General features: G+C 42.5%; 1 long non-coding RNA gene across 1 annotated transcript; it reads left to right on the forward strand.

Moving 5' to 3' along the window:
- The first annotated feature begins 459 nt into the window (after positions 1-459).
- On the forward strand, positions 460-30066 carry LOC135320029 (uncharacterized). The gene is made up of 4 exons (XR_010379156.1): positions 460-665; positions 20898-21067; positions 23548-23772; positions 29882-30066. It is a non-coding gene; the product is annotated as an uncharacterized LOC135320029 (long non-coding RNA).
- The last annotated feature ends 42023 nt before the right edge of the window (positions 30067-72089 follow it).

The following is a 72089-nucleotide window of genomic DNA, read 5'->3' on the forward strand; positions in this document are numbered from 1 at the left end:
GCTGCCTACCCTCCCCCACCTTCTGCTCTGTTTCCCAGTGTATATATCATGCTGTCCCTCGTGCAGAAGAGGGTGAGATATCTTTGCCGAGAGGTGGTCCCCCTTTGCTGGGGAGAGTGAGGGAAGCTGTGTGCCCCCGGCCTACGGCCTCGGGCCTTGAGTCTGGAGAGCGCTCATGGCGGTCCCACAGGTGACGGTCGGAGGACCTGGCATGTGCTTCCGGGCCCGCTGTGGAGGCGGTGCTCTGTGATTCTTGAACTTACGTAAGATGAGATCCTACTTTCTGGTTGTTGGTCTGTTGGAGAAGATGCCAGAGAATTGATAAAAAGAATATCCAGAACAGCCCTGTGAGTGATAGTCAAGGGGACACGAGTCCCACCTGCGTGAGGTGCCTAGCGGGCTCTGGATGAATTTTCTGTTCCTCCCGGACATATCTCTATGGCTCAAGGAAGGGGCAAGGCATGTCGTGGCCATGATCTGTTCTTGTCCTCACAGGGCCCTGTGATCTACATGCCTGCACTCCCCTTCTGCTCCTTGGAGATGAGGTGGCAGGTTTAGGAGCCTGGGCACTGCTGAGGACATAGCTGCCAGCACTGTGCTACACCGAGGCTGGCTCGGTTCACCTCACATGTCACCTCCTGCTGAGCCCCCAGGAGTTAGTCAAGGTAGGTGCATTGGTGCAACATAAGCAGGGACCACGTTCTCCCCCTGGACAGACTGGTGGGTGAGCAGTGGAAGCCTGGAGCCCTGCCCCAGCCCCCTGGCCAGTGCCTACACTTTTGTCACAGGAGGCACTGGTGACATGTTTGCTCAGCAACTGCTTGGCTCTGAGTCTGCAGACCCACCAGAGAATGCCAGCTTGTTTTTGCCTTTTGAAGTCTGCCCTTGGGATTTGGCGGAGTAGCTGGATGCGTGCTTAGCCCATAGCAGTTGACACTGTCACCACTGTTTACCCAGAACCTCGTGTAGCAGGCATGGCTCTCGGTATCAAAATACAGCAGCGCATTAAACCTCCCTCCTGGTGGGTCTTTCTGTTTTGGTACCGTAAGGGCTCAGCCAGCATCTTAACGTCAGTGAGATAACGCGGCCAGTGAACTCGGGTCAAGCACGTTCTCCTCCAGTCACTTTTACTCCATTGTTGCTTTTACTATTCCACAGTCATTAATTTTTTAAACAATGCTTTGGTGCAGGAGCAGAGCCTAATTCTCTCCTGCTACTCTTGGTGGAAGTGCGTAAAACAGTCCAGCCTGAAATGCTACCACAATTTGTAGCTTAAAACCTGCCTAGACACATGTAGGTGGAGTTTTGGTTAGGGGCGCTGACCACGTTGGGGGTCCCCCGGCAGTGCTGCTCTCCTCAGGCCCCTGCCTTCCCTGGAGCACGAGGTGAGGGTGGGCCTCATACAATCACGTAAATTCTTGTACGTGCTGTCAAAATCATTTTTGTTCTTGTGTGTTTCTAATTTTCTCTTGTTCCTCTTTTCCTTTTTCTTTATTCCTTTTTCTCTTGTACTGCCCTGTGAGCATGTTGTTGCATCTGAAAATGTGGGCTGTGCACACCCTGCTTTGGAAATAGCCAGTTTGCCCTCCGTGCTGTCTCCATCGCTTTAAAAAGCAAAAACTTAACAGCTGCCTTGATCCATGTATTATCCTAGTCATCTCTCTATTTTCTAAATTTTTGGAATATTTGCTCTGTTAGCACATCACCCACTGGTGTTTGATACCTCTTAAAATCCTTGCTTTGAGGAACCAGTTTGGTCCTCCTTATATTTGGTGACAAATGTGCCCTTATTAAATTTGTTTGATTGTTTTGAAGAAGTGAGATGCGAATTGATTTAGGCGGCTGCTGAGGGATTCTTTTCATGGAGTATTTAAACTTGTAAAGTCAAATTCTGCAGCATCTTGCTCGATTCCTGCTTTTACACAAAAGTGCTCGGCACACGGTTCCTGGCTGTCGCTGTGTGACGTGCGTGATGGCGCTTCCTGGCCGGCGGTCACTGGTGAGGAAGTGGCAGTCTCGGGGTTGAGCAGCTGCAGGGGACGCTGTTGGAGGAAGCAGTCACCGTTTTGTTATTTAATTTTTTTTTTGCATTGTACTTCCCCATGCCATTTACTTTACTTTGTCTTCATAAAGGGGCAGAAGTGGGTCTAAAATCCATGCCACTATTTTTTTCCCTTTACGAGGCTGGTTTTTCTGAATATCAGGACAACATGGCCTTCTCCTAAGTAGCTGGCTCACCTGGATCTGGTGGACACAGGTACCACTAAAGGGGACTGTAGCTTCCTCTCTGCTTCAGCCAGTGGGCATTCAGAGCCGGGTCTGTAGTTTGCCTCAGCAGCCGTGCAGGCCTCCCTGCACTGGCCTTTACTTTTAACACATGTTGGTAGTAAATAGCTGACTCCGTGTCTGTTGCAGCTGACGTCCACCACTGTCGGCCATGTCGTTAGTTTGCGGTAGTGAGTTTCCAACACCCCAGTCAGCCGTGAAGGAAGATGCTTTGGCCGACCTAGGACCTTGGATTCTCACACCCACCGTGGTTCATCTCACCCGGTGGAAGGATTTGGCCACCACCATCATGCTGACCATGAGGCCTTGTTTCTCCTTTCAAGCTCTGGTCCAAATGTGGACATCATTTTTCACTGAATTTGTCTCGCTTGAGACAGGCCAGAATATCTGAATGAGTCCATCACATTCTGGGTGGGGAACAGATCAGAAGTAAATATCGCAAGTATAAGGAGTCTAGGCTGTCCGGGTTGGCAAATGCAGGCTGTGATCTGTGATGGGTGGGCTGTGCCCTGGACACAGGCCATTCCCGTGGCTCCCTAGAGCCCAGGGGTCAGAGTGAGAACAGCCTTGCCTGGGTTCCTCCATCCTCATCTGCTCACTGGCAAGTGTGTCTGCTAATTAGGAGCTCCCCCAGACCTCGGGCCCTTCAAAGCTCAGACCACGGGAGAACCTTGAGTCACTTCTCCTGGGCCTCCTTTGTGAGAATTCATTGACTTCTGTGGTGACCTGTGCCAGGAGATGCCTCCCCTTCCAGGGAGCACCCTTCAGAGGACTGTGACTCAGTGCACCATGCTGTGAGCTTGTGGGGTTCCGGCCGTGGTCCCTGCAGAACCAGACTTGAGATGGGCTTAGCAACGGAAATAACAGGACTCATTCCAGGGCAGGGCTGGTGGGAGGGAACAGGGGAAATTGAATGTGACCTCAAACACATAGGTGGGTCCTGGGGCTGTTACTAAAATGGGGAGTCTGGGAGGTACCTGCCAGGAATCGAATTCCAGTGTAAATGGTGGACATGAGTCATTTTTAAGATGCCATTTGTCATCCACGTTTGGACTTCAAAGAGGCACTCGGGTCTATGAGACTGGGGCTCAGGTGAAGGGGCCGGACTAGAGATACAGGTTGGGAATCGTCATTCTTAGCTGGTGTTCACAGCCTTGCATGTGAATTAAATCATCTCGAGAGCAGCAGACTGAGGCTGAGGGGGGGCAGGGCTGAGCCTCGGTTGGAGGAAAGCCCAGACAATGCAGCTTTGGTGTGTCAGTGAGCAGCTTTTGCGATTTTCAGACTCATGCCATTTATCCTTAAAGGGCCGGGGTTTGGGCAGGGCCAGGAAGGAAGAAACCTGAAGGGAGGGTCGTGGCCACATGTGTGTCTTGGGAAGATGCAGAGTCTGCAGGGCCCGGGAGGGTAGACTTCTTAGAAGCTGGAGTTGGAGTGGGGAGTGGGGAGTGGGGAGAAAGTAGTCACACTCACCTGTGAGGGAGGGAGGGAGTCCTTGGGAGTCCCCACCCTACTGGACTCACTTTCCAATGAACAGAAGGCAATCAGACAGAGGATCTGAGGTGAGAAGGGATGGGCGCTGGGAGGAGAGCCATCCTGGAGAATGGTGCTTGGAAAGTTCTGGAATAGTCTCCCTGAAAAATAGAGTTAAAAATACCCAGACTCTTAAGAACATTGATAGTGACTGGGGAGGAGACAGTTCTTTTTCTGGCTTCCTAAGTGTAATACACGTATCCAGGGATCCACAGAAGATTCGGGCAGTCTGTTCCGGGGGTTTGATCCTTACCAGGGGCAACAGTACAAGTTTAAAGGGGGAGAAGGGCAGCGGAGGGAAACTAGCCAGGCCCCGTGTCAGTTACCAGTCAGCAGTCCTACTTGCGTGTTGCATTCCCACCCATGCCTCCCAGGGGGATGGTGGCAGCCCCCTTTTGCAGATTGGGAAGCCTTCTCAGAGGGGTTAAGGAATTGGTCCGTTTAGCGGCTAGTAAATGCTGTAGCAGGATTTGACAAGCAGGGCCTTGTCAGACTTCAAGGGCATGTTTTCTCTACTAATTCAGGTACCTCCCTTTTGTACATGGAATGGTGAAGTGGGTCAGTTTTGGAGCCTTTCAGAAAAAGTGTGATTTAAGTGACTCAGGACTGTTTCACAAATCTCAGTGTTCTTTGATGGTTCGGAAGCACCGCAGTGCTTTTCGCCCCACAGATGTAAGGTGTTACTCCTTTGACGATGACGTGGTTGCAAATGACGAACATGTGCAAAACCAGACTTAGCAGCTTTTGAAGGGAAACCCTCTAGTTCTCCCTTGATCGGCTTTCTTCTGCAGGATGTAACCGGCTGCAGCTTTCCATATGGAGTGAGGGTTTGATATCCAAAGTTAGCATAAAACGGTCAGATGAAGAAAACCGAAGTTGACAATTTATTTTTGGGTTACATTAGCCAAGATATTCTATCAGTTCATGGCCCATATACCAAATGAAATTGAGTACAGAACATTGCATTTCTTACTTTCTATTTAGAGTTCTCTTACAGCATAAGGCTGCCTGCTTTGGAACATCAGCTCCACCACCACAGCACCTATCACTGTGTTCTGATTGCATTTACGCAGTGAATGTAATCTGGGCTTCCTCAGCCCAAACTCTCCAGTGCAGAATCACGGGCTGCAGCCATCTCTTAGTCACGCAAATACTTCTAAAATTATATGATGCCAGAAAAGAAAGAAGAGAGAGAGAGAGAGATGGCCTTTATCAAAGTTCCTTTCAATTCTAACTGCAAACTGTTGTTGAGCAGCTCTGGTTTCCTTTGGATATGAATATATACATTTCTTTGCATGTAACCTGGGTTTTGGAACACCAAGCTCTTGCTATCCACAAGCCACAAAAATAGTAGCCAAATTGCACACGTGTGAAATAGTTTATACTTTTTTCTGAGAAAGAATCCTTGAATTTGGGACTTGGGCTGTGATTTTTGCTTCCCCCACCCCTCTTGTAATCTCTCACTCCTTCCCACATGGCCCCCAAGAGGTCGTGGTCTCAAAGGAGCAGGCAAACACCCAGTTAGTCTCCATGAAGTGCTGATGTAGAGGGAGCCCAGCCAAGACCTAAAGGCCATTATCAGAGAGGACTTCCTGGAAGAAATGGGCTCTACATTCATTCGTGAGGACAGAGTAAGAGTCAGCCAGGAGAAGGAGTCAGGAGTCTGGCTCAGGTGTCAGAGGCTGTCCGAGCAGAGGCCTGGAGGCTTGTGGGGTGGGGACCCGGGAAGAGTGCCATGTGTGGTCCATGGTGGAGTGTTCCCCTGCTGGGGAGGACACTGGAGAGAGCCTGGGGTGAAGGGCTTTGGAAGAGTTTGGGTTTTACTTGAACAGACACTGGAGGCAGTGAAGGGTGTCAGCAGGAAGTGTCCATCAGGAAAGGTACTTCTGGTTTTGCTTCTGATATTCTACAGCCAGAAGGGTCTGATCGGGCGAGAGCAGGTCTGTCTGTTCCTTTGAGACCCACCCCGTCATTCATTTATTCATAACACGAGAACTTCTGTGTGTCTAGGGGAGAGAGGGTGGACCCACATTAGTAAGAAAAATGTATTTGCTTCTTGTGAGCTTAGCAGTGTCAGAAGTTGACTTAGCCTAGAATGTTCTAGGAACAGAGGAACAAGTTGCGGAGGTTGGAGGGAGGGAAGGCTTCCTTGGGAAACAGTCAAAATGAACCTGGAGGCAAGTGGGAAGTAGGAGGCCCCTGAGGTCACTGGGGACCTCTACTGAGGTGAGGCTGGGTGAGCAGTGTCGTGGGTGGGGCTAGAATTCCACCAGGGAGCCTCTGAAGGGTTTGAAGTGAGGTGATATAATTAAATTTGTGATTTGGGAAGGCTGCCGTGGCTCTGTGTGTGTGTGTGTGTGTGTAGCGGGGAAGAGGGGGAGGGTGCCACCAACTGGGGGGCCACTGGAAGACCATTCACAGGCTGGGAGAGGGGCGTCGGGGCTGCTTGGGGTTGGCAGGGGCAGTGTGGATGCCAGATTTCCTTCTGAGGAGGGCTTGTTATCGGGGCCGCCCTAGAGGCGACTTTTGGCTGGAAGAAAACAGATGGAGGCCACCAGGTAGACTTTCCTCTTCTCTGCTTCCCTGCCTTGTGTGATGATCTTAGCTCAACCAACTTTTGGAACAGAAGAGCTAAGTTCCAAGGTAGCCCATGTCTTTGTTGTACTCGTTCGAGTGAGATCTGATAGGATTTAGATTTGTGTTCAGATCTGCATATTCACTTAGCTAGAAACGTCCCGTCATTTCGATTTCCATAGGGGTACTTATTCTTGATAAAGATTACTGTCTTGGAGAGAGGAAATTTAATACAACTGTTGTCTTTCTCAAAAAAAAATCATATCTTTTAAGAACATTAATATTCAAAAGAATAGGAATATATAAAAATGATAAAGTTAGGCTTTGGTGTAGTTTCTTTCGTTTCTGAGCTTATGTGGAGTTAAAGCCTTTGCATTACTTAATAGCACATACTTGTCAGTATTTAAAGAGCTGTTAGTGAGCGCCCCAGGCCCGACCTCTCAAAACATCATTTAAGTTTGCTCTGAAATAGTGAGGTCATAAAGGTCTTGTTTGCAGAAATCAAACAGTTGGTTTATACTATGCAGCATAGCTCCATTTATAAAATAATAATAGGTTCAAAATTAAGAAAGTGGAAGATAATTGATTTTTTTAAAGCTGAAACATAAACTTTCTTGTGCTAATGTTGCAACTGGAAGTTTTGAAAAGAAAAATCCTACTGTAATAACACCTATTTGGAATACATATATGAGTTTCACATTTGAAAAGTAACTGTGCAGTGGTTTTTGAAGTCAGGGGCATTCCAGCTCAGATACTGGCAGTGATGGTTGCTGGTTTTCAATGGAAGAGCCTAAATTTGCCTTCTTAGCTTTTTTTTTTTTTTTTTTTTTTTTTTGTAGTGAGAGGGTTGAGTAGTGCTTTGCCAGCATGATTTTGGGGCAATTTGAGGGCAGATGTCGTGTACCAGCAGTGAGATATTTCCATGCATTTTATTTTCCGGACATCACCAGGGCACATGTGGGGTTTGTGCATGCAGGCTGGGATGCTGCAGGACTCCCTAATCCATCACCTTTATGTCCTGGAGCTGCTCCGGTCAGTGAATGATTTTCTGTGCCTTGGAGGTAAAGTGGTCTGATGCAGATGATAAGATATGTAGTTAAAGTGCTATTACTTGAAATAAGAGAAACCAAGAAACATGGCTCTAACAATAGAGGATGAGGGAGGAGAACTGGCTGAGTTGTTTGCAGTGGGGAGTATTCTCAGGTGACTGCCTCGCTGTGATTCCTGCCAATGTCCGCCCCAGCCCTGCACAGTAGTCCTGCCGAAGCAAGCATGCACTTTGCTCAGAAACGCACTGAATTTCCTTGCGCCTCTGTTTGTTGGTTTTTTTTGAAAGCACATCTTGCCCTTTGCTTAAATGCCATCCCTGCTAGTCACCTCTTACACTCATCCTTCTGGACTTCGTCCATACAGAGCTGCTGAATGCATCAACAGTATGTAGTATCTCCATGTAGTGGAACATTATTCACACGTAAGAGTGAATAAAAAAATAAATAAAAGGAAAATGAAAAAGGCCACCTGTTCTAGGAAGTCCACCCTGACTTCTCAACCCTCCCTTTTCCCTTTGAAACCCAACCCCATATGCTCCACTCTACTCTTTTTGATAGTACTTACCACCTTCTAAAAAACTTTAACTTTTTCAAAAAAAAAAATAAAAAGAGAGAGATGCTGATACCCCTTCAACATGGACAAGCCTTTATAACAGCATGTTAAGTGAAAGGAACCAGACACAAACGGCCACATATTGTTGATTCAGTGATCTGAAATGCCCAGAATAGGCACATGCAGAGGCAGAGAGCAGGTGATGGTTGCAAGGGGCTGGGTGGAGGGGGGTTAGGGAGGGACTGTTAGTGACAGGGCGGTTCTTTTGGGGTGATGAAGTGTTCTGGAAGTGGATGGCGATGAGGGCTGCACAGCCCTGAGTGCACATAAAACTGCTGATCTCTGTCTCTGGGAGTGCCTGTGGTTGGGGCGGCTTTATTTTCTTCTCACCCTGCAATGTGAAGAGTCATCTTGTGCTGAGGCCTTTCTACTCGTGTGAGTGGTAAGACTCCGAGACTTTGCAGAGTCATGTTTCTTATTTTCCCCTCGCTGAGTGTACGCAAAATAGGTTTAAGCCTGAGAAAGTGCTCCATCTGCAGAAATGTCTTTCAGTTTTGCATGGTGTAAAAATATTGACAGCTTTTTCATTGTTGAGGACAGACTGTGGGGGGAGTTAACCCGTGAAGCCTGGGTGAGACCTGGAAGAGCCGCGCTTCCCTCCCTGACAAGGGTGGAGTTTTAACCCCCGTTCAGGCAGTGAAGGGCCCAGACCCCTGAATGGAGTTGACATTCGTGAATATTTACGTGTATCCACTGCTTCATCTTGGATATTAATTTCAAGCTGAGTCAGTTTGTGGCGGCAGCCTCATCGTACATCAGGAATTTACAGTATCTGCTCTTTGAGGTGAAGACCAGACAGACTTGATTATTTAACAGTCTCACTTCAATTGATATCTCAGATTCCTTTGTCAAAAGCAAAACAGCAGAAATACAGACGTCCTTTAATGCCAATGTGACCTGGAAAGGGTTTAGTCTCTGTGCCTCAGTGGCCTTATCTGCGGTTGGGGAAGATGATAACAGTGCTTCCCTCAGAGGGGCTGGAGAGAGGAGAGTGAGAAGCAAAAGGGAGGACTTACAAGAGATGCTCATAAATGACCGAATTTAGTGCTCTCAGCCTGGTGAAGCCTCAGGGGCAGAGATGTCAGAACAGAGTCCTAGCCGGAGCTTGATCCGTGTTGGTAGCTGTTATGATCACTATCACCACTGTGGGTTATCAGGTAGTTTTAAGACTTGGTAATATGAATTCATGAATAATGTTAGAAGACTAGACATCTCAGTTCCAGTTTACATAGTTCTCAAGATTTCCTCTGAGAAATGGATGGTTTTTTCCCCATCTTAAATCTGAGATGAGTCTCTCAAAAAATTCTGCATTCCTCCATCTTTTTGATTTAATTCTCCATTTCTTAAAAAATAGTTTTTAAGTGTAGTTAGTGGGGACTGAACTGAGGGCCTCATGCAAGCTAAGCACATACTCTCCCAAATGAGGTATAATCTCCCCCCTGATTTTTTTAAAATTTACTTTCTTAGTATTCAGAGGTTTGAGGCCTCTAATTCTTTTTCTGGAGACTTGTCCATGAACCTGTAAATCTAACTAATGGACAAAACTTAGTTTATTAAAACAAAACAATAGAATATTCTGCAATCCATCCGAAAGGAAATGCTCATTGAGTTAAAATGTTTCTCCTTTAAGGTGATTTCTCCTTTTTGGTCTAGCTCAATTTATTAACAGATATCCTCATCATCATAATGAGCAAACGCGCTCTGAGTGGACACCTACCTAAGGCTAAAATGCTTTCCTCATGTTTTACTTCATAGCCGGTGTCTGAGGGTAGGTTTCAGTGTCTCCTTTTTTGCAGCTGGGGGATTGAGATATGGGGCAGCTTGTCCCAAATCTCACACAGCTGGCGCTGGCAGGCTCTGTGCTGGAACCCAGGCTGCACAGGATGCATTCTTAATTGCTCCTCTAATCAGCTTCCCGTTGAGTGGTTACCCGAACACCTGTGACTCCATAAATGGCCGATTTTAGTGATCTCAGCCTGATGAGGCCTTCAAAAGAGAGACACCAGTGAGAATGTGAGACAGAGTGGCATAAATTAAAATTGTACATTTTCACAAATGTTTAATTCTCAGGTAGTGACATAAAAAGTTAATTTTTATTTATTTTAATGCTCTGTAAGGACTAAAAACAAAACATTAAAAATAATTATTGTGCAAAAGAGAAGTGGGCTTTGAAAGTCCAACCACTGCTAATGATGTTACTTGTTTTTCTCTAGTGGCCCTTATTGACAGAAATACTTACAAAGACTGAATTGGTTTTATGTACTCTTAATATGGAAGAAAAGATTGTCAGTGAATATTTTAAGTAAAATCTTTATTCTTTTCTTTCCTGATGATGAATGTATAAGTTGTTTTCATGGCTTAAGTACATTTCCTGTATTGTGAAATTTGAGTAATATCGTTTAAATTTTCTCACTGTGAGAGTTAGTAGCCTTGTATACAAAGAACCCAAGAGGTGCTTAGCAAAAACGTGCTGTCAAAATGACAGATATTTTAGAAGGATCAAGTATGAATACTAAAGAGTGTGGCTTATTACTGATGCGTATTTAATATGTATATATATGATATATATGAATATGTCTTAAAGTAACGAGGATTCATTTTTTTTTAGTGCACTATGAAGTTTTAATGAAATCTGTATCATTCTAGTGAGACAGGGACTAGTTAAATTGCCTTAAGCAGATGACCTTGAAGATTATTTACACAGAATGTGTATTGTTACAACTCAGATTTCATGTTGCAGTGTAACCATCCACTCAGACATTTAAATTCGTGGGATTCTGACCAGATTCATTAAGTTTAGAAAAATCCACATTGATCATTTTCAGGGAATAAGCTTCTGTCCTTTTTGATTAAAGAAAATTTTGATCTTTTTTCCTGCACTCTTAACAGGTTTAAAATACCAAAACATTGATTTGACATGTTACTTTTTTAATAGAGAGAATAAAGCTCATGCTGTTTCACTATGTAAATAAATGTTTTTGTATTTCAACAAACTTGTATGATTTCCTGGCTCTTTGAGAAGTATGTTGCAAGATACTTAGATAACCTACTGTTGGAAAATACAGACGTGACTTTTATGAATATAGGCCTAGTTCAGATCTGTTGGCTTTTGCTGCATTGGAAGACATGAGGCCTAGGAGAGCTTTGCTGCCGATTGCGAGGAGGACAGATCCCATGTCTCAGTCTCCCCTCCGGTAAAATGAAGTGACTGGACTGGATTCTTTCCTCTTCTAAGATGAGTTTCCATGGGCCTGTGTCTTTTGTTTATATTCAGGAGTATTAGCAATATCAAATACTGAGTACCCCTCCCTTCCCCCGAAGCAAAGTGCAGTATGTGCTACAGTAGCTTTTAGTTACCTGATTCTCGTTTCTGATAGTACAGGCATTTTATTGTGTTGCATGTTTCCTGGCAACCTGGAAGGACTTTTTAGCCATAGGTGGCACTGTTGCACCTTCTTACAGTCTTAATTTTCCTGTTTGTAAAAGAAGGCTTAAACAACGTTATTTTATTTTGATTTCTTTGCTTAATGCTTCAGAATACCACAATGTCCATTATGTCTGTCTACCTGGAAAAATTATTCTGCTTATATATTAGTTTTATTCTGTCATCTCGCTGTGAACATCTCAGACTTGCTGTGTAAACAATGACAAAACAGGACTTTCCTTCCAGTGTTAGAAGCCAGTGAGCCGGGAATTTTTAAAACAGCTAGTAGCGGCCTCTGGAGAACCTTAAAGCTGAAAAGTGTACTGAGTTCCCTGAGTATTGACCCCGCTGCTGTGTATTAATTGGTGGGAGGAGATTTGGTACATAAACGAAGGGGTGTAGTGTTTTGACTTGTGTTTGCATGCACACGCTGCCACTGAGCCACGTGAGCCTAAGTCAGTTCGTTCTGAGATTTCCCTCGTCTGTGAGATGGGGACGCTCGTATCTGCTTTGTACAATTCTGAGAATTAGTAATTATGTAAAGTGTTTACCACAGTGGGTATGTCAAGAGGGCTCATAAACTTTAGCTGCTGTTTGGTGTGAAGCCATCATTTTACAGTCTTTGGCAATTACTAAGAAACAGGAAAACAAGAAAAGCTGATTTTATGATGAAAGATATTTGAGGAGGTTCCATAGTTCCTATACCCATAATTAAGCATCAGCAGAGTCAGAACTGTTACACAGTCACCCTGAACCAACGTTAAGCCACAGAATTTTTTGTTACTTCATATATGTTGGGGCCTAAGGGGATCCAATACTTATATGCATGTTGTCTCCAGCAGCCAACTGAGAGATGACTCAAAAGAGTAGGCAGGTGATAAATGTCTTCTTTGTTAATGATGAAGCCATGTACTCCATGAACTTCAGCCTCTGGGAAAATGCGTGTCATGATACTGTCTCCCAGAATTAGAGACTCACCCAGTCCCAGGTAGCTCTGTTTCACAGCGAGCCTTCCCTTGAGAGGACCTGCCCTTTCATGCACAGGGCTGTCCTGCCATGGAGCTGAGCATCCCAGGTGCTTCCCAATGGTGTCAACACTGGAGGGAAAGGAAGGGTTTCACATGCCCTGCTTGTGTCCTCGGAATCACACCTCACTCTGTTAGTGTGACGAGGGATATCTGTGCACCAGCGGCCAGGGTTATGAAGGGAGAAGCACTCTCCATGGCCCAGAGGAGTTGGGAGGAGGCATCCCCTCCCTCAGTTTAAAGACGTGGTGGGATGGAACAGGAGGGTGCTCCCCAAGAGTTTATAAAAGGAGAAATAAGGATTTTCTTTGGGACTTAGACTAGCCAGGAAACACATAAGATGATTAGAAGGGAAACTTGTAAATCACTTTAATATTTAGTTGACATTTGTTGAACACCAAAAATGTGCTACATCCTTTTCTGAGAGTTTTACAGAAATGAATGTTTCAATCTTCTCAACAAGCGAGTAAGAAAAGTTTGATTGTTATCCCAGTTTTACAGTGTGGAAATTTCGGCATGGAGAGGGTAAGTAAGTTGGCCAAAGTCACAGAACTAGTAAGTGGCAGAGCTGATATTTAAACCCTGGCTGTCTGGTTTCCAGGCTCCCAGGGATGGGCTTTGGGTGTTTAGAGGTATCTGCATCCCTGGATCTCTGTACCACTGTGCATCAGTTAGCCCAGATAGGACAGGGAAAGGAGAGTTACACAGGTGCTCACAGTCATGTCTCAGACACTGTCCACGGATAGTGCACCGTGATTAGATTTAATAATTTTCTAGGCAGTAGATCTGTTCGTATAACAGAAATTTAGTCCATTGATTTAATCTAGAAACCCTCCCTGCTCTGCTTCTGTCCATGGTTGCCATGTGACTGCCTGCCCGTGATTGGGCCGTGGAGGAGAAAATGTACTCATGGTTGAACTCTGATATTTCAGTCTCGTTTACAGTTTCACTTCTTCTGTTACATTAAGAAGTTTCTGGTTTTCTCGCATCAGTGTGTCATGAGTTTGGTTAATGTGAAACCAGTCCATGGGAGCACAGGGGTGTTGACGGTATAATTTCTGAGCACATTGTCGCACTTCTACCCATGCAGACCTGACTGGAGGATGTCCATCTTCCTCACTGATTTCTCCAAACAGCAGGGTCCTCTCCCACCCCCGGATGTGAGGCTGGGAGCTCTCTGAGTAGGCCAGTCAGAGGCCAAGTCCACTAACCAGAAAATGATGAAGTACCCGGAAGTGGGTTTAATAGAAGAAAAGGGCTTCCAGGTAGTCCGATGGGCTGTTGTAGTCCATTTGGTGAAAAGCTGTCCAATGTCTGTGGTTGAGCTGCTTCTTTGCTGTTGAAATGTCTGGATTAAATGAAGGGATTTCAAAAAGCAGAAAGGAGTGATTTCAGGTGGTACGTCCACACCGGGGAGAAGTGATGGATGACCGCCTGTGTGAGGCATAGACAGAGTCTTACAAACTTCATAAAACAGCTTTAAAAGCTCTGCCATCTTAGTGCACTTCATATGGGGTCCAGTTCATCACTGGTCGCTCTGAGAGGGCAAATAATTGATGATGACAGAAAGGACACGGAGGCATCAAATAGGTCTCAGTCATGTTCCCTGTTTAAAGGATGTGGCACAGTGTAATATATTTGAGCTGGTTTTTCATCAAAATAATTTTTAGTGCTTTCTGTGACTCCCCAGTTCCCCAAGGTTCCATGCAGCTGGGTGTCCCCTCATTGCAGCTCTCTCAGCGCTTGCCCTGGGCTGACGCGGTGTCACGGGGAGCAGGACGGTCAGCGTCCCCGGCTCCTCCTAGCTACGTCTCCTCATCCAGAGTGCCGGGTTTCTCATCCGTGTCTACTAAGTAGGGTTGCTGAGAATCACACATGATGGTTGTCAGGTGTGATTTGTGGTAGTCTCTGTGATTGGCATATAGTCAATATTTTATAGAAACACTTGTTTTTTTATTGTAATTGTGGCTCCTAGGTTGCAGTGGTTTTTAGTCTCTATTTTTTTATAACTTTATTCTTAATTTTAAATATACCCTTATTTTTTGGATGTACTGGGGACTGAAGCCAGGACATTGTGCATGCTAAGCAGGTGCTCTACAACTGAGTAATACCCACCCTCCTTGTCTGCACTTAAAAATACATATTGCAATACACAAAATAGCTCTTAAACACCATCATGGGACCTAGTCTCTATAGGGAATTGAACACGTATACTATTTAAATAAGAATAAATGCTGTTGAGACATACCATTCTGAATCTGCTAATGTGCTTTAAAACGATCATAGCTAGTGATAAACACAAGACTTGGATCCAGTACTTCCTAGGGTCTATTTTGCCATCATGAGAAATTACATTCTACAGAGAAGGCTTATTGAGTCTCTTTGATATTTGGATGGTTTAGCAGATTATCAAGGCTTTTAAAAGCTGACAGTTTTGTATTTTAAACTAACTACAAAGTTATCTTCTAGAAGTTGGAATTCCTAAACTTGTGAAGTGCCCAGTAATCCAGGGGGTTTGTGTCTGTGTCTGTGTGAACGTTTGTGTGTGTGATTTCAGGAATGTAGAAATAAGTTCCATATGGACTTCTGATACCTTTCTCCTCCAGTTCAAGGTATAGGCATATATTTACACAAATAAATTGATTTTCTTTTTTCATTTTGCATATTGGTGGGAATAAGAGGTTGTCATACTTGTTTCAGAAGGGTTGGGGAGCATGAGCTTAGAAAACGGGAGGAGAAAGAGGCAGGGAGGCACTTCACACTTTGTGCAGGATATGAGAAACAGTAGCTTTTCTTTTCTCTTTTCTTCTAAAGCAAACTGGCAGTGAATAGTAACATTCTATTACTCAGAATTGCTTTTCTAATCAGATACAAGTGCCTCAGATTTTTCAAGGCAACATGAATGATGAAATGTGTTTTAACATCTATCTTTAAAAGTAGTTTTATTTTTCAAGTAAAAGGCTATAGCCTGTTCTTCGAGCGGCACAAGAAATTCTCATTGATCTGTCTACACGATCTATGTGCTTAGTTTCTTTGGGTTTTTTTTTTTTTTAAGTGCTTGTTTCATTGTGGTGTGAATGAATGTTTCAAATTTTTGGATTTTGATGTTTAGAACATGCTGATTTATCAGAGCTGTTAAAAAAATGATTGTTCTTTGGTCGTTGTTTGGTGGGGCACCGTATTGATTACAGTTGTATGTTAAAGAGGGAAAATTTTCCTCTAGCCTTCAGATCATTAAGTGAATGGTTTGTAGTGTGCCTTTAAAATTCGTTGAATGCATTGAGCATGTTTGTCCAGTGAATTTTGACTTGACTCATAGTATTACTTTGCTTTAGTTCTGTGGCTGTTGCTCCTCTCCACAAGAATTTGAATTCCCTGTTGCATTTTGTATACGTGTTCTTAACAGGGGAAGATATATTGAATTTTTTACAGAAGTGGGATTTCCTATCCCCTCTGAATGCCTTCTGTAATTGATACAACAATAATCTGTTATTGCAGTGCTAAATAAATTCATAAACTATTTTTTGGCTTAATCAGAAAGAATGACAAAGTGTGATAATAAAAAATACGAAAACCGTCCTTCCTTTGAAGAATATAAATCAGGTGGTTAGGCTGACGCATGCTTTCTGCCTGACACACTTTCTCTCATGTCATTGTGTACCATGATTCAGAGATGGAGATACTTCAGGTTTATAGATTTTTGTTTTAACATTTGTGATGAATTCTTTCTTCTGGCTGATGTTTCCTGTTGGGTTTCTGGAAAGTGTAGGAGAAGGGAAACAAACGCTTTTTTTTATTTTCAGGAGGCCTGAGTTGCTGATGAGAAAAGAGTTGAGGGTGGGCTGAGGAACATAGTGACACTCCCTCCCTTCCCAGCTGAAATTGATGAACAGTGAAATCAATTAAGTGTATCGGTATTTGACCAATATACGTTAGCGAACCCAAACAGGCTAGTTTTGCCCAAAGGAAGGTATTGATTTCACCTACAGAGTTAGGTGCTTTACCAAGTAGAAGCAGCTTAGAGCAATCAGAAAAATCAGTCCTATGATGAGCTATAAAATGTATATAATATCTTTTATTTCTGAAACTTCTTTAAGTTAAGTTGTGTACAGCTAAAATTAAGTTTCAAGCACCAGGAGTTAAGAGTGTGGGTGGTTCTGTGGGATCGTTATTCAGGGATGTGCCTAGGCCCTTCTAGAGTGGCTGAAGCTGGCAGGAAAAGACCCAAAACCAGGATTTGTCATCCCAGGGTATTCTCCATAATGGTTCCATGTGGGAGCCCATGATTTGGTTAACAAATTATAGCAGACCCAGGCCGCCTGTCAACTTTAGGAAGAAAAAATATGCTTAGTAACTGTTTTGCAAGCAGGGGCCTGTGCAAACTCACTCCTGTCTCCTTGCCTTAAAAAGCAGAAACAATGCTTTGCTTGCATAGTTGAGGTTTTAGATAGCACTCTGCTCATTGCAAAGCAAGGACCCAGGACCTCAGCTATAAAAGCTGGGCTTGTGTTCTGTTAGATAGACTGTAATCCAAAAAACAAGGACCTGGCTGGTCTGGTGGTCTGCTTTGTAATTCACATATCTAAAGAAAGTATTTTGTTCCCCTCACCCGATGACTTCCCTAAAGATACAATAAGACTTTGTACTCATGGTGGATTCTACAATCTCTGTCTCATCCAGACTTTCCCCAAGTTCCTTCTTACTATCACACAACTGTTAATGACTATTTCTTTGATTATACACAATAAATATGGGAGCATTTGAGAGGCTCGTGGAGTTGGCTCCCTACTCCCTATCGATTTCTGGATTTTCTCCACAGTCTTGAATAATCATTCCATGTCTGTAAGATTTCTGCCAGCCAGAACCCACATTTCCAGGTGAGAAGGATGCAGGTTTATCTCTCCTACCCGAGGGAGAGCGAGTAAAGTATTGAGATCTGCTTCCTTGTGGCCCCTTCGTGCCCCAGGGCCACTCCAGTTCACCTGCAGCCTTCTGGCCTCTGCTCACAGGGCCTCTGTCCCAGGACTGACCACAGCCTTTTCTTCCCTGGTCAACATTTCCTGTGCCTTTCAGAAGTTGGTCTCTTCTCTGCAATTCAACCCTTGCAGATGTGATGGTGGTCGGCGTGCTGGTGGGCAGTCACTTGGGGCTCCCAGGAGCCATGCTGATTCTCCTGAATGTCTCATTCGGGGTTAAAGAACTGTCGAGCACCGGAGGAAGCCTATTCACGTGAGGACAATACAGCATTGCATCACTTTCATTTTATTTTTGAATTTTCAGTGGAGAAATTATTTGTAGCTAACTCTTCCAGAGTTTCGGCTGCCTGCTTTCCTCATCACCATTTCCTGGTTGGCTCTGGTGCTTGTTGTAAGAACCAGGTTTCTTCTCTGGTCATTTTTAGCAGCTGGGCTTGCCGAATCTTTGATCTTCATTTGAAGCAGAATGCTTCCTCGTGATGTCCAACTGATTTTCCTATTTCTGAATATTTCGTGTACACTCAGCAACTGTTTCAAGTGAAATGCTCTTGTCCAATTTTGGTTAACTCACATTTGCTGATCTCCTGCTTTTGTGCTGAGGGCAGTTTCTTCTTCCTGTAATAAAATTTAGCAATCTCCATTTAGTATGGGAAGGTACTGGTCCGAGGTGCTTTTGTCCTTAACGGTTTTAATTCAATTCACACACTAAAATATACAGCGGTTTTTACTGTATGCCCAGAATTCTGCATTCCAGTCAATCTTAGAACATTTCCATCCCCCAACAGGAAGCCCCGTATACATATGCAGTTATTCACATCTTCCCCATCCTCCCCCAGCCCCAAGGAGCCACTCTTCTCTCTATGAGGATTTGCCTGTGCTAGACATTTTATGTAAATCGATTCATTTCATAAAAATGAAACCGTCTATTGTGACTGACTACTTTCACACTGAGTAACATTTTCAATGTTTGTCCACGTTGTGGCCTGGGTCAGTAATCTATGCTTTGCCATTGCTGAATAATATTCCACTGTATTTCTGGGCCCCACTGTTAACCCATTCACCAGGTGATAGGCATTTGATTTGTTTCTGCATTTTGGCTGTGATGAATAATGGCGCCGTGAAGATTCCTGTAGGAATTTTTATGTGGACACTTGTTTTCAGTTCTCTTACGTGTGTGCCCAGAAAGCAGAATTGCTTGGTCATTCAGAAACCAAATGTTTAACTCTCTGAGGACCTGCCAGGCTGTTTTCCAAAGTGGCCACACTGTGTTACGTCCTCACCAGCAAGGGCTGCCATCTCCGCTTCCTCTGTGACCTCATTAGTGCTTGTTACTCTCTTTTTGAGTATATCCTATTGTAGTGAGTGTGAAGCAGTTTCTCCTAGTGGTTTTGACTTGATTTCAATTACAGCTAATGATATTGAACATCGTTTCTTTGTGCTCATTGACCATTTGTATATTTTCCTTGAAAATTAACTTTTCAGATCCATTATTCAATTTTTAATTGAGTTGCCTTTGTATTGTCTAGTTCTAGGAGTTCTTTTTTTTTTTTTTTTTTATTTGGAGATACAAATTCCTAATCAGATAAATGATTTGAAAAAATTTTCTCCTGTGTGTTGTTTTTCACTTTCTGGATGGTGTCCTTTGAAGAAAAGTTTTCACTTTTGATGAACTCCAATTTATCTCTCTTTTCTTTGCTCCTTGTGCTTTTGGGGTAATATTTAATATCTGAGGTATTTTATTTAAAATTTTATATATAAAATAACTTAATTTAGGACTGTTCTAGGAGACCGGTGCTCTTGTTGTCCCCAGTCTATGGACAGGAGACTGAGATGCAGAAAATTTCACTGACATATCAGTGTCACAGCTACCCAGTGCTGTGGGAGTTCAGACCGACATGTTTGTCAGCAGCATCTGTGCTCTTCACCAACATGCTCCACTCCTTCCTGGAATCGTTAATGAAAAAGTCTTTCCGTTTTTGATTTCTTGTTTGTTTTCTCATTGGGGACCTCATCTCCTCATTTTCCTTGCAGAGGCCTGTGTAGGTTTATTTTAGGTCTCATGTAGGCAGAAGCATTGCTATCAGTTAACTTCTTTATTAATCACTCTCCAGTGATGATTGTTGCTAGTTGAGCTAATCAATTCATGCTTAAGTCTTTCCTGCTCATCACACTAAAAACAGTCATGACTTACAGAATGCTCAAAGAAGAAAGTACTTGAGTGATTTTATTTTGCTACCCAATCAAACCAATCAAATAAAAACCCCTGTGTTGACACATATATAAGCCCTCCAGAATAGGGTCACTGTCTTCCATGTGTTTCACTGGTTTGGTCACATTGTCTTGATAGTGCCTTGCTGTCCAGCAGTTTTATTAGGATACGGTGCTCGTGAATCATGGTAAGGACAGAATTTTGACAACAGACTGTGTTGTTCATTTCAAGAGGGAAAAGATCATATAGAAATACTGCTCTGATCTATTTTAAAATTAAGCTTGGAATTTTGAGAAGAGTTCAGGGAACCATACAAAGATCTTTTTCACTAATTTTAGAACTATCTTAGACACATTATGGTTACAGAGCAGAGTAACTTATCAACTAGATTTGACAAGAGGAGTGTATTATTGATTATTTGTTTTAGTTGAAATATTCTACCTGGGATAAAGTAATCAGTGCCCATAAATGAACAAATATGTTTGTATTTCTATGCAACATGGGAGCAGACTTCATATGTTTCTATATAATATTTATGACTGTGTGTTTTAATCTGTCTGTCAGTGTTTTTATAGTTTTTCAGCAATTTTGTAACTTTAGAATCCTTCTAAGAAAATCACCCCCGATTCTAGTGCAGTTTGTAATGTGTATCCTGTCTTATGCATGGGATTTCACTGTCCTCTCAGTGAGGAATTTCCTCCCCTACTGAGGTAGTAGCAGAGTTAAAAGAACTGTGATTTCTAGGCCTTTGCTCTCCATGTGTTTGCAGTTGGCTGTCAATCACGATTATCCCTTTCTTGAGTTTTCATTGTTAAATTAGAATTTTGGAAATAAATGTTAATATGTTGCATCGGTCTCCCTAGAAACTTGATGTGTTTGTGCTTTTCAGATTTCAATTTATGAAAAATGTAAATGCACTCTTGTTTTTATGTAGTCCTTTTTCACTAGATATATTTATAACTCATTATAGTTAAAATAGTTTTTTTCCCAATGAATGAATCATTGTGCATGTTTTAAAAGATACCTTACCTTTTATTTTTCTTATTGTAAAAGATATATTCATTGTAGAGAATTTGGAAAATAAGGATAAACACAATAATAACTTAAAAATTGCCTCTAATATAACTTGGAGATACAGTTGTAAGGTTTGAAATTGAGAATTACAAGTCCTCTCAAGGTGTTCTTTTTCAAATACGTTTTGGTTGCAGAGACCCTCGAATTCCGATATGAATTGTAGCAGCTGCAAGTCAGTTTCTGCAGAGGAGACTCCTGGGATTGTAATCGAGACCACATTGAATATACAGATCGCTCTGGGGAGCACTGCCATTCCAAGAGCGCTGTCTTCTGATCCATGAATGTGCGCGGTGTGTCTGTCCAGGTATTTAGGACTTCTTTAATTTTTTTCAAAAATGCATTGTGTTTACAGAGTATTATTTTCCTTTTTTTCTTTGCCTTTATACCGAGTAAAAGTGTGCAAGTTACCGGGATCAAAAGTGTATTTGAGCCCCGACACGAGTTGCCACCATGTACGCTGCACTCTTTCTTTGCCCTGTGTAAAATCTTGCACAAAATAGGACCTCAGTAACCCTCTCTTGAATGAATGATTATATGATTGTTGGATGATGCTTGAGAGTCCTTGTAATGATGTCTTTTTCCCAGGCTTTCCCTGCTTCTTACTATGCCCTTTCTCTTCATTTCATCCAGGCTGGGTTTCAGCCTGCCTGTGGCATTGATTTTCCCTGTCTGTAGACTCTTCCTTTCACTGGTTCAAGATAATGTTACATGTGGGCTGTGGAAACATGCTAGATGTCAAGAAACAGCAAATCCATTGCATGCTAGTATTTTTAGACTGTGGTATTCTTTTATCGATTGAAATTAAATCAGGCACACACCCTGAGTCCTCCAGTGAGCTCTTTTTGCCTTCCTACCGGTGATACTGATCTGGTTGCTGCCTGTGCCCTTCCCCCAGCCTTGGTTTTGGAATTGTGTTAGTCATCATCACTGGAGCCCTCTCTTTAAAAGATGAAAACCTTTGCTCCTTCTCCCTGGTTGGGGACTTGGATGAGATGAGGTACCAGATAAAGAATGCAGCCCCACATCGTTCTGACCCCTGCTCTTTCCGTTGTACTCTTATTGAAAGAGTACAGTTCAACAGTATAAATATTGATTGTGAGCTAATGAGATAGACAAGACAACCGAAAATTTATTAAATATATTTTCATGCCAGAAACAAATGTATTATACACACAAAAAACACATAAAGCATGGTAGTACTGTGGTTACAAATATGGGTCTGAGATCGAGTCCTGCTCTGGAGTGACCAGTCCTGTGAGATAGAGAACTGGTAGGTAGGCTTAGCCTCTCCCAGGCTTGTTTCCTCTCCTGCAAAGACGGGCTCGCTAGGCGTCCCTCCCCTGTAGAGGTGCTGTGGGGTGTAAACGACGTACGTGGGCAGCACAAGCACAGCAGTTCGTTCCTCTTAAGTGCAGGTTAGCATAGCTTTTGCAGTGATGGCTATACGACCCCCACGTGTAGACTCTCAGTGCGCCAAAGGGATGTCTTGTGGTTTGGATGTGGGATTCTCACTTCTCTAAATACCCAAAAATTTTGTTATTGGGCCTTGCTGATTTGAATCTATTCTTTAGAAAGTACATATTGTAGATATATTTTTCAAGCATGCATGCTTTTTTTTTATTATTTAAAGTTCTACCCTCTCACCTCTTGGTGTGAATTTACATGGAATCCAGGAAACTGTCCTAAGCTACCTGCCTCTTCACTCTTCTCCGTGGTGGTTTTCTTCCCTGACTAGAAGAGGGTTTTGCATAGGAAATTTTCTTTCCCCTTTTCTTGGAGTCTCTCTGTTTGTCTGCCCATCTCTCACTTGTCCATCTCTTCATTTATCTACCCACTCACTCTTCTGACTTGTTCCAAGAAGCATATTAGGCATCTTACAGAAGAACAGATACCAAATAAACAGGTGAGAAAATGGGGCCAAGTACAGACATTGTGTCTAGTTGGCGAGCTTGTGTGAGGTTTGCAGGCGTGAGACATGTAAGACTTATAAGATTGCTGTGACTTATAAGAACGACAGCAAGAGTGTGCCTGAGGCTCCCAGCAGACACAGGGAAACAGGGTTTGTGGGAGATTCTCCCTGGATGTGAAATTAATAAGTGGATGAAGAGAAGCCAAGCCTTTCCAGCTCCTAAGTATTGGGAGAATATTTTGAGTGTCTTCCAAAATCAGAGTATTTCATCTTTTCTTTTGTCAGAGTTCTATGTATAGTTGGTTACATTCTATACATGGAAATTTCTACAAAACTTCTTCCGACGTGACTCCCATGGCTCGGAATGGGGTGGTTCTGCTCATTGACGGGTGTTGGGCAGAAATAGAAAATGACAGCCTCAAAGGAGCCAGGGATTTGTCAGTCATGTTTTGTCAGTGCTGTAGATTTCACAAAATGCTTTCACAGTTCCTCTCCATCTGAGGCGGCAGCGTGCTCTCTTACCAGCATCAGGAGATTAGGGCCACGGGATGGTGCGGGCTGACTGCACTGCCGTCAAGACAGTTGAGGTAGTCACTGCAGGCGTGGTGATTTCACGTAGTGCATTTCATGTTCTTTAATAGAAGGTTTCAACAGGGAGTTAATTGAGTTAATTAACATTTAATAAATATGATGCTTTCTTGTAAAGTCAGTTATAGGCAGAATATAAGCTGTGAAGACTTTAAAAACGGTTTCATTACAGAAATCTCAGTAGGGAAGATACACAGTTTATCTTACTTATGCCTCTCTTTTACAGTAAAAAAGGAACAAGACAGAAAAGTCAGAGGATGATTTCTGTTCTTCCTCTCGGCTTGCAGGTACCCTCACCTCCAGTGGCATCCATCCAGACACCAGCACTGACAATGGCCCTGCTCAGAACTGCCTCCACCCTGAAGACACAAATGACAAATAGAAGGGGGCCACACTCTGCTCCAGCAGGTGTTCTCACTTTGTGGGTCCATATGTAACTGCACGTTGTTATTCAGGATCGCCCGTTCTAAATAGTGTGACGGTGCTGCGGTGTATCCTAGTTATTTGTTTGTGTAAGTACTCGTGTATTTTCTCCAATGCATGGTACTAGACATCTAAAAATGCTTTTTTCAGATGAAAAATAATGTGTATTTAATATAATAAGTCTGAAAAAAGGGGCAAAAGAGGCTATCCTGATTCCACTACTCAGAGACAGTAATTAACACTTTAAAATTTATTTTCTGTTCTTTTCGTCAGTGTGTATCACCTCTGTCATAAAAACCAGTGATCACTCTGTGCCTGTTTACTATGTGGAGACCTCCATTTTCCATTCGGATTATTACATGTTTTTCTGCAATATTCTATCTCCCCTGGCATGATTTTTAATGACCAGTATAGCATTCTGTCTTGTGGAGGCATCGTCCATTTTACTTTGGACTTAAATAAACTTTTAAATTCAAGTATACTTAACTGAAATACTGAAAAGAGAACTGTGGTGGTAACGAAAGGCCCCTATATCCCTTCCCCTTATTTCCTGAGTGTAAAAGCTGTTGACAATGTGGTGTATATATTTCATGACCTTTATGCCTATGATATATATATATATCCATAAATACATACAAATCTACATACATACACATATATGAGAAATCTATGTATATGTGTGTGTATATATGCTTTATTGAAAAATAAGACCATACTATATGTGTTCTGCAGATCGCTTTATTCACTCAGGGGTATATCATAGACGTCCTCCCACTCCAGACTCACCCGGTCCTTTCGGATAGAGTGGAGGGGTCTCCTGATGTGCAGGTGTGGTCTCTTGTGCAAGGACACCTTTGGTGGGAGAGTGCTGTGGACAAGGCCCTGGACCATGCCGAATCGCCGGCACCTTCAGAGCCCACATCTCGCCATGATTTACCGCATCATTTTCTTGATGTTGGACCCTTAAGTTTTCTCCAGTTTCCACTTTCAGAAAGGATGTTTGACTGGCATCCCTCTTATACAAACATACCTGTGATCTTGTATGAGTATTCCTTTAGTTAAGGCTTCTGGAAATTTAGTCCCTGGATGTGACATTTACATTCATCACAGGCTCCTTTCAAGTGACTCTAGAAATTGCTTCTCCAGTGGGGAATGAAAAGCTGTAGAATAACTTATGTAACCAATTCTCTATCGCTGGATATGATTTCACATCAGCTTTTCATCCCACCATTTTAAACAGTGCTGTGTAAATTCTCTGATGAGTACATCTTTTTGAACTGATTTTTTTCTAAATGAAACGATTCCTAGAAGTTGAGTTGAGTCTTTGTGTACACACGTTTTTCAGAGTTTACATATCCATTGACATGTCATCCTCCAAAAAGTCGCTCACAGTTTGTTCTTTCACAGATGGACACTAGCTAGAATATCTTTTATAAATATTTGCCAATATGATGGGCAAAAGTGCTTTTTCATTGTTTTAGTTTGCATTTGATGACCAGTGAGGTATTGAACATTTTTAACTCATTAGCCATCTGACTTTTTAAAAGTGAATGATCCCTTTTATCCTTTGCACACATTTAATTGATGGAGCTTCTTGTTGCTTTGTGACAGCTCTTTGTATGTTATGAACATTAACCACTTGTCTTCATCAACGTGTACCACAGAGATTTTTCTTGTCATTTCTTGCCTTTCATTTTGTTCAGTAGTTTTTTTTTTTTATTTTCGATGTGGCCAAAAATATTCTTAAGTTTGTAAATGTCTTCCTTTTGGGTTTTATCTTTGGTAGTATCCTTAGAAATACTTTCTTATAATGATATAAATCTCTTCTGTAAGTTTTTTTAATCTCTAAGATGGAGATGATAATAGTACTTGTTATAGTGAGGAGAAGTTGAATTAATATGAGCAAAGGGTTGCATTTGTTGTTATTAGTATTTTAATATTTACATCACTCTCTCTAATTTTTCTTGTGGCCATTAGCACAGGAATAGAATTTGTTCTTTCCAGATGATTCTCTGATTGTCCCGGGACAATTATTGAATTCATAATTTGCTATTTGATTTGAAATCCCACCTGTACAAAATACTTATGCACACTAGAGTCTCTTTTTGAGCTCATGGTTTATTTCTGTCTATTTTACTTTCTTACTCAAGCGCTATATCTTACATATTGTAAAAATTTATTTAATATCTGAAAGTGTGATTTTTTTTTATTCTTTTTCTATCCCAAATTTTCTTGGCTAGTATTATGACTTTATTATTCCTGAAGAATTCTAAAATACTTTGTTGTATTTAAAAATAACAGATAAGGGTTTTCATGGGATTTTTTAGTAAGTTTTGAATTATCTTTAGGAGAACTTACATCTTTACAAAACTGCTTTCCTCCATGCAATATGTTGATGTCTCTACATTCACACCTCTTACTTTACTCCTCAGTACAGTCCAGTAGTTTTCTCCATGTAGAACAGGGGCTTTAATTTTGAGTTTATTCCAGATTATTGTTGATGTCTTTGTTAATTTTGTAAGTGAGAATTTTTGCTATTATATTTTTTAACTGTTAAAACTGACACCTAGGAAGGCAGATTCGGTTTGTTAATACTCACTTTGTAACTTGTCATTTAAAATTGTAAGTATTAAGTGCTTGTTCCAGAATCCTTTCTTTTCTGTTTTTCAAAATTTGTTTCCAAGATTATCAAACTGGTCATAGCTAAGTAGTATAGGTGGGGAGACAGATGGAGAGAGGTAGTGTGGCTCATGTACAAACTCTGAGCAGTTTCATGGATGCCTTTAGGCTGGAGAAGCTGCAGAAGAGCCCAGGATAGACAGGGGTGGCTGTGTATGCACTTGAAAGCCAGCTTTCCTGCCTTTATGGTGAAGCCTGCTGGTCGTGGCAGGTAGATGAACAAGGTCCGAAGGTCATGGGCTGCACAAGCGCTGTGTCTGTGAGAACTGGAGACCATCGCTATGGGAAATCCTTGGTGCCAGGAACACTGCAGGGGAGCTGGGGAGCCTGTGTGTTAAGGATTTTCCAGGCCTGGGAGTGGGAAGATCAGACTCTGCATTCAGAACTGAGTTTGAATTCATCCTCTCTTGTTTACTGGTCCTCTGACTTTTGTCAACTTATATACCCTCTTTGAACACCTGTTTTCTTGTCTCTCAAAACAGGAGAATTACGGCCTGCTGCTAGAGTGTTTGATCAGGGTAAATGATTTGTGTCTATAAGATGCCACATACAATCAGAATCTCAGTAAGAAATGGGCTGTCACCTCATCTTCTGCAACTCAGTGCATGACAAGACATGGGGGAAAGCCAGTCCCTAATTTGTGTATGATGTAATTAAGAACAAAATTAATGTCTTGCCTTTCCCTAGCAGTATTCGTGCTCCTTTGCTTCATTTACTTCTTTCCTCTTTTCCTTTCCCCTTTCCCCTCCTCCACCAAAAGACCCTGAGACTCTCTCAGAACACTAGATTCAAATTAATTTAAAGGTTGTCTCATCCTCATGAAATGACAGTAAGATAAAAAAATCTGTAAATATCCCAGATTTCATTGTATTTGAATTACACACACACACACACACACACACACACATACGCGTGCACACACACACACAATCAAGCTACCTCCCACTTGCTGAGGGAGAAGGAACACTTTTTCTGTGTTTTCATTCACTGAGCGTGAGAACAAAGTCTCTTATGCAGACTTTCACCCGGCTTCTGGCATGGTGTTTTTAATTGGATTTCTGCTTTGTTGCCATAGAAATATTCTCCTAATAGAAGAGAGGAAGTGGAGATATAGACATTCTGCTGAGATATACGTTTCATCATATTTGAGTTGGAAAGTACTTAAGAGCATAGAGATGTAACTTTTTATTGGTGAGAATCCATGATGTTGTAACTTGGACAAGAACCTGTGTCTTCTGCCATCGTGTCCACGCGGGCGAAGAGGCAACTGGGCAGGGGATGGCAGGGATCCTTCTTGCTTGAGTTCCAGGCTCTTGTTAGTTTTCATTGCTCACCTGCCTTTAGTTTATGTCCATGTGGCCTCTCATAGGAAGGTCACTCTGTCCTGGTAGACTGAGTTTCTAATCAGCAAAAAGCTCTGGATCCACTCATATTTCCCAGAGTTTTTCTGCTGACCTGCTGACACTTTATATAAATGAGACCTAAGAAACTACTGAATATAAAATCTTTATTGATATCACTTGACCTCGAGTTCCATAGGTATTGGGTGCTGTCTCAGGCTATCTAAGGCTAGATCTGTACATAGATATGGTGATAGGCTGTGCTGCTGATCCCTCCACAGTCAAATGTGATTTCCACCTAGTTTTTAGAAACGGGCAGATGAGTTCAAATCTTGCGTTTACCAGTTATTAGCTTTGTGACCTTGGGGAAGAAACTGTACTTTTTTGTGTCCAATTTTCTTTGTCTGTAAGTAAGTTCAGTAATTATTTTAAGGTTTTTTTTTATAGAATTGAATGAGCTAATTCCCTCATTTATACCTAAAATACTGATCGCGTGGTTCTATGTTGGTGCCTTGGTAGTTGATTACTAAGGACTCGGCAGTGAGATTGTGGGTGGTGGACCCCTGGATCATAGAGCTTATATTCCAGGATATGCTTGTAAAAGACTGGATGTGCAGTGGATTTTTAGTAAATATCCATAGCTTTCCTTATCCACATTGATTGTTTATATATCTTTACACTAATACATGAACAATTTTTATTGCAGTTTATATATCTTTTTAGTATTTAAAATACACATCTGTAAGAAAAATAGATGAAATAAATAGATTTGACTTCTATTTTCTTTTCAATAAGCAAAACAAATAAAATAGAAAAGAAAAAAGTTTTGAAGGTGTAGAAATAATTTTATTTCCGTTGAATCAATTCCCTCTGTTAGGTGTTTTGTTTGTGTTGTTAAACACCATATAAAATTGATAGGTTGTGACATACTGGAAATGAGGAAACAGTGGAGACATACTACCTCCAATGAAGTCATTTTGTTACCACGTCCCAACTAGTTCTGCTTGCTGAATTACAGGCCAGTAAATCGGGAGATGAGGTGTTAGAGCAAGGAATAGTGACCTTATTTGAAAACATGGCAAACCCAGAAAATGGCATACTGATATCCTGGAGAACCCTCTTCCCCAAGTCAGAATTCAGTCTCCTTTTATACTAAAAAGGGGCGGGGGTGTGGTTGGTTGTTGCAAACTTCTTGCTGTATGAATTGTTTTCCTTGGAATCCTTTGTTCTTGCAGCTGTCCATGTGGGTCAAATAATGGTGACCCTTTAAAACCTCCAAAAAAAAAAAAACCAGGTTATTTTCTATTTTGCAACTTGCCATCTCTATATAAGTGTAGAAGAGCTAAAATCCTTAAAGATCAGAGCCCGCAGAATAGGCCCTCCTGCATATTTCAGGATAAAGGCAACTTTCTTTTACAAAAGGTGCAGAGATAGCAAGTCTGAGCCTAGAAAACAGGGCACAGGTTTAAAGCCAAAGGAACACATCTAACATGAAGTCAAATTAGTTCTTTTCTATTACAATTCCTTTTTCCACCTCATAAATAATTTTAGTAAGAAACATGAACAATTTTTAATTTTTGCTTCTTAATAACGGATAAATGAGCCAACTACATTTTTGTGAGCAGGGATGCTGTGCGTGCCTTGTGGTCACAGCAAACTCTTGTTGGGGGTGGTCAACCCTGCAACATGTCTGATGCCCTGTGAGTGTTGGTGAGGGTCTCCCTAACCTGGGGCTCTCTTCAAGAACGAGCATATGGGCATTGACCTCTGGAGACCACTTTTTCAGCTGCAGGAAATTTTTTCAGATACTGTGATTGAAAAATCACTCCAGCTGGGGATAAGTAGGGAATAAAGGAAGAGGAAAAGGGCTTGGAGTAAAGTAGAAGAGAAGGACAGAAGATCAGGGAGCCTGGGGGCTTGGCAGCGCGGCCTCGGGAGAGAGAGGAGCAGAGGTGGGGAGGTGCCCGGCTCCAGAAACAGCTCCTGCACCTGTCCGTGCGCCCAAGCCACACAGCATTTATTTGACCCAGGACACTATCCTGTCTGGATGTCACCCTGGGCAGAACCTTGAGAATAGAAGGTAAGTCGTCGGAAGCTCTCACCTAGGGGACACTGAAGGCATTGGTCAAGTCCGTACTGCCTTTTCTAGTCATGTGTCTTCACTTGCCCTTTACCTCAGGATCTGAGAAGCAGGAGCAAGGAACTCAGGGAGAGATCCAGGAAGATATCTGACAGTGTTAAGAGACGACAGTCACAGCGACATGGGGAGCGAAGACACTTGCAGCAAATTAAAATAACCTCACAACTATTGCATAAGAGCTGCAGGTGTGAGAGAGCCTAAGCCTGTCTCAGAGTGCAGGGGACAAGCGAAATGAAATGGTAAAATTTCCACTCCCAATTGAAATTTTATTAAATAGCCTGCTCCTGTTAATTGTATCAATTGATTATCTGTAGGTGTATTTCTTTGAGCGTTTATAGGTTTAAACATCCCCACCAGCCCCTCTTGCCCCCATCGGGGATGGGCTTTCTCAAGCACAGTGCCCCTCCTGCTTGGGTGGGACATGCTGCGGGTACTCACCTGGGGCCGGGATGCTGCAGGGCACTGAGTCCCAGAGGCACGGCCTGGGAGGCATGACAGGAAAATCTCTGCTATTGACTGAGGGCCTCCTTTTCCCCCTGCAGTGTAAGAATGCCGATGACTCAGTTAGAAGCATGCATCCAAGCTGTCAGTGTCCTTGCCATCCAGAAGCGGAGCCTGGAAGCTTCCGAATTTCTCCAGAATGCGGTTTACGTTCACATTCGATAGGTGAGTGTATGTCATTTTACAAGTGGAGGAATTACTGCCGTTTCCCTGGAACTTACACACCACAAGTCCATCTGATTTTCCTGTGCTAGGATTCAGTACGGCCTGCTAAAAATTCTGGAGTCAGATCTTGAAACCCTGATGAAGAGGATTATTTATTTTATTTCTTTATATGATAGTATTTTACTTTCAAAATTCAGAGTTTTCTGTTCATTGAGGAATTTTGTCGGGGGTTGGAGAAACAACTTTGCTCTTACCATCTTTGTGACCTGTTGCTATATGCCTCTCACATGCCTTCTGTCACTTGTGAGGCAGTTCCACTTGTGACCCTGTCCGGGTTATTCATGTTATACAACATAAAGTCTGTAAAATAAAAGTCCCTTTTACTCCGAAGACATTCCACAAGTACTACTTAAATCTGGGTGTGGTTTTTAGAAACACAATCATTAGAACATGTACTTGCAGGTTGCTAGTGCAAAATCCCCAAATCAATAGTCTAGCTCAACATCTAAAATCTTTGTAATCTACATTGGATTTCTATGGGTAAGTGAAGCAGTTTGCTAAGAACACAAGACCAGGTTTACAATAAAGGCTGCTGTAGCTCAGCAAGTCCTCCCAAGCTGAAGCTCTGCCAGAGGGCGTGCCCAAGGGGAGAGGGCGTGTCCTGCCCACCCTGAGCTGACAGTTTGATGGCAAAGACCTTCACCAGGTGAAGAGCTGGGAGTTTCTTCTAAGGACAGTGGGTTTGAAAAGAGTCCTAAAAGCGCAGGAGTGACACAATCCCATTTGTCTCAAGTAGGGGAGAGTGGCTGTAGGGCCACTTGGGAGACTCGTGAGTCCAGGTGGGCAGTGTTGGTGGCTTCCACTTGATCAGTGGGATGGTCAGTGGGTAAAAGCGAAGAGATTGAATACATGTTTAGATGGTAAAAAGGAAAGGATGAATGATGTCTGTGAAGGTAGGATGGAGTATGGCCCAGGTTTCTGGGTGGATTCATGAGGCAAATGATAGTCCTGCTGTGCTGTGATGAGGGAAATCTGCAGAGGGAGTTCTGGGGAAAATCTGATGAGTTCAGCTGTGGGTAAAGTGAAAGGCTGTTAGATGTGTGGTCTGGGAGCTCGGGTGAGAGCCAGTAGTGAGTAGGGTGAGGGGAGAGAGACTTTCAAATCATTTTGTCTTGTGAACATACAAATAAGTGTGAGCAATGACACACTTAACACCTCTATATTCTGGATTTAAAGCCCTGTAACATTTTGCTATATTGACTGCAGAGGTTCCTAAATTTTTTTAATAGAAATAAAATAAATAGAAACAAAATAGTGGATTTAATGAACATCTTAGAGTTGATGTGTGTCCTTGTATATATTTTGATACCTCATCTGTTTATAACTATAATTTATAAGAAGTTAACTTGCTTAGCATAAGAGTTAAACAGAGGGACGTGAAACACACTGTTGGGGGTTGAAGCTGATCACCTTGGGCAAACTATGTCGCCTCTCTGTGCCTTAGTTGCATCTTCTGTGACTGCCCCCGGGCCCCTCGTCACAGCTGATTTCCTAGACTAGATGTTGGGAGGGAGGCTGCTGAAGGGAGTAAGAAGTGGCAACTGCTAGGGACACTGAAGAGAGAGACAAAAGCAGATTAAAGCCGATAAACTGAGAGCAAATACCCTCAAAAGAGAAAGAATCCCACAGTGTTTTGAGCCACTTAGCGTAAGGAAAACAAAATCACGTGGACCCAATTCTCTTGAGAATGTGAGTATTGTGGGTAGGAGGGTGTCATCAGAAAACAGTTGAGAAAAGGCCTTTTGGTTTCCCTTGATGTTTCCAGTAACGATGGGGAGCAGAAGCTAAAACCCACCGCTTCACAGTGGAAGCTGCTGTTTTGTGCATAACTGACCAAAGGTTGGAAAGCAGTCATCAGTGGTGCTGGCAATTGAAGAGACTTCTGGATTGGGTGGGGCACTTGCTGCGACTTCCAGGTGAGCTGCTGCCTGGGGGCTGTGAGACGGGCAGTAGGTTTGCAGGGTGACCTGGGCATAATCCCTGGCTTGGGGCTGCTGGTCTGATTAGCAGACCTGGGCACCCGCAGTCCTAATGGGGCAGCTAGGGGTGTGGCCTGGGACATCTGCCGTGCTGAGTGCGAGAAGAGGGCTACCCTGAGGGGGTGTCCCTGCGGAGAGTGGAAACGTCCTCCTGCAGTGGAGGAAGAGCCTCTGAGCAGGGGGCCGGATGCACAGGCAAGACCAGCCTGAGCACGGAGGGTTTGGGAAGCCGGAATTCATACAGTGGCCCGAGCAGCCTTGTTCCTGAGAGACTGGAGGGAAAAGATGCTGAAAACGCAGGCTAGGTTCCGACACTCTGGTGGGTTATGAGGGACACGAAAGGACTGGTCCGTCAGGCATGAGGCAACCTTGTGGCAGTCCCAGCTGGGGTGTCACGCCAGAGGGAGGAGCAGAGTTATAGACTTTGCCACTTATTAGCTGTGTGACTTTGAGCAATATCACCCCACCTGTCTCTATATATAATATTCATCTGTAAAGTGACAGGGTGACAAGCTCGTGTCATCAGAAGGCTTAGTTTAGCTCTGATCCTCTGTGTCCAGTCCTGTCAGTGCTGCCCTGCAAGGTTCTGCAGTGGCTGCTTTTACCCTGAGATGGGAGGGCGTAGATGGGCATTGTAGCACCCGAGGGCAGGAAGGGGTTGTTTTAATAGCAGACATGTTGCCGCATGCAGCAGCAGACCTGCAGGCAGTTTTGTTGATGGTCGTGGAGAGAACTTTGGAGGCCTTAGCGTTGTCTTAAGACTTGTTTTCACTTGGCGAACAGATTTGCCTTTGCAGATTAATGTTGAAGATTTGGGCTTCTGGCAAAACTTTTTTAGAGATGGGTATATACGTAATATATCATATAAAATAAAATGATTTTCTTAAAGTGTGGGACTTTGCAGCTGTTTGGCCTGGTCTCCACGGAGGATATTAGGGGTCAGCAGAGCGTGCGGGAGGGCAGGCAACCCGCAGTGCTTTTGCTGGCTATTCTCCCCAGTAGGGCAGTCTGCTGAGTTGACTCTTCTCTGAGTTTGGTTGCCAGATGAGCAGACAGCAAAGTAATGATTTCTGGTGGGATTGTATAATGACAGGAAGAAAGAGGTACCAGTAGTTTTTCCGGACTAGAACACGCTTTTGGTTCCTGATCCAGTGTGTTCCATTACAGAAGTGATGAGTTGTGTCTATTCTGGGACTTGATTGAAATAAACGTTCAGCCTAAAATTAAGAGTTGTGTTTCATTTGGCGGGAGGACTCGAGCAAGGATGACAGCATCAGATCACTCTGAGGGACTGATCCAAAGGGGTAGGGTAGGAGCTAGGATATATAGGAGCTTTACAACAAAGACCAGGTAGTTGGAACAATAAAATATTGCTTGTTATCTAAAGAAAGCCAGGTATCACAAGTTCAAGTATTTAGTGGTTTTCTATGTATGGGAGGAAGCAAACATTTGGGTCATTGAATTCATACTTTAAAAAGCACCTAGCTATCTAGGGCCAGTATCCTGTCATTTCTTATTCTGAGTCCGCTTAGAGGGCACCACTGTGAGTGGCTGAGAGGCTGGGTTGCAGGCATTTACTCGGTGGGGTTTGGCAGCAGCCGCTGATGTCTTGGTTTCAGCATTCTTTGTTTACTGACATGGTTGCAGTATTTTCTTTCACACTGTAGTATTTTCATTCACAGTGCTCCCCCTTGGTCCTAAATTCGACCAATATTTTGAGAGACAGTTCATGACCAATTTTGTCCCACGGTGCTAGGATTGCTCATTCCTAGTTCAGTTGAAGAATCTTCTGATCTGCCATTCAAGGTGTTAGTTTTTTTATCAGGCCTTGTTGATACTAAAAGTTCTCTGGATCACCTCTCTTACTAGTCTATTATGATCCAGGAAATGTTTACCCATCGTTGTGCATTCCCATACCTAGAATCACACTATTACAATTATTTTACGCAGAGTTATAAATTTTATCTATTCCTTCAAGATGTTTAGCCATCATCAATCTTGTAGGCCTCGTTACACATTGAGAAATGTAACAGACAACAATTTTATTATATAGACAGGATATAAGTAATTCAGCTAGTAACGTTAATAAAGTCATGAGTAAGAATTTAATAGTCGAGAAGTTATAGTTTTTGGTTAAAATTTTCCTTGTGTTTCTGATTGAGTTTGAGTGATCTTATGAGAAATTTCATATTTATGGTCAGGGTCAGAGCAGGTATTAATTGGCCAGGTGAGGTCTCCCACCTTGCAAGATCAACAGTGGCCTAAACAGAACTATAATTTCTTTTTTGAATAACGTTCCTGAGGGCTATCTAGTTTGTGCCTTGGAGTAGGGAAACCCACCAAGGTAACACAGAAGTACTAGACATAGGTAATTTACCATAAAGTTAACAATTGGAGTACTTCAGAATCAAAGGTAGCAGAAATTATCAAAATAATTGGCATACAGGCCTTGTTCGGTGTCTTGGGTCAGCTGTCTTACCTCAGATGTCGTCTTCTTCTTATCCTGGCCTGGGTAGATTTTTCTTTATTTGGGCATTGTTTTAAAGTGAGCGGTGCTCTATAGGCCAGTGCACTTCAGGGGATGTTTCTGATAGGAAATGAATCCGAAAGTCCGTTTCCTTCAGCTTTGGTATGTACGGTCTAGTTAAGAGTACCTGATAAAGGGTCCTTCCACTCAGGTTGGAGTCAGTTCTTTAAGTCATGCCTGTTCCAGTATGTATAATGCCCTGGCTGCAGGTCATGGGGCATTGGAACTTTACCCAAGGATAGATTACTGAGCTTCAGAAACAAACCTAGAGTATTCTTTTCATAATTCAATTAAACTTTACAGCAATGTGACATAACAGCAAGGAATGATCTAGGAAATGTCTTAGTAAATATAGACCTCAATTAACAAAACTAGAATTTAATATCCACTAAAATATAATCTTTTTTCTCTCTAAAGTTACCCTCATTTTTCTCAAATATAGCCAAATCAAGATTAATTTGTTTACAAATTAAGTCTGATTATTTGATCATATAGGCTTTTTTAAATTGGCTGTGTTGGAACTTTTAATAAAGATTCTCAGGATAGAATGTTAATAAGGTTTTCTAAGGCCAGGAAAGCCACATCAAGGGCTTGTCATCGGTTTCTGCCTTACAGATTTAGGTAAATTCTTTTCTCTTTAAAATCCTTAAAATACCTTGAGATTTCTATATCTGTTAGGAGATGATCTTCCTCATTTGTCTGATAGAGCCACTGGGACCTAAGAGATTTTAGTCTCTTGAGGGATCAGATAGAGTGAAAAGATAACTGTTCCAAGTCTGCTTTCATAGGTAAAATTTATTAAATTTCTGTGAATCTTAACTAGTTAAGGAGAAGAGTTTCTTTATGTCTGGGAAACAGGTTAAAAGCCAGTAGTATTTCAGACAAAATCAAAAAGTATTACCATATTCACCAGTTTACTCAGTCCTATGTAACTAATTTTTTAATCAGTTTTCATTAGACATTTAAAATTTCTTATCGAGTTTAGTTCAGTGCTATAGTTTGAAATTTATTAGAAACCAGTAAATCTCCTTGAAGAGAAAGCATTTTGCAAAATCATTAGAAGAAAAGAATTAACTGTCTATAAATGACAAAATATTTAAAAGCATGGTTAAACACCGTTACACTATAATCCATAAAAAAACCTGGTCACTATAACCAGAAATATGACTGGTAACATTTTAGATATGCCAGAATTTTAGGGAGTCCATAGAATTTCTAGAGTATCTATATTAATAATGTTTTCTCATACAATATAACCTTAGAAGATTTATTATTCATTTGGCAATACCATGTATTTAACATGCCAAATAAATTTACTAGTTTAAAATCTCTCTTTGGGATGTTTCAGGGGCCCTCTGTAGCATCCCAAACTTAACTGGAGATTAAAAGAACTTTAATAAAAATTGATATTTGGGGAGCTTGTTAAAAGGTTTCAGAACACTTGGTCACGTAAACATATAGATCACTGTAAAGTAGTACTTACTCATTAAGAAAATACGTCAAAGGTAAAGGCAGAACAGATCAGGTAAGTGGTATAAGAAACTACAATTTGTTACTGAAGGTGGATTAACATTTCAAGACAATTTTATCCTCTTAACAGAGATATAACCAAATCTATTCTTGTACCAGTTTACGTCTAAGATTCATTTACTTTGCCCAAGTTTATTCTAAACTTAGCCAATTCCGACCATGTACAAATCCCTTTCTTCAGGGTTCCTCTTCCACAAGCCTTCCACAGATTTCTATTCTCATATTAGTTTGTTCCTAATTTTCTGTTCCATTCAGAAGTAACCAGCTTCAGGAGAAAGTCACTATTTTTCATTAACAAAATATAATTCCATTCTTATATCTTCCTTTACACATTTATCTTACTTTCCTAGGATACTGAGATCATTCCCTTAATAATAGAGACTATTTCATGGTGGTACCAACCATTTATTAATATTTCTAAACACCTTTATTTTCTCTGTAAGAGGAAGTTAAATGTTAAGTAATTCATATTTCAATCTTATTTTATCTTAAAATGGCATAGCTATTTAATAAAATCCTATCATTTAACTTAATGTAGCACAACTCTAGAATTTAAAGATATCAAACATTTAGAGATTATCTTAAACATACATTTTAAAAATATGTTTTAAAAATTTACCCAAAACTCTCATCTCATTTGCATTTAATTTATTAAATTTTACCACACCACATTATTATTATTTTTTTTTAACAAATCTGCACCAGATATAACAGGATCTTATTTGACTTACATTAAACCTAGGTAGGGTAAAAGTATTATAGTTAATATTGGTGACTTTAAAGATGTCTATATTAATTAGAACATACTTAAACTAAACAATATCAAATATTATCTTAATATTGAATATTATCCAGTTCACGTGAAGCTGAAGGTCAATTTTGTCAGTTTTTATTTTAAAACTACTTAACTTGTAAGCTATTATTTTTTACGTCAATTAAGCAGAGCTCTTTGACTTTGATTTTTTTTTTCAGCTGTAGAATTATCTCACATCTACAATGTGTATGCAGGCTTATAAACAGAAAAAAGCTAGAGATTTCATAGCTTCACTTTAAAACTTACTTATGAGACAAGTATAATAATAGTTGGAGTAAACTGAGTTTGCTTGCTCAAATCACTAAGGCTTACTATTTATGAAACAGACATTTAAGATTTCTTGACAAAGTCTTAAGGACCCGTCAGGGTTCTGAGTTCTAAAATGCCACAAATTTCTTTGACCTTAAGTTTTATCTCCTTGAGCTAATTAGGCTCAGTCCTAGGTCACTATTTGCTGTGTTTATATTTCTGATCTGCAAGACAAAGACACACGCTTCCAGTTCCCCAGAGAACTGCTCTGTCATGCAGGCCCAATTGTATCTCCTTAATTTGCTTCTTTGTATCAGTGAGAAGAGCTGTAAACAAAGAATTCCATGTTTAAAACGTTAAGGTTTACTTTATCTTGCCTTTGAAAGCTTGCATAAGGCATTTAGTAAGGTCTCTTTTCCTTGAGTTATAAGTTAAACCAAGGGTAAACCTCTTATTATATTTTTTATTAGCTACTGAATATTAGTTTTTAGTTTTACGTTATATTGGATGGCTCATGTAACTGTATTGGTTTCCTTTACTGTGTTCAATTAATATTTTCTGAGGGACAGATACGTGCCCAGCCTTATAATACCAAGAAGAGGAAGCGTTTTTCCATTGAAAAATATCTATCCCACAACATAAATAAGCAAAATTTTTATACAAAGCCCATTTAATATACCAATTTTACAAACTTTTATCTCAATTTTATTAAATCTTATACCTTTAATTTTTATATTTATTGTGTTTAATCAATAATTCTTATTTCTAGAAGGAGTGCCAAAAGTCTTTTTTTTTTTTTCCTGCATTGTATCTAATTTTATAGAAAAGTCTCTGGGATCCCAAAGTTTCAAGCCAAAGAGCTTAGGCCCTTCTCAATTTTAATTTCATTAATTGGTCTGTTGTCCCAATCATTGATCAAATATTTCAGTCTATATATTTTTATATATATATATATTTAGCCCTATAAATACATATACTTTAAACTGTGGTAAATAAAACGGACTTGTTTGAACTTTAATGTTGGGCGTAGTAGATGATATCTTTGGCTCTTTTTTTTTTAACTTTACGTAGTGTAGTATCAAAACCTTGTATGTAAATGCAAAAATGTCCATTTTATTTATCTCATTCAAAATGACCATATAAAAATATTTATCCATTTGGGATAAGCCCCTTATGTTTTTTTTTCCTACATCTTTACAATCCTTTTTCCAGTTATTCAACCTAATTAACATTAATTATTCTAAGTTTTTATTAGCATGTCTAAAACCATTGATCAGAAAGGAAAAATACAAATGTAGCTTTTGAAACCAGTTTTTTTTTTTTAACTAAGTTCTTAGGTTAAATATTAGATATATTTTTCGACTTTAAACTTGATTTTAATAGGTACCAATAAAACAGATGTTTATAATGAGAGCTTTTTCAACTTTCACCAATTTAAAAGTTTTTCCAAATTAAAGGATCCAACATATGGTCATCAATTTATATATATATATATATATCGTGATTTTAAACCAATAAGATGAAGAGGCTTTTCCACATGAGAGTGGGCATGTTGCCTAATTGAATTCAAAAGTTTACTCTCCAAAAGCTAAAGGCCTTTGTGGTACATGCTGATGAAACTAAGGTTAAGATGGCAAAATATCTGAAAATTGGTACAATCAAAGGATTGTTGAGAATCCCAATTTATTTGTGTGGCCACCATATGTACACAATATTTCTACCTTTGTATGGCAGAGTCCAAGGTTCCCTTTAAAAAAAAAGGAAACACACATATATATACGTACACAAAAACAAAATACCCGGAGAAAGATAAAACGTTCTCATTTCAAGGACATAGGAAAAAAAAATCCAAGTTCCCCCTAAAGGGGATTTTGTTTTATAAGTTCAGAATTCCTAAAAATGTTTTTAACAGTCCTGGTTAGTTACTTTCAGAGTGAGGTTTTCTTTTTTGTATTTTTTTGCAATTAATATTGTAAGTTTTGTACGTATATAAACCTGGCTGTGGTATTAGTTGGAGGCTGGCAATCTGTCATTTCTTTTTCTTTTCTTTTCTTTTCTTTTTTTTTTTTTTTTTTTGAAAGTTCTATTTCCCATTCTAAGGTCGGGTTCTCAAAATAAAATTGCTAGTAAGTTTTCCCGCAGGGACAACTCTATGGCATGAAGTATTTGCCTCTAACAATCCTGCAAGTTTCTCTGTCACTGGAGAAAGCTGTTACCAGCCAGGAGGAGGGTCCCATTTTTGGAGTTGAAAGGTTCCTCATAAGAGTTTTACTTTTATCCTGAAAAATTCAGTAGAGGTAACCAAATTGAGGAAAATATTAGACCAGCCTCCTACCTAACCACTCAGTCCTGAACCCAGTGTCTTTCAACTTGGACCAACTTGGAACGTCTCCACTGGGTGAGTATTTTCCTGGTATGTTTCCACCAGCCCCACTTCGGACACCTCCTCAAGGTGGGTGTTTCCTGTTATCTTTCAACCAGGCCCCACCCAGCATGTCTCCACTGGGTGGGTAATTCTCCCCCAGTAACTTTCAACTGGAGGGCCAGGTACCTGGATACACCACGAAATAAAACTCAGGATCATCAACCAATATGGGAGATCCTAGAACCAGGAGAGACTCACCCAAATTCATCTGGACTCCCCGAGGAGGCGGATGGGCACAAAGGGCCACTGCTGGTACAAAGGCCCCGGTTCCTTGGAGAGTTCAGGTGGAGAGAAGTCTGCTCTGGGTCCCTTCATGGTTTCCAAAACTGTTGACTGAAATACATGTGCAGCCTAAAAGCTGAGTTATGATTTATTTGGCAGGAGGACTTGAGCTGGGATGACAGCCTCTCAGATCGCTCTGAGGGACTGCTCAGAAGAGGTTGGGGAGGAACTAGGTTATATAGGAGCTTTACATCAAAGACCAGGTAGTTGGAACAATAAAAGATTGCTTGTTATCTAAAGAAAGCCAGGTATCTCAAGTTCAAGAATTTAGTGCTTTTCTATGTATGGGAAGAAGCAAACATTTTGACTCACTGAATTCATTCTTTAGACAAGCGCCCAGCTACCTAGGGCCAGTATCCTGTCCTTTCTTATTCTGAGTCTGCTCAGAGGGCATGATTGTGAGTGGCTGCAGAGGCTGGGCTGCAGGCCTGTCCTTGCTGGGGTGTGTTGGCAGCCGCTGATGACTTGGTTTCAGCTTTCTTTGTTTACTGACATGGTTGCAGTATTTTCATTCACATTGTCATAAATTCTTTCACAGACTGACTATGGATAGATAATCTGCAAACTTGGAAAGCAACCGAGATGGAATTACTGCAGGTACCTTCTATTTTAATAAGCCATGTGCAAACATAAACATGGAGGAAGGATACAAAAGGATTTGGTGGTGTAGGGAAGGCTTTCTGCACATTACAGGAGAAGGCAAGGCAGAATTCCTCTCCTTTGTGGGCAGGGACGTGATTCCACCTTTCTCTTCTGTAGTGGTTTCTGAGAACAATTTATGGTAATTAACCAACATTGACGAAAGTTGGAACACAATGCATTTAAGAGCTGGTCAGCTGGAAATTGTGTATTGGACAGGTGGATTACATAGGCAAGTGGTCAGGTGGATGGGAGAGAGATGGAGCCCAATTCTGGGCCCAGATTCAGGTTTCAATCGCCATTTCCTCACCATAGGGCCTTGGAATAGAATGTAACCTCTCTTAACCTGTTGGTGATTCTGTGAAATGCGCATGATCATATTCGATTGTTCCTGGGATTGTTGTAAGTTGTAAAGAGTATTAGAGCACACATGAAGCACTTAACACACTGGCACTTAGCAGCGTTCACTGTGTGTGGCAGCCCCGCTTGGTGTGTGTCAGAGCCATAAAGGCAGCATGTGTCTGTTGAGGGCGCATTGGTTGCCCCTTGAATACGTTGTGAATTTGGTGATTTCTATTAATCCTTGTAACTCTGTGTGCCATGGGCAGTTATTTTCATGGACAGATGAGGAATCTCAGGGTAAAGTAGACTGTGTAATTTGCCCTAAGTCAGACCATAATTTTGGGTGCAGGGGCCTCGATTTGGCATGGGACCCTGGGCCTTCTACCCTCTTCGTTAAGCACCAGAGCCAGATGTGGGGTCGACTGTCACCCAGCACAGAATATCCATCAGGCAGCAAGACACACCTGGCCCTGTGCTGCTTGAGCAAAACTCCAGAGGGGAGGAAGTTACAAAAGGGATAAACATAAAAACAGATGACTGCAAACTGTGATCATCTCTGAGAAGGAAAGGAACAGGCCTCGCCTTGCAGAGCTGGGATCTTTCCCGTCGGGGCTGCTCTGGGGGCGTTCATTTCAGCTAAACAAGCTCTGCTGCTGCACCAAGGCAGGAAGGCAGGGCACGTGTGACCAGGTAGACTGGGCCTCGTTGGTCATACTCATTCCCCATTAAGCGGCAGCTGTCATGGGCACTTACCTAGTAAACAGTTGTCGGCCATAATCATCACGCACTTTGCTTGGTAGTTTTATAGGCCCCACCTTTGAGATGAGGTCATTGAAGCTGGGGAGTTTGCTGCATGCCCGTGATCACCTTGGAAATACCCCCACTGGTCTTTCAACCTAGGCTGGCGTGGCTGTCATGTCCCAGCCCTGTGAATGGCATCGTGTAGCTTCTCCCAAGTGGCCCAAATGACTGATATTGATTTTCTTAATTCGTAGGAAATGGTATGTGATAATAGGAGAAAAGGGTAGTAAGAAATTTTTTGGAAAACTAGAAAAAAATTCAATTCTTCCCCAGCTGGGGGAGCGTAAGCTCTGTCACACACCCCACTCACTGCCTGGCACCTCCTCCCTGCCGACTCTGTGTTCAGAAGCCACTCTGAGCCTTTGAAGAACATTTTGCCTCATGACACTGTTGACAAGGACCTGCGACCTCTCTGTCCCTGGTTAACTCTCTCTTCAAAGCCATTTAAATTTTATGCAGGCTCATCTGCTCAAATGTAAGACTAGCCTCTTTAAACGTCTTGATGCAGCTCCTTAATGAAGATCTTGCGAAGGAAACCTAGCCAAAACCAGGGATGTACGCACATAGTGACTGTAACCTCAGCACTTTTTGAAGTTCAGAACCAGATGGGTGGGAGACTCAGGAAAGACTTTTTTAAGGTAGCAAGGGTAAAGTGGAAGGACGCAGGCTGTGTGAGACTGAAACATCTCGGTCCCAGCCAGCAAGGCACCTGCGTTCAGGATGGTGTGTGGGGAGTGCAGAGTTCTCACAAAGAAAGAAGTGGTGGGATCGGAGGGAGGACAGTTAGGTTTTTACTGGGGAAGGAAAATGTGGGCTGAACATTTCCTGGTTGAACAAGAGGACTGTGACATGATGTGCTTGTATTTTGGAGAGAAGGGTTTTGTGGAGATAGGCCTAGGGAGAACTCTGTCTGGCTGTGGAGTCAGCACAACAGAGAACCACAGAGAACTGAGCAGACCCCAGGCCCCTGCTGGGGGAGGGGCTTCCCGCCAATTCAAGCCCTGGGGGCTGCTTCTGTCCCTTAGCTGGGGCCTCAGAGCTCCCTTCAAAATCCAGTCCTGTTGATACAAAAAAAACATGGGGCATGAGAACGGCTGTGCCTCAGGCTTTGGTTGGGCCCCTGGAATGTGCCCCGCCAGATTTGGGTCCTTGGTTTCATGCAGGAAAGATTTCAAAAGCAAGCCAGTGTTGAGTAAAGGTAGATTTATTCAGATAGATACATTGAAAGACAAGAGAAACACCACGAGGTTTTGGGGTTTGATGCTCAGATTAAAAGTAGGTACTGGGATATCAAAATTGTAGAATAGATAAACAAGATTATACTGTTCAGCACAGGGAAATTTACACAAAGCTTTATGGTAACTAACAGAGAAACAAGTGTGACAATGAGTGTTAATATGTGCATGTGTGACTGAAAAATTGTGCTGAATACTGGAATTTGACACAACATTGTGAAATGATTATAAATCAATAAAAAATGTTAAAAAAAGAAAAAAGCATGTGAGGAAGTTTTCAAGGGATGGTTTCAGATATAAAACCCTTTCTGAGCATTTTCTCTATTTTGTGTGAAATGCATTTTTACTTGAAAGTTGACCATAGTTGAACTTAATTCTTTCAAATATGGCAGGGTTTTTTATTTTTTTCAATTTCTTCTTTCTCTCTTTCTTTCTTTTTTTTTTTTTTTTGAGTATGAAATCTGTTAGAACTAGGGCTAAAGCGTAAATAAAGCGTTGCTGAATTTTGCTGTAATGCTTAGAAAACATCTGTATTTTGAAATAAAAGTCTTTAATGCTAACTAAAAAAAAAAGTAGGTACACACACCATAGACAGTGTGTGAGCCTTCTCCGAAGAGGGAGGTGTGCTCGCGAGGTGGCGCTGTGTTGCTGGTTTTCATGGGCTTGGTGGTTTCATATGCTAATAAGTAGAAGGACCTGCCTAAGGGCAAGGGTTTGGAATTCCCAGGGAGTTGGCCATTTCCCACCATTTGACTTTTGTGGCTAGCCTTGGGACTGCCATGGTGCCTGGGGGTGTGTTATTCACCATGTTACTATTACAATGGGTGTATAATGATGCTCAAGTTCTGCTAGAAGTTAAATCTCTTCATCCTGAGCCTCAAGGCTTATTGGGGGTTGAATGCTTCACCATTTTGATGTTAATTGCTGTGGCTTTCCTTGAATGGCTGTGCTCTGCTCCCTTCCATCCTGTCTCACTGTGATGACACAGAGAGAGCAAAGGACAGGCCCTGCCTGTGCTCCTGCATTTAACAGGTGGAGGGGTGTTGTGGGCTGAGGATGACTCTGAATGGTGTGAAGGATGTTTCTGATTTTCCCACGTGGGACATGGGGACTTGCCAGCAACCACCACAGATTTATCTCACGGGCATTATCGCTTGTGTCACTCATCTTTTTCTATTTTTTTTTAAGTATTTAATTGAAATTTAATATCAGATTTCTTTCATAAAGAAATTTCTCTTTTCCTTTTCTTTGGGGCTCTTTTTGGGGGTTAGGCAATTAGGTGTATTTATCTGTTAGTGGAGGCCCTGGGGCTTGACCCCAGAACCCCGTGCATGCTAAGCACTCGCTCTACCACTGAGCTCTACCACCACCTCATCATCTTTTTCTTTTTACTTTAGCTGCCAGGAATCTTACAGCTGAATTTCTAGTCGGCCTTTAACACTTACCCTGACTTCATGGCATCCATTTTTATGACTTTACCTCCCCCTGGTTTCATTTAAGTATTGAATTTCCATTTTCTCTTCACTCTCACTTTTGTCTTTCTGTTGTTATGGTTGTTAAGCTGTGTTTAAAAAATTGTTTAAATTCTCTTTTAGCAGGAAGTTGAAAGTAAATATATATGTAAACATATTTATCACACTTAAATGCTTTTATACATTCTAAGCTGTTTAGTAGTTACTTAAAAACCGAATGGAATATTAAAGGGATAACATTTTAAAATCACTTTTTAAATTTTTTATAAAGGTATAGCTGATTTACAATATGATATAAGTTCCAGGGTGTTAAATAGATGCACAATTTTTAATGTCATGATCCTTTTATAGTTTTTGTAAAACATTGGCTATATCCCCTGTGTTGTAAGATACATCCCTGTAGCGTGTTTATGTTACATGGAACAGTTTGTATAAGAAAGTTGGTTATCACAGAGTCTGGGGCGTGGCTTTGTCTGACCCAGGTTCACGCTCACCCTGCCTGTCAGAGCCCAGGCCCTCACTCCTGCCTGCAGGGCAGCGAGTGGAGGCAGGTCTCATCAGCGCTGGCACCACCCCCTGAGTGGCAGTGACTGTCTGTGGACATGCAAATTGTTGTTCCAGAAGCTTTACATGCATTCCTGCATTTAATAATTAAAGCCCTCCTGTGAGGAATTGTTTTAAGTTTTTAATGAATAATATATTTTATTTTGATTTTGATAGAATTCAAATCTCCAGAAAATTTACAGAAATAGTATAATAAATGCTTAGATACAGTTTACCTAAAAGGGCACAATTAGCCCTTTTGTGTCTGGCTTATTTTAGCATAAAGTTTGAAGGTTCATCCATGTTGTAGCCTGAATCAGTATTTTATTCTTTTGGTTTGGTAATATCCTTTTTCTTTTTGTTCGTTTTTGGTCTATTTAAACATATTTTAATTGAAGTCTAGTCAGTTTATAATGCTGCATCTGTTTCTTGTGTACAACACACTTCAGTTATATAGGAACATACCTGTATTCATTTTCATATTCTTTTTAAACATAAGTTACTATAAGATATTAAATATATTTTCCTGTGCTATACACTTTAAATTTGCTGTTTATTCTATACATAGTCGGTATCTGCAAATCTTGAACTCCCAATTTTTCCTTCCCATACCCTCTCCCCTCTGGTAACCATAGTTTGGTTTCTGTCTCTGTGTCTGTTTCTGTTCTGTAAAAAAGTTTATCTTTTTGTTTGTTGGTTGTTTTATTTTTTTTTAGATTCCACATGTGGGCGATCTCATATGGTATTTTTCTTTCTCTTTCTGGCTTACTTCACTTAGAATGTCATTCTCTAAGTCCATTCATGCTGCTGCAAATGGCATTAATTTATTATTTTTTTATGGATAAACAGTAGTCTAATGTACAAGTATACTACAACCTCTTTATCCAGTCATCTGTCAGTGGACATTTAGGTTATTTCCATGTCTTGCTATTGTAAATAGTGCTGCTCTGAACATTGGGGTGTAGGTGTCTTTTTGAATTAGGGTTCCTTCTGGATATAAACCCAGGAGTGGGATTGCTGGGTCATATGGGAGGTAAATTTTTTGTCTATTGAGGAACCTCTATACTGTTTTCCACAATGGCTCCACCAAACTGCTTTCTCACCACACTGTAGGAGCGTTCCCTATTCTCCACAGCCTCTCCAGCATTTATTGTTTGTGAACTTCTGAATGATGGCTATTCTGACTGGTGAGAGGTGATACTTGATTGCAGTTTTGATTTGCATTTCTCTGATAATGATATTGAGCATTTTTTCATGTGCTTATTGGCCATTTGTATGTCTTCATTGGAGAAATCTTTGTTTAGGTCTTCTGCCAATTTCTGGATTGAATTGTTTGTTTTTCTTTCTTATCAAGTGTAAAAGGTGTTTACATATTCTGGGAATTAATCCCTTGTCAGTTTCATACATTGAAAATATTTTCTTCCATTCCATAGGTTGTCTTTTGATTTTGCTTACTGTTTCCTTTGCTGTTCAAAAGCTTGTAAGTTTAATTAGATCCCACTTACATATATTTGCTTGTATTTCTATTGCTTGAGTAGACTGCTCTAGGAGAACATTGCTGAGATGTATGTCAGATGATTTGCCTATCTTTTCGTCTAAGAGGTTTATAGCGTCTTGTCTACATATTTAAGTCTTTAAGCCATTTTGAATTTATTTTTGTGTATGCTGTGAGGGAGTAGTCTAACTTCATTGATTTACATGCAGCTGTCCAGTTTTCCCTACACCATTTGCTGAAGAGGCTATCTTTATTCTATTGTATGTTCTCACCTCCTTTGTCAAAGATTCAAAGACCAAAACTTTGTGGGACTATGCTTGGTAATTTTGTTTATCCGTTCATTGATGGATGGATATTGTTTGTAACTTTTGACTACTATGAATATTGATGTACAAGTTTTTCTGAGAATATATTTTCATTCTTTGGCTGTAGAGTTGGCCCACCTTATGTGTAGTTTCCACTTCATGGATCCAGATGGCTGATTGTAAAGAGACTCGAACATCCTTGGATTATGGTATCCAGGGTGGGGGTTCCAGAAATCAACCCCCCAAGGATACTGAGGGATGGCTCAATATGTAGGAGGGGAATTGCTGAGCCATATAACTCTAACCTTTTCAGGAAACACCTGACTTCTGCAAAGAAGCTGCACAATTGTCCCTTTCCAATGGCCACATATAAGGTATCTCTTCCTCCTGAACGACACTTGTTATTGTCCATGTTTGATTATAACCATCCTATTGGGTGTAAAATGAGATCGCATTTTGATATTGATTTGGATAGTGATGCTGAGCATCTTTTCATATGCTTATTGGACATTTGTGTATCTATTTAAATCCTTGGCAAATTTAAAAATTGGGTCGATTATCTTTGTCTTGTTCAGTTCTAAGCATTTGTTATATATCCTGGATACTAGTCTCTTATTAGATATATGCTTTGCAAAATTTTCTCCTTTTCTGCAGATTGTCATTTCACTTTAGTTATCTTAAACATTAAAACAATTTCTTTATAGGGGAGGTAATTAGACGTATTGATTTATTTTATTTTTCTTGCTAAGCACGCACTCTATCCCTTAGAAACAACCTTCCCCTGTAATTTCACTTTCTTGATGATGTCCTTTGTAAGAAAAAGGTTTTAATTTTGATGAAGTCCAGTTTATCTGCCTTTATCTTCTGTCACTTCTGCTCTTGGTATTGTATCTAGGAAACCAAAACCTATCCTAGGACCACAAAGATTTATACTGCGTCTTCTTTTAGAAAGTTTATAGGTTTAGTTATTATGTTTCTGTCAGTGATCCATTTTGAATTATTTTTATTTGTTATATACAATATGGGGGTCCAGATTCCAGATTCATTCTTTTGCCTGCAGATACCCAGCTATCTCTGCACCATTTGTTGAATAGACTATTCTTTCAATGGAGTGTTGTTGGCACTCTTGTGGAAAACTGACTGTAAATGTAAGATTTTCCCCTCTGGGTTTTATTGTGTCTCATTGATTTATTTATCCAAACTTATGCCAGCACTATACTGACTTGAGTACTATAGATTTTTAGTAAACTTTAAAGTGAGTCCTCCAACTTTGTTCTTCTTTTTCAAGATTGTTTTGTCTGTCCTGGGCCCCTTGCAATTCCATATGAATTTTGGTATCAGTTTTTCAATTTTTGCAAAGAAGTCAGCTGGAATTTTGATAGCGATTCCACTGAAATTGTAGGTCACTTTGGGGAGTCTTAACATTTTTAACAATATTGTCTACCATTCCATGAACATGGGATGCCTTCCATATATGTAAATTTTTAAAGATTTCTTCGGTGATATTTTAAAATATTCAATGTACAAATCTTGTAAATTTTTGTTAAATGTATCTCTCATTTTATTTTTAATGCTGTTGTAAATGGAAAGGCTAAGCTTCTTAAGGCTGGGACTATATATCAATTTGTTTATTTCTAGGATTCCTACACAGCAAATACCCTAGGTTTAAATTTGCTACATAAATCTATCCACATCTTTTACCACCCCCGTGTTATAAGAAACCAAGACCTAAGTTAGGCTACCTGAACACTTATGTGGAAGTGAGAAATGAGACCCTTGGGTGGGGCTTTGTGCAGATGATACTGACAGCTTATTCAGTATGGCTTTATCTTAATTACTTTTAAACAACCCTTTCGGTGTATTTAGTCAGATACATTAAGAACATGCCCTTTTGATGTGCAGAGGAGCTAAGATTATCATTTTCAAATAATTTCTAGTGAGAGTGTTGTACTTGAAATCTAATTTGCATCAATCTTTGAAGATTTATGTTTCAGGAGCTTTGACTAAAGAACACATGTCTTTATTCAATAACGACAACTAAATGCTCAAGCAACATGTAAGAGTTTGAGCAAACTGCCCCCGCCCCATAGTGCTGGTTGGCTGCAGCTGTAAATGGAGTCAGCACTTACCTCTCCCTGTACGCTTGTGCTGATCTGCTCAAAGGGTTTCATCCAACAGTTTGTCTGTAGTCTGTTGGACAAAGCCATAAAACATTGATTTAAGTTTGCTGGAATGGAATATATTCTTATTAATATTAAGTAAGCACATATTGAGCGCTTACTGTATGGTGGAATTCTCCCTCAGCCTCACATGAATATTATTTCTCTTAAAACCTCACAAATTTCCTTGTTATTCTCACTTTACAGATAAGGAGACTGAGAATTAGGTCTTCTCTCTTTTGGGGGGAGCTCATTATCAATGACTGGAATTTGTGAGGAAAAAGATATTGATTCATCCTGAAAAAACATTTTTTTGAGAGTCAGCAATGAAGAGGGTGACCACTGAAGAAGGTGATCATTGTTCGAGTGAGACGATCCCCAGGTTGTATGGAGTCAGCATCCCTGTCCTAGACACGGCCAGTGTAGAGCTGTGTTGTGGGTGAGGCGGCGTGGCTGCGCAGGGAATGAGGATGCCGTGCCATTGGGCTGTGCTCAGGCCTGGTGGGGCTTTCCCTTAAGGGCAGTGGACCGACATTGACAGATTTTAAGTAGGGGCGAAGGGTGCTCTCATAGATCACTTTTGTATTTTAGAATGGTTGGAAACATTTAGAAGGCTCGGCAGGAGGTGATGTGGTGAGTCAGAGTAGGGTGGCTGCGAGGTGTAGCAGTGTTCAATTTTCAAGTGGTTTTCAGTCCCATGTTTGTGGCTCAGTAGATGTGTCACTTTGGATGATGCACTCAAGGAAGTGAAACAATTTATCTAATCAATTAAAGCAGTGACGTACCGACTTCCCAGGACTGCTGTGGAGATCCAGTGAGATTACGTGTGTGCAATGTGCAGCGTGGTCCCCAGCACAGAGCCAGTGCTGAGGGAGTGCCAGTGAATACCTGGTTGGACAGGTGTGGGTGGTGGGGCTCGGTGACTGAGGAAATCTGGGCCCTGAAGGATGGGTCCAGTCACATCTGTGAGTGATGAGCCCGATCTGGGAGAGGCAGAGAGACCTTGCCCCCTAACCAGTGGCCCTGTGCAGGACGGCTATGGGAGGAAATCCGTGAAGTCTACTCTTTGCAGGTGGAGTTGGAGGTGCCCATGAGACATCTAAATGCAATGTCACGAGCTCAAAGAGGAGGTCTGGGCTCAGGCTGTGCATTTTCCTATAATCTCAATCCCTGAGGACGCCGAGGTATTGATCACTGAACGTGAAGTCATACTTTACAGGACAAGTGAATAGCAGTATCATCTCTGTCATCAAAGCTCACGTGTCTTTATTCATCACCCTCTTTGCTAATTGGGTACTTACAGGGCGGTTCTTCACCGCCCTCCCCTGGGCTCTGGCACCACAGTAAAGGGCTGGTGAGCCTCCCTCTTTCCTAGAAGAAGACACAATTTGCTGGTAGCCTTCTGAACCTCGCCAGACGTAGAATATTAGTTTGTTGTATTAATTCAATTTTCTGTTGGCCATCTCCTGACAGGAGAGAAGTTTTACCTCATGGTAATGTTTCAATTAGCTGTTACTGAGAGTTGCTGATCTGATCCATAATATATGTGTTTTATTAACTTTGTAGAGTATTTCTCATTTTTCTGTCTTTGCCCTTTAATTTTGTATGCCATTTCAAGGATCTATCCTATTTGGGGCCTTATTTTTTTTAATTAAACAGTATCTGTTAGTTAAGAAAAGAAAAGCAAAGAAAAAATGCACGTGATACCTAAATTTAGAAAATATCTAGTGTGTTTCCTAATCTCGGCAATGGAGTGATATAGAAACTCGTTAAAACCTTCATTACATAAGTTCCTTAAAATGCTGATTAAGAAATAAAACCTTCCTTCCTCATCTTTCAAGCTGCACAGCTAATTGTCAAGAAAGTGAGGGGAAATACTCAGAATCCAAGACAAACAAGAAAGGGATTCTGGGAAGTAAGCAAGCCTTAGAAGCACTTGGGGGGCCATTTAGCTCCTGAGCTGGGTTTCAAATGCCCTGACAGGGGGGCAGGATTTGAGTCCCAAGGCTCTCACAATGGGAGTTGAGTGGCTGATCTTAAGTAAGGCCAAGCAGAACCCGAGAAGCATGGTTTACTATAGGGTGAACTAGGAAAAAATATTCCTCAAGACAAGACAGTAAGGAAAGTCAATTTTGTTGGAAGAGGGGAAAAATAACAAGTCCAAAGTAAGGATATAGTTTAAAGCTGTTCTGGCATGAGAGTGACCACAAACTCCTGGCAGAGAAGCACAGCTACTCCTGGAATGAGAAGCTGTGGTTTGAATAAATCAGTGAGCAGCCATTCCGAAAAAGGCCTCCAGAGTCTTGTGGATCAAGATACTGGACCGCAAACACCTCTCTTCCAAGGTCTCATTCAAATAACCAGAAAGGTTTTAAAGGAAAGAAGCCATAATCATAGTTCTATTTATTGACATTACTATATGCTAGGAATTCAGAAGTGACTATGGAGTTGTCTCCTCTTTTATGGACCTTACTTTCTCTTTGGGGAGACAAACTGACATAGTCGGGGAGCTTGGTGGTGGGAGTTGTTAGTCTGTTGCAATTAGCTAGGAAAGGAGATTAAGAAATCAGTGAAGAGTGGGTGAACTTTTTAGCTGAGGAGAGTCTTGTTCAGTTGTCTTTTAATTGCAGGCTCGATGAGTTTTCACTGGAGGGAATAGATCTTATGGTGGATGGACTTAGCTCAGGCCTCTTTAGAATGGACAAGTGAACCTGGACAAAGACAGTCAAATCTGTGCAGACATTGAAGTTCACTTGAATGAGCACCGTCCCTGAGCCAAAACTAGGATAAATATGCAGCACTCCTTGAGGAAAGAGGAGTGGTTTTTAAGGTTCTAAAAGAATGAATCCCAGGGAACGGTGAGGGCCAGTTGTCAAACTGTGACTTTTTTCTTTGGACGGTGTACCCACCAAGTGTATTGGACTTTTATAGGTTTCCATTTCTCTTTAATACATGTCAGGTGATGAGGTCGTGGGCACAAGCATTTGACACCTTGTCGAGGTGACTTTGGGTACCTGTCTAGAAGCACGGGCACAGCTGAGGATGCATCATACGTCTTGCCGCCCTTCCTGTTCCCTGGCTCCGTGATCACGGCAGAGTGGTTCCTTGTTGACCTGTCCGTCTCCTCTGTGACATCATAACCCATGAAAAGACTGGAGCTTATTAACTTGGCTTTGTTAAAGTCAAAGGAACAGATCTAATATGGAGTCAGATTTGTTCTTTCCTACTTCAGTAGTACCATGGAGAAGGCAGTTTGGGCAGCTTTTTATAGGGTCCTGGAGGCTTTCTCTCTCAGCCTCTGGGCGCCTCTATTACAAACCCTTCAGAGATATCTGGCTTGCTGGAAATCACTCTGACTTTTTTGCCCTGAAATTGTGTTCTGTTTATAACTCACCCCTACACCTTGGAAAACAACTCAATAAAAACTCAGTGGGTTTTCCACCAACCAAGGGCAGGAGTGAGGGATAGCATGTTATAATTTTATAAAATAATTTAATAATAATAATAATAATAATAATAATAATAATAATAATAATAATAATAATAATAATAATAATAATAATAATGGAATACTTAAAACAGCACTGGGCACATAGGAGAGAGTCAATAAATGGTTCCTGGCTTAAATCAAAAGTGATGGCTCAGTGATTCCATGGCTGCTTTATTTGCTGTGCTAGTTACTCCTTTGCTCCATTACAATTTTTTTTTACTGAAAAAGAAATACATGCATGTGGTTAAAAAAATTCAAACAGAGCACAAATATACACAAGTGAAAGAAGTTTTCCCTCATCCTCTGTTCTTCCAGCCCTCCCTGGAGATGCCACTGTTTACTAATCTTTGTGTGCTTTTCCAGATATGCTATGCACATTCCCACCTATGTATGTAAATTCCTTTAAGGTTTTAGTTATATTTAACTTAAAGTGATGTAAATAGTGAAGTGGCTTCTTCCCCGGTAATAGAAAAGAACAAATCTGACTCCATACTAGATCTTTTCCTTTGATTTTAACCCTGTGCTCTGCCTCCTAGGCTTCATCTTGCTTGTATAAAAATGTTGCCTAGAGCCTGAACTATACAGGAGAGCCTATTCTGAAGGCTCTGCCCTTTAAGGATATTTAACACTTTTTCATTCATAAAAAGATTACAAGTTGCAGAATAGAAAATAACGTTTGTTTTGCTGGAGTTTTACAGAGATTTGACCCAGGCAGATAGCTGCAAGAACAAAGGATTCTAAGAACAAAGAATTCCTACACCAAGAAGTTTGCTACAACCAAGCACGTAGGAAAGGAGTCTGAATTCTGACTTGGGGAGATGGTTTTCCAGGACATTTGTTTGTCATCTAGGTCTACAGAAATTTGCTATTCCATGTCCCAACACCTGGTCTCCGAACTTATTGGCCTGTCCTGCACTGAGGAGAATGAATTTGGACTCGGTAACACTCCTATCTACCTAGCAAGCTGGGCACTGGAACTGAGGACAGCTCTCCCACACCCAGGGAACTGCTGTGAGCCCTTGATGGTTCCACTAGGGTGGGGCGTGGATTACCCAGGAGGGATGGGGACTATGCACCATCACTCAGGCAGTCTGCTCTGTCTGGGGCTCTGATCTTGTACCACCCCGCTCCCCACCAGCCCAACACCTGGGACAGTGGAGCTAAGGCAGAGATCGTGCCTGCCTGTTTCCCAGCGTGTAAAAGGGGAATATGTACCCTTCCCAAGGTAGTTCTGAGAGACAACACCTTCGGGTTCTTGGTTCCCAGAGCAACAGGAAACCCAGCTCTGCATGGGGGCAATGGGTGTGATCCCCGTAGGGGTTCTGCAGAGGCCTTGGCTGGAGGTCTGGACCAGGGAGGTAAAACTTGAGCTGCGGGCCTTGAAGGGTTAGAGAAGGGTACAGAGGCAGGACTGCCTCCTCCTTAGGGGTGCCCCCAGAGGTAAAGCTTTTTCTCCCCATCTCCGCTACTCCCCTCCCCTCTCCAGATCCCTCCCTTCTCTCTGCACCTCCTGTCCATCTGTCTCACTCCACTTTTCCCCTCCTCCCCTCCTTCTCCCATCTTCTTCCTCCATTGCTGCCCCAGCTTTTCTCTCAGAACCAAGAGGATCCCTGGCCCTTCTGCACATGCGCAGTCGGTGCCAGCTGGACCGCCGGGTTGGAAGCCCCAGCTCCAAGCCGGGGATCGGCCTCAAAGGCTTCTCAACTCTGTCTCCCTGTAGGCTTTGGCTCCTTCCAGAAGCCTGGGCCTCTGGCTGTGGAAGTGCAATTTGGGGTCTCCCGGGAAAGTGGTCAGGCGGCTGCGGAAGGGCGGTCCGCGTTTCACAGCACACGAGGGGGCGAGTCAGCGTGTGTTCAGCTGAATTCCTTGGACCAGGCCCCTCTGACCGCGCCACCTGCCCTGGCGCCCCGGCCACAGCTGCCCAGGGCCAGGTGTGCAACTGCCGCCTCTCACCCCAGCCGTGCTCCCCTCAGTCCGCGGCTGGCGTCCCCTTCCCCTCTCCCGCTTGCGAGTCCTCTCCTCCCGGGCTTCCTCTCCTCGGCCGCCGGCCCGTCCCTGCCCCTGGGAGGGCTGTGTCCCGGGCCGGCAGGGTCTGCCGACCCGGACCGTAGCGAGCAGCTGGGGCTGGGTCTGTCCTCCGAGCGGGGCTGCAGCCTGGGTCCACACACCACCGCTTTCCCTGCCCCGCGACCCCGGGGCTCCCCTCCTCTCCCTTTCCCGCTCCCTGAGGACAAGCTCAGCAGCGTGGGTGCTGCTCCCCGGGCTGAGAGTCTCCAGCTGTAAAGCCCAGATTCTCCTGGTGGAGTCAGGAAAAGGGAGTGCCAGTGCTGAGCGAACTTCCTTCTCCTCCCTCAGTGTTTCTGCCCCAGGTAAGTACCTTGAACACTTTCAGTTATGATGGCGGTGCTTGTTGATGTCACGTGTTTTTATAGTGAGAGGGATTACAGTGTTGAAAGCCGGACTTGGTTCAGTTAAAAATGAACTGAAGGCATGAGGCTGTGACATCCTCCTTCCTTCCCTCTCCCAGAGTGAAATATGTGACCACTGATTTTAGGAATACAGTTACAGTCCCTAACTAGTCCAGCCCAGCTAGTATGTGTTAACAGGAACAGCACCACCAGAGGCATTGAAGACCTAGGGACATTGCAGTCCTAAAGAGCTCCTGGCACAGTTTGGTTTGTTTTGTTTTTTTCTTTTTCTTAAATTGTGGGGCAGGCTAGTTGTATAGAGTGAAAAATAATTGTCAAGAAATATTTTTTCATATAACAGATTTATTGTGATATTCTTCACACACTGTGAAGTCCATCCATTTAAATGGTACAATTCAGCAGCGTTTAGCATATTCACAGTGGTGCAACCATTATTATTCCAGAACGTTTTCATCACTTCAGAAAGAACAGTGGAAATGAATGACCTAACTACCCCTCCCCAGTGGTGGTTCTAAAGAAGTTTCTTGGCTGTTCCTGACCATAAATTAACTTGTTACATTCCATGAAATATCTGGTTGGTATTCTAATCAGAATTGCATTGAATCTGTCTATCAAAACAGGAAGAATTAATGTCTTTTTGGCTTAAACTTCTACGCATGAATAAATCTGGGACCCTATCTTTTCATCTGTCCAGAGCCTGGCCCATGGGAAGTCCTCACTAATTTTGGGGCTTGTGAATGATGAGATTCTATACATCATTAGTTGCAACTGTTGCCTTTCACAGGAGAGAAAAGTAACCTCAGTGAAGCCAAGTAACTCTCTGATGGTGAGAAAGAGTTCAGTCAGTGCTGGAGTGATCCAGTGGACTTGGTGCTTGCAACCAGAATTCTCCACCACCTACAGCTAAGGGGATTAGAGTTTTCTTCTATTTTTTTCTTAATGGCGTTGCTTTTATTTTTACTTATTTTTTAAATTATTTTCATTGAAGTGTAGTCAATTTTCAATGTTAGTTTCAGGTGTACAACAGAGATTCAGTTATAAACATATTCATATGTATATACATATGTTTTAGATTGTTTTTAGTAGAACTCATTACAAGAAATTAAATATAGTTCCCTGTGCTATATAGTAGATCCTTGTCATTTATTTTATATTTATTAATGTGTATCTGTTAATTCCCCCTTTCCTGCCTGCTAAACACAGGTTGCTTTCTATGTCCATGAATCCATTTCTGGCAGCACCGTTTTTCCTAGTAATATATGCTGGTTGGCTGCTTTCAGTTTCAGTAATTCCATCTTATCTGTGGGCGTTTTTCTTCTGGTGGGCATCTATGTGGTATGCACACATGGTAATAGAGATCTGTATTTGGGACAACTCCAGGCCTAGTGTTGTCCCTGGTATGAAGCGCCCACTGTGCTGATGCTTAAACTGGGAAAAAAGCATATTAAATGTTGGAATTTCCACTAAGGTTGAGAATTCCAGGTTTCTATAATCTGTTTAGCCCACCTTAATATTGGCTGCACCCATACTGGGTAATTTGGTGGAACTTCATGGTATGGTGTTGTAGACACAGGGACTTGTATGCTTCTTCTCTTTCCTTTTTCTAACACTCATTCTCCTGGGCCTCCCAGATCCTCCCCCAGAAGTGCCGAGGGAAGGTTTGGTGCTGCGCTGAGGCAATATCTGTTCATAAGGCCCTTTCCTCATCTCTTCTGAGCCTCCATTTCCTTCTCTGCACAATGAGGGTTTAGACTAGATAAGTCCTTTTCAGTTTCTTTTTAAGCCATGTTTCCTTTGAGAAACAGAAAATGCAAATCTCTCCTCCCATCCCAGCTCTTTAGATTTTGATAAGTCCTCCAAGGAGTGACATAGCTCTTTGTGGAAAATTGATGTGATTGTGATTCCACGTGGCACAGAAAAGACTCTTCAGTGATTTATTGCAAGGAGAAAGAAGGAAAGGGTCAGTATGTCACACTTTCTAGTGTGAGCACTGGAGCAGGGGCTTGGGTTTAAATACAGTGACTGACGTGGCCTCTCTCTAATCTTGCACTATGTGATAAACCTCTCTCCCTCAGTTTCCTAATGTGTCAAGTTGGGGTGATAATATTTTAAGGCTTTTGTGAAACATTATACACATAAACCATTTGTGTCTCGGTAGAAACAAGACCTGCTAGGGAGTCAGGGATTTCTTCGAAAAAAAAAAAAAATCTTGTCCATAGCAATCTGTCTGTGTGTATTTTGAAGTTTCTGGGAAGTGAGGGTTGAGTCTAAAGTCCATCATGGGACAGGTGGCCCATGGTTCTGTGTGCCTCAGATTGCCCCCTCCTCCCCAGTCCTCTTCCTCTCAGTCCAGGATGAAGTTCCCTAGTATATTTACACAGAGGCCTTGTGGAAATGGCTTTTCATTTTATTGTTTCACCAAGAAAGGCTGCCATCATGATCTCTGTGGTCAGTTTTTGTGACCTGAAGGCTATGCAATTGGGGGTTTCTATTTAATAAAAAGAAAAATATTACGAATACAAATTAGACCTAGGGTGGTGACAGGGGCTGTTGGAAGTGGGGAACATTAGCTTTGTTAGTTTCAGGTGCAGTGTCCTCTGGCCACGAGGACCCATCCTCGTGCTCTTAAGTTGGAGGGACAAGTTTGTTCAGTGGGAAATTTAACTGAGTGTATCTCATGGGCTGGGCATTGTCCTATTTGTACTGTGTGTTCCTTATTTGAGACAGTGAGCTCATTTAACCTCAATAGCCTCTTTAAAAAATTAGACTTTTTATTTTAAGATGTAATGTAGATTCCCATGTAGTCGTAAGAGATTATATGGAGAGGGCCTATGGACTTTTGCCCAATTTTACTTAATGGTTCTACCTTGCAAAGTTGGGGTACAATTCATTACTGACTCACTAACACTTTGAGGTTTGTGTTATTGCCCTCATTTCTATTCATGATTAACCTGGGTCTTAGAGAAGCACACAGGCATACCCAGGTCACCCACATGGTTAATGTAGAGTCGGGTGGAATGTGGGCTTGGAATTTCCAGGCAGTACCATTATGATGGTCTGTGGCAGGCAGCAGCATTCACTTTGCTTGTTTATTCATTCATTCAACAAAATTTTATTGAGTAACCTCAGTGGGTCAGATGCTTTCATAGGGTCATCTGATTCTTCAGCAGTACTGATAATCAGGTAATATTTCCTTTTTTAATCTGAGAAAATTAGCTCTGCGAAGTTATAAACCCCCCAAAGGAAATATAGCTTATAAATGAGGGATAGTAAATTTGTACAGTTCCCGTTTTTTATGCAGGTGGTACCCTAGGCATTTTACATTTTACATATCCATAATCCAGATATATTCTTGTAAGGCAAGGATTTTTTTTTTTTAATTGAAGTATACTCAAGTTTACAATGTTGTGTCAATTGCAAGGTGTTTTTTGAATTTTGAATTAAAAAATATTTTTTGAGGAGAGTAATTAGATTTATTTATTTGTTTCATTTTTTAAAATGAGGTACTGGGGATTGAACCCAGGACCTCATACTTGATAAGCATGTGCTCACCACTGAACTGTACCCTCCTACCCAAGGCAAGTTTTCTTATCCATTATTCTGCAGCTTAGGAGTTCAAATAAATTGGAGTTGAAATCCAGATGTTTTGATCCCACTGTGGTTCTTTTGTTTATATTCTGCTGAAGCGGGTTAGGGAAGGCAGTTCCTTTGTTCATTTCTTTATTCAGCAGTTTTGAGGACTGACTATGCATAAGGGTCTGGCTAGGTGCTTGGTACAGTAAACAATAAATGATCCTTCTCTGCAGGGCCCGGAAGCCTAGACCAAAAGCTGAATAATGTGATCCGAGCTACGGTAGCCATGTGCAGGCTCTGAGGACAAACTCTACCCCCGGCTTTGCTTGGACTTCCCTTGCCTTCTGGATAGTACACACCAGGTCACCGCAACCCAGAGGCGCCCGCAGCCCGCAGCACATTATGTACCTCAATCTCCTCTCCCCTCTCGGCAGGGCCTGTAACATGAGCATCCCTGACTACGTTCAGAGTGCTGAGGACTACAAGACGCTCCCCGTGGTTGTCCAAGCCATTGGGATCATCTCAGAGGAGAATTTCTTTTGCATTTATAAGCAAATCTCCTTGGTGAGCCGGATCATTCCCTGCGGCTCCCAGTGGGCACTCTGTATCTACTACAGGCACCACTATGCGCCGGAGAATGGGTGGAGCGAACTCCAGACCAACCGCAAGGTCGTGGGCCTTGTCACCATTAACGACTGCCTCTCGGCCAAGGCTTCAAGAAGCTCCACATGCAGAGGAGCTGTATGGCACCTCGCTCTATGACTCTCAGCTCTTTGTCTTTGTGCTGCATGGGGAGGTAGCCGAGCAGACACGCACCGACGTGGCGTTCAATCTACAAGGACTGCAGTGTGGTGAAGAGGATCGAGGGCTTCACTGTGTCACTCTACATCTTGCTCAAGTCTAAGTGGCTGGATGGGGCCCCCAACAACTCTGGGGACAAGATCCCGCTCCTCTGCATCCTGTTTGAGAAGGAGGACTTCATGGGACTGAAGACAGACTGAAGGTAATTTACCTGGTGGCCCGTCCGCCCTGGTTCTGTGCCAGGTTGCTTCCCTACATCCAGAAAGGGATCAGCAAGGAAGATGGCTGTCTAGTAGCCAAGGGTGGAGGGAGGTGCAGCCCGCTGGTTTACAGACATTTAAAAGTGAATCCGCCTTTGTTTCAGAGAGATCCTTTTAGGGTTAGTGTGGACACTGCCTCCCACTTTTCAGACAGGAACCCTGGTGGGACCCTTGGAGTTGCTGTCCAATAGATTAGCCACAGCCACTGATGCTAGGAGCTCTGGGGAGGAGGCTGGTCTGAGCTGAGATGTGCTGTAGGTCAAATGCACATCAGATGCTGAGACTTGTCTAGGAAAAAGAATGTAAACTATCTTGTTACTTTCTATATTGATTACATGTCAAAATGATAGTATTTTACATACAGTAGAATAAGTAAGATCTGTTCTTAAAATCAGTTTCTAGTTTTTGTTTTTGTTTGTTTGTTTAGTTCTTTGTTTACTTTTTAAATGTGGCAACTGGGAAACTTTCTTTACATGGATCTCATTTCATTACTGATGGGCAGCCTGTTCTGGGACAGTCTCATCCCTTTGCTTATAGATGAGATGCTGAATCCCAAGATGCAGAATGAGGCTCCGGTTGAGCTGGGGGTGGAGACGGTGTCTCCTGACTCCTAGGCGCAGCACCCGCACGGCTCAGGCCCTCCATTCATGCCAGAGAGTCACCATGCCAGGTTAGGACATCAGAAACACAGCCAGGGACTTCCGAAAGAACTCCTTCTCTCGGAGTTTGGGACAGAGCAGGGAAAGGTTCATATTCACTTTGTCCCTGTGATTATGTCAAAGGCCTCACTTTGCCTCGAAAGTGCAGACGAGCTCTTCTGGGCTGCCTACTCCCCACCTTCTGCTCTGTTTCCCCGTGTGTCCATCATGCTGTCCCTCAGGCAGGAGAGGTTGAGATGTCTTTGCAGAGAGGTGGACCCCTTTGCTGCAGAGAGTGAGGGAATCTGTGTCTCCCCAGCCTACGGCCTTGGGCCTTGAGTCTGGAGAGCGCTCATCACGGTCTCACAGGTGACGGTTGGAGCTCCTAGCACGTGCAGCTGGGGCCGCTGTGGAGGCGGTGATCTGTGATACTTGGACTTACCTAAGATCAGATCCTAATTTCTGGTTGTTGGTCAGTTTGAGGAGAAGGTGCCAGAGAATTGATAAAAAGAAAGTCTAGACCAGCCCTGTGAGTGAGAAGAACACTGGACCCGAGTCCCACCTGCATGTGTGCCTGGCGAACTCTGGATGAATTTTCAGTTCCTCCCCGGATATTCTTCTATGGATTAAGGAAGAGGCAAGTAATGTCGAGGCCATGATCTGTACTTGTCCTCACAGGGCCCTTCTATCTACATGTCTGCACTCCCCTTCTGCTCCTTGGAGATGAGGTGGCAGTTTTAGGAGCCTGGGCACTGCTGAAGGCACAGCTGCCAGCACCGGGCTTCTCCCAGACTGGCTCCGTTCACCTCACCTGTCACCTGCTGAGCCCCCAGGCATTAGTCCAGGTAGATGCATCGGTGCAACGTAAGCAGGGACCAACTTCTCCCCCTGGACAGACTGCTGCATGAGCAGTGGAAGCCTGGAGCCCTGCCCAATCCCCGTGGCCAGTGCCTCCTCTTTTGTCATAGGAGGCACTGGTGACATTTTTGCTCAGCAACTGCTTGGCTCTGAGTCTGTAGACCCACCAGAGAATGCCAGCTTGTTTTTGCCTTTTCAAGTCTGTCCTTGGGATTTGGCAGAATAGTTGGATGTGTGCTTAGCCCATAGTGTTTGACACTGTCACCATAGTTTACCCAGAACCTCGTGTACCAGGCATGGTTCTCGGCATCAAAATACAGCAGCGCATTAAACCTCCCTCCTGGTGGGTCTGTCTGTTTTGGTACAAAAAGCACCCAGCCAGCATCTGAACGTCAGTGAGATAACGCGGTCAGTGAGCTCGGGTCAAGCACGTTCTTCTCCAGTCACTTTTACTCCATTGTTCCTTTTACTATTCTACAGTCATTAATTTATAAAACAATGCTTTGGTGCAGGAGCAGAGCCTAATCCTCTCCTGTTACTCTTGGTGGGAGTGAGTAAAACAGCCTGAAATGTGACCACAATTTGTAGCTCAAAAGCTGTCTAGACGCATGTAGGTGGAGTTTTGGTTTGGGGCTCTGACCACATTGGTGTTCCCCAGCAGCACTGCTCCACACAGGCCCCTACCTTCCCTGGAGCGGGAGGTGAGGATGGGTCTCACTGTCCCTGCGTCCCTGGCCTCACACACTCAAGTAAATTCTTGTACAGGCTGTCACATTCATTTTTGTTCTTGTGTGTTTCTAATTTTCGCTTGTTCCTCTTTTCCTTTTTCTTTATTCCTTTTTCTCTTGTACTGCCCTTTGAGTATGTTGTTGCGTCTGAAAATGTGGGCTGTGCACACCCTGCATTAGAAATAGCTGGATCGCCCTCCGTGCTGTCTCCATCGCTTTAAAAAGCAAAAACTTAACAGCTGCCTTGATCCATGTATTAACCTAGTCATATTTTTATTTTCTAATTTTTGCAATGTTTGCTTTGTTAGCACATCACCCACTGGTGTTTGATATCTGTTAAAATCCTTGCTTTGAGGAACCTGTTTGGTCCTCCTTATATTTGGTGACAAATGCACCCTTATTAAATTTGTTTGATTGTTTTGAAGAAGTGAGATGGGAATTGATTTAGGCGGCTGCTGATGGATTATTTTCATGGAGTATTTAAACTTGTAAAGTCAAAGTCTGCAGCATCTTGCTCGATTCCTATTTTCCAAAAACGTGCTCGGCACGCAGTTCCTGGCTGTCGCTCTGTGGCGTGCGTGATGGCGCTGCCTGGCCAGCGGTCACTGGTGAGGAAGTGGCCGGCTCGTGGGTGAGCAGCTGTTGGAGTAAGCAGTCACCGTTTTGTTTCTTTTTTTTTTTTTTTGCATTCAACTTCCCAGTGCAGTTTACTTTACTTTGCCTTCATAAAGGGGCAGAAGCGGGTCTAAAATCCATGCCACTCTTTTGTTCCCTTTACAAGGCTGTTTTTTCTGAGTATCAGGACAACATGGCCTTCTCCTAAGTAGCTGGCTCACCTGGATCTGGTGGACACAGGGTTCGCTAAAGGGGACCGTGGCTTCCTCTCTGCTTCAGCCAGTGGGCATGCAGAGCCAGGTCTGTGGTTTGCCTCAGCAGCCGTACAGGCCTCCCTGCACCTGCCTTTACTTTTAACACATGTTGGCAGTAAATAGCTGACACCGTGTCTGTTGCAGCTGATGTCCACCACTGACGGCCGTGTCATTAGTTTGCCGAGTGAGTCTCCAACACCTAAGTCAGCTGTGTAGGAAGAAGCTTTGACCGACCTAGGACCTTGGATTCTCACACACATGGTGGTTCATCTCACCCAAGGGAAGTGTTTGGCCACCACCGTCATGCTGGCCATGAGGCCTTGTTTCTCCTTTCATGCTCTGGTCCAAATGTCGACACTGTGTTTTTCACTGACTTGGTCTCGCTTGAGACAGGCCAGACTTTCTGAAAGTGTCCATCACATTCTCGGGGTGAACAGAACAGATGAAAGTGTCGCAAGTAGAAGGAGTCTAGGCTGCCCGGGTTGGCAAATTTAGGCTGGGATCTGTGATGGCTGGGCTGTGCCCTGGACACAGGCCATTCCCGTGGCTCCTGAGAGCCCAGGGGTCGGAGTGAGAACAGCCTTGCCTGGGTTCCTCCATCCTCATATGCTCACTGGCAAGTGTGTCTGCTAATTAGGAGCTTCCACAGACCTCGGGCCCTTCAAAGTTCAGACCATGGGAGAACCTTGAGTCCCTTCTCCTGGGCCTCCTTTGTGAGAATCCAGTGCCTACTGAGGTGACCTGTGCCAGGAGATGCCTCCCCTTCCAGGGAGCACCCTTCAGAAGATTGTGACTCACTGCACCATGTTGTGAGCTTGTGGGGTTCCGGCTGTGGTCCCTGCAGAACCAGACTTGAGATGGGCTTAGCGATGGAAATGACAAGACAGATTCCAGGGCAGGGATAGGGGGAGGGAACAGGGGAAATTTAATGTGACCTCAAACACATAGGTGGGTGCTGGGGCTGTTACTGAAATGGGGAGCCTGGGAGGTACCTCCAGAAATCGAATTCCAGAGTAAATGGTGGACATGAGGCATTTTTAAGATGCCATTTGTCATCCAAGTTAGGACTTCAAAGACGCACTCTGGCTTATGAGCCTGGGGCTCAGGTGAAGGTGCCGGACTAGAGATACCCGTTGGGAGTCGTCATTCTTAGCTGGTGTTCACAGCCGTGTAGGCAGATGAGCTCATCTCGAGAGGTGCAGACTGAGGCTGAGGGGGGGGCAGGGCTGTGCCTCAGTTGGGGGAAAGCCCAGACCATGCTGGTTTGGTGTGTCAGTCAGCGGCAGCGTTTGCGATTTTCAGAGCAATGCCATTTATCCTTAAGGGGCGGGGGGATGGGGAGGGCCACCCAGGAAGAAATCTGAAGGGAAGGTTGTGGCCACGTGAGCGCATCTTGGGACGATGCAGAGGCTGCAGGGTCCAGGGTCCGGGAGGGGAGTCTCCTCAGAAGCTAGAGTTGGAGTGGGGAGAAGGTAGTCACACCCACCTGTGAGGGAGAGAGGGAGGCCTAGGAAGTTCCCACCCTACTGGACTCGCTTTCCCATGTACAGAAGGCAATCAGACAGAGGATCTGAGGTGAGAAGGGATGGGCGCTGGATGAGGAGCCAACCTGGAGAATGGTGCTTGGACAGTTCTGGAATAGTCTCCATGCAAAATAGTGTTAAAAATTTTCAGACTCTTAAGAACATTGATGGTGACTGGGGAGGAGACAGTTCTTTTTCTGGCCTCCTAAGTGTAAGTCATGTATCCGGGGACACACAGAAGAATCAGGCAGTCTGTTCCGGGGGCTTGACCCTTACCGGGGGGAACAGAGCAAGTTTGAAGGGGGAGGAGGGCAGCGGAGGGAAACTAGCCAGGCCCCGTGTCAGGTACCAGTTGGCCGCCCTACTTACGTGTTGCATTCACATCCATGCCTCCCAGGTGGGTGGTGGCAGCCCCATTTTGCAGATTGGGAAGCCTTCTCAGAGGGGTTAAGGAATTGGTCTGTTTTGCGGCTAGTAAATGCTGTAGCAAGATTCAAGCAGGGCCTTGTCAGATTTCAAGGGCATGTTTTCTCTACTAATTCCGGTACCTCCCTGTTGTATGTGGAATGGTGAAGTGGGTCAGTTTTGGAGCCTTTCAGAAAAAGTGCAACTTATGTGCCTAAGGACTGTTTCACAAATCTCAGTGTTCTTTGATGGTTCGGAAGCACCGCAGTGCTTTTCGCCCCACAGAGGTAAGGTCTTACTCCTTTGACGATGACGTGGTTGCAAATGACGTACAGGTGCAAAACCAGACTTAGCAGCTTCTGAAGGGAAACTCTCTAGTTCTCCCTTGATAGAGTTTCTTCCGTGGGATGTAACTGTGCTGCAGTGTAGGCCTGAGCTTTCCGTATGGAGTGAGGTTTTCATATATAAAAAGTTAGCATAAAACGGTCAGATGAAGAAAATCGACGTTGACAATTTATTTTTGGGTTTCATTAGACAAGATATACTATCAGTTCATGGCCCATATAGAGAATGAAATTGAGTACAGAACATTGCATTTCTTACTTTCTATTTAGAGTTCTCTTACAGCATAAGGCTGCCTGCTTTGGAACATCAGCTCCACCACCAGGGCGCTGTCTTTGTGTTGGTATGATTGCATTTACACAGTGCATGTAATCTGGGCTTCCTCGGCCCCAAACAATCCAGTGCAGAATCACGGGCTGTAGCCATCTCTTAGTCACGCAAATACTTCTAAAATTATGTGATGCTAGAAAAGAAAGAAGAGAGAGAGAGAGATTGCCTTTATCAAAGTTCCTTTCAATTCTAACTGCAAACTGTTGTTGAGCAGCTCTGGTTTCTTTTGGATATGAATATATACATTTCTTTACATGTAACCGGGGTTTTGGACTAGAACACCAAGCTCTTGTTGTCCACAAGCCACAAAAATAGTAACCATATTGCATACGTGTGAAATATTTTATTCTTTTTTTCTGAGAAAGAAACCTTGAATTTGGGACTTGGGCTGTGATTTTTGCTTTTTGCTTCTCCCACCCCTCTTGTAATCTCTCACACCTTCACACATGGCCCCCAAGTGGTCGTGGTCTCAAAGGAGCAGGCAAACACCCAGTTGGTCTCCATGCAGTGCTGATGTAGAGGGACCCCTGTCAAGACCTAAAGGACATTATCAGAGGGGACTTCCTGGAAGAAATGGGCTCTACGTTCAGTTGTGAGGACATAGTAAGTGTCAGCCAGGAGAAGGCATCAAGAGGATGGCTCACGTGGCAGGAGCAGCCCGGGCAGAGGCCTGGAGGCTTGTGGGGTGGAAACTCGGGGAGTGTGCCTTGTGTGGTCCAGGGTGGAGAATGCCCTGCTGGGGAAGACACTGGAGATGGCCTTGGGTGGAGGGCTTTGGATGAGATTGGGTTTTACTAGAACTGACACAGGAGGCAATGAAGGGTGTCAGCAAGAAGTGACCCTCAGAAAAGGTACTTCTGGTTTTGCTTCTGATATTCTACAGAAAGAAGGGTCGGGATGGGCGAGAGCAGTTATGTCTGTCCCTTTGAGTCCCACCCCGTCATTCATTTATTCATAACACGAGCACTTCTGAGTGTCTAGGGGAGAGAGAGTGGACCCACATTAGTAAGCAAAATGTATTTGCTTCTTGTGAGCTTAGCAGTGTCAGAAGTTGACTTAGCCTATAATGTTCTAGGAGCTGAGACACAAAGTGCGGAGGTTGGGGGGAGGGAAGGCTTCCTTGAGAAACAGTCAAAATGAGCCTGGAGGCAAGTGGGAAGTAGGAGCAGGTCAGGGGGCCCCTGAGGTCACTGGGGACCTGGGTACTGAGGTGAGGCTGGGCGAGCAGTGTCAGGGGTGGGGCTAGAACTCCACCAGGGAGCCTCTGAAGGGTTTGAAGTGGGGGTGATGTAATCAAATTTGTGCTTTGGGAAGGCTGCCCTTGTTCTGAGTGGTTGTGCATGTGTGTAGCGGGGAAGAGGGGGAAGGTGCCACCAACTGGGGGGTCATTTGAAGACCATTCACAGGCTGGGAGGTGACCCGTGGGAGAGGGGCGTCGGGGCTGCTTGGGGACGGCAGCGGCAGTGTGGATGACGGATTTTCTTATGGGGAGGGCTTGTTAGCGGGGCCGCCATAGCAGCGCTTTTGGCTGGAAGAAAACAGATGGAGGCCACCAGGTGGACTTTCCTCTTCTCTCCTTCCCTGCCTTGTGTGATGATCTTAGCTCAGCCAACATTTGGAACAGAAGAGCTAAGTTCCAGTGTAGCCCAGGACTTTGTTGAGCTCGTTTGCTTGAGATCTGGTAGGATTTATGTTTGTGTTCAGATCTGCATGTACACTTCGGTAGAAATATCCCATCTTTTGGATTTCCATAGGGGTTTTATTCTTGATAAAAATTGCGTTCTTGGTGAGAGGAAATTTAATACAGCTGTTATCTGTCTCAAAGAAAATCATATCTTTTAAGAACATTAATATTCAAAAGAATAGGAATATATAAAAATGATAAAGTAAGGCTTTGATGTAGTTTCTTTGGTTTCTGAGTTAATGTGGACTTATAGCCTTTGCATTACTTAATAGCACATCCTTGTCAGTATTTAAAGAGCTGTTAGGGAGTGCCCCAGGCCCTACCTCTCAAAGCATCATTAAAGTTTGCTCTGAAATAGTGAGGTCATAAAGCTCTTGTTTGCAGAAACCAAACAGTTGGTTTATAATATGAAGCATAGCTCCCTTTATAAAATAATAATAGGATCAACATTAAGAAAGTGGAAGATACTTGATTTTTTTAAAATCTGAAACATAAACTTTCTTGTGCTAACGTTGCAACTGGAAATTTTGAAATGAAAAATCCTACTGTAATATAATCTACGTGGAATACATATGGGCCTTTCACGATTCAAAAGTAACTGCGCAGTGGTTTTTGAAGTCAGGAGCATTCCAGCTCAGATACTGGCATTGATGGTTGCTGGTTTTCAATGGAAGAGACTAAATTTGCCTTTTTAGCCTTTTTTTTTTTTTTTTTTTTTTTGTAGTGAGAGCATTGTGTAATGCTTTGCCAGCATGATTTTGGGGAAATTTAGGGTCAGAAGTCGTGTACCAGCAGTGAGATATTTCCATGCATTTTATTTTCCGGACATCACCAGGGCACATGTGGGGTTTGTGCCTGTAGGCAGGGATGCTGCAGTACTCCCTGATCCATCACCGATATGTCCTGGAGCTGCTCCGGTCAGTGAATGATTTTCTGTGGCTTGGAGGTAAGGTGATCTGATGCAGATGATCAGATGTGTAGTTAAAGTGCTATTACTTGAAATAAGAGAAACCAAGAAACATGGCTCTAACAATAGAGGATGAGGGATGAGAATTGTCTGAGCTGCTTGCAGTGGAGAGTCTTCTCAAGTGACTCCCTCCCCGTGATTCCTGCCAATATCCACCTCAGCCCTGCACGGTAATCCTGCCAAAGCAAGCATGCACTTTGCTCAGAAACTCACTGAATTTCCTTGTGCCTCTGTTTGGTGGCTTTTTTTTTTAAAGCACATCTTGCCCTTTGTTTAAAGCCATCCCTGCTAGTCACCTCTTACACTCATTCTTCTGGACCTCGTCCATAAATAGCTACTGAATGGATGAACAGAATGTAGTATCTCCATGTAGTGGAACATTATTCAGACGTAAGAGTGAATAAAAAAAAAAATAAAGGGGAAGATGAAAAAGTCCACCTGTTCTGGGAAGTCCACCCTGACTGCTCAACCTGCCCTTTTCCTTTGAAATCCAATACCTTATGCTCCACTCTACTCTTTTTGATAGTACTTACCACCTTCTAATAAACTTTAAAGTTTTCAAAAAAAAAAAAACAAAAAACAGAGAGTGATGCTGATACCACTTCAAAATGGACGAGCCTTGATAACAGCATGTTAAGTGAAAGGAACCAGACACAAACGGCCACATATTGTTGATTTCAGTGATCTGAAATGCCCAGAATAGGCACATGCAGAAGCAGACAGCAGGTGATGGTTGCAAGGGGCTGGGTGGAGTGGAGATGGGGTGTGACTACTAGTGGACAGGGGGTTTCTTTTGGGATGATGGAGTGTTCTGGAGATAGATGGTGGTGAGGGCTGCACAGCCGTGAGTGTGCAGAAGACTGCTCAGTGCTGTCTCTGGGAGTTCCTGTTGTTGGGGCTGCTTTATTTTGGCCTCATCCTGCAATGTGAAGAGGTATCTTCTGCTGTGGCCTTTCTACTCCTGTGAGTGGTGAGGCTCAGAGACTTTGCAGAGTCATTTTTCTATTTTCCCCTTTGCTAAGTGTAGGCAAAAAAGGTTTAAGCCTGAGAAATTGCTCCATCTGCAGAAATGTCTTTCAGTTTTGCATGGTGTAAAAATCTTGAGAGCTTTTTAATCGTTGAGGACCGTCTGTGGGGGGAATTAACCCGTGAAGCCTGGGTGAGACCTGGAAGAGCCGCGCTTCCCTCCCAGACACGGGTGGGGATTTCACCCCCGTTCAGGCAGTGAAGGGCCCAGACCCGTGAGCGGAGTTGACACTCGTGAATATTTACGTGTATCCTCTGCTTCACCTTTGATATTAATTTCAAGCTGAGTCAGTTTGTGGTGGCAGCCTCATCCTACATCAGGAATTTATAGTATCTGCTCTTTGAGGCGAAGACCAGACAGACTTTATTATTTAAAAGTCTCTCTTGAATTGATATCTCAGATTCCTTTGTCAAAAGCAAAACAGCAGAAATACAGATGTCCTTTAATGCCGATGTGACCTGGAACAGGTTTAGTCTCAGTGCCTCAGTGGCCTTATCTGTGGGTGGAGAACATGATAACAATGCTTCCCTCAGAGGGGCTGGGGAGGGGGGAGTGAGAAGCACAAATATAGGACTTACAGGTGATGCTCATGAATGACCGAATTTAGTGCTCTCAGCCTGGTGAGGCCTCAGGGGCAGAGATGTCAGAACAGAGCAGTCCTAGCCGGAACTCGATCCATGTTGGCAGCTGTTATGATCACTATCACCACTGTGGGTTATCAGGTAGTTTTAAGACTTGGTAATATGAATTCTTGAATAATGTTAAAAGACTAGACATCTCAGATCCAGTTTACATAGTTCTCAAGAATTCCTCTGAGAAATGGATGTTTTTTTCCCCATCTTAAATCTGAGTTGAGTCTCTAAAAAAATTCTGTATTCCTCCATCATTTTGCTTTAATTCTCCATTTCTTAAAAAAAATTTTTCAAATGAAGTTTCTGGGGACTGAACTGAGGGCCTCATGCATGCTAAGCACATACTCTCCCAAATGAGGTATAATCTCCCCCCTGTTTTATTTAAACTTTACTTTCTTAATATTAAGAGGTTAGAGGCCTCTAATTCTTTTTCTGGAGACTTGTCCATGAACCTGTAAATCTATAATTAATGGACAAAACTTGGTTTATTAAAAAAATCAATAGAATATTCTGCAATCCATCCAAAAGGAAATGCTCATTGACTTAAAATGTTTCTCCTTTATGGTGATTTCTACTTTTTGGTCTAGCTTAATTTATTAACAGCCATCCTCATCATCATAATGACCAAACTCGCTGTGAGTGGATACTTACCTAAGGCTAAAATGCTTTCCTCATGTTTTACTTCATAGCAGGTGTTTGAGGGTAGGTATCAGTGTCTCCTTTTTTGCAGCTGAGGGAATTTCAGATTTAGCAGCTTGTCCCAAATCACATGCAGCTGGTGGTGGCTACCTCTGTTCTGGAACCCAGGCTGCACAGGATGCATTTTTAATTGCTCCTCTAATCAGCCTCCCGTTGAGTGGTTTCCCGAACACCTCTAAGTCCATAAATGGCCGATTTTAGTCATCTCAACCTGATGAGGCCTTGAAAGGAGAGACACCATTGAGAATGTGAGACAGAGTGGCATAAATTAAAATTGTACATTTTCACAAATGTTTTATTCTCAGGTAATGACTTTAAAATTTAGTATTTTTTTAATTTTATTGCTCTGTAAGCATTAAAACAAAACGTTAAAAGTAAATATATTGCAAAAGAGAAGTGGGCTTTGAAAGTCCAACCATTGCTTATGATGTTACATATTTTTCTCTAGTGGCCCTTATTGACAGAAATACTTACAAGACTGAATTGGTTTTATGTAGTCTTAGTATTGAAGAAAAGATTGTCAGTGAATATTGTAACTAAAATCTTTACTCTTTTCTTTCCTGATGATGAATATGTAATTTGTTTTCATGACTTAAGTACTTTTCCTCATTTGTGAAATTTGAGTAATATGGTTTAAGTTGTCTGACTGTGAGAGTTAGACGCCTTGTATATAAAGCACCCAAGATGTGCTTAATAAAAATATGCTGTCACAACGCCAGATAGTTTAGAAGGATCAACTCTGAATACTAAAGAAGGTGGCTTATTTCTGATGCATATTCAATATGTTTATATATGATATATATGAATATGGTTTAAAGTAACAAGGATTCTTTTTTTGTGTGCAGTATGAAGTTTTAACGGAATCTGTATCATTCTAATGAGACAGGGACTAGTTAAATTGCCTTAAGAAGACGACCTTGAAGATTACTTACTCAGAATATGTATTGTTACAACTCAGAATTCATGTTGCCGTGTAACCATCCCCTCAGACATTTAAATTCGTCTGATTCTGAACAGATCCATTAAATGTAGAAAAATCCACATTGATCATTTTCAGGGAGTAAGCTTCTAACTATTGTGATTAAAGAAAATTTTGACTTTTTTTTCCTGCAATCTTAACAGGTTTAATGTATCAAAACATTGATTTGACGTGTCACTTTTTAATAGAGAGAATAAAGCTCATGCTGTTTCACTATTTAAATAAATGTTTTTGTATTTCAACAAACTTGTATGATTTCTGGTTCTTTGAGAAGTATTTTGCAAGATAATTAGATTATCTCCTTTTGGATAAATACAGACGTGACTTTTATGAATATAGGCCTAGTACAGATCTGTTGGTTTTTGCTACAGTTCAAGACATGAGGCCTAGGGGAACTTTGCTCCGGATTGACAGGAGGATAGATCCCAGGTCTCAGTCTCCCCTCCTGTAAAATGAAGTGGCTGGACTGTATTCTTCCCTCTTCTAAGAT

This window comes from Camelus dromedarius, chromosome 35, assembly GCF_036321535.1.
Source record: "Camelus dromedarius isolate mCamDro1 chromosome 35, mCamDro1.pat, whole genome shotgun sequence".
NCBI classification, from domain to species: domain Eukaryota; kingdom Metazoa; phylum Chordata; class Mammalia; order Artiodactyla; family Camelidae; genus Camelus; species Camelus dromedarius.